Source organism: Xyrauchen texanus, chromosome 20 (assembly GCF_025860055.1).
Source record: "Xyrauchen texanus isolate HMW12.3.18 chromosome 20, RBS_HiC_50CHRs, whole genome shotgun sequence".
Classification (NCBI taxonomy): domain Eukaryota; kingdom Metazoa; phylum Chordata; class Actinopteri; order Cypriniformes; family Catostomidae; genus Xyrauchen; species Xyrauchen texanus.
This window is the reverse complement of record NC_068295.1, coordinates 15,581,766-15,642,713: the sequence shown is the minus strand read 5'-3', so window position 1 is coordinate 15,642,713 and position 60,948 is coordinate 15,581,766. Positions and strand designations below refer to the sequence as shown.

General features: G+C 37.6%; 1 protein-coding gene across 1 annotated transcript; it reads right to left on the bottom strand.

Moving 5' to 3' along the window:
* Positions 1–19,474: 19,474 nt before the first annotated feature.
* Positions 19,475–35,555, bottom strand: utp25 (UTP25 small subunit processor component). Its single transcript, XM_052151096.1, has 13 exons — positions 35,423–35,555; positions 35,266–35,305; positions 34,596–34,770; positions 33,660–33,896; positions 27,852–27,940; positions 27,493–27,691; positions 27,201–27,394; positions 25,296–25,512; positions 24,172–24,374; positions 23,295–23,477; positions 23,051–23,160; positions 22,526–22,771; positions 19,475–20,821 (listed from the first exon to the last, which is right to left on the bottom strand). The coding sequence occupies exons 1-13, from the start codon at positions 35,521–35,523 to the stop codon at positions 20,569–20,571; spliced, it is 2,247 nt and encodes a 748-aa protein (XP_052007056.1). The 5' UTR covers positions 35,524–35,555; the 3' UTR covers positions 19,475–20,568.
* Positions 35,556–60,948: the final 25,393 nt, after the last annotated feature.

Below are 60,948 nucleotides of genomic sequence, written 5' to 3'. Positions count from 1 at the left end.
CTCATCACTAACGAGTGGATCATCTGCACCTCGTTTATTGAGCACGGAATGGTTTTGCGCACAGCCATTTCTTTTTTCACAATTCGAAATTCGTGTGAACAAATAATACTGCTATCGCTGTTACTAACTTTAAAACAAGCAAGTTGATGTCGCGCGACGGAAATCCAGTGACACTGGTAGTGACGATTCTCCCAGACCAATCGGTGATTTGCAGGATTTTGACATCACATTTAGTATCAGCTCTGCTCGCCTGGAACCTCGACCGAGGTGGTTCTAAAAAAAGCATCAGGTACCAGGTACTATACACAGTGGAAAACCCCCCAAAAGTCAAGTTGATTCAAGTTGTACCTGGCAATGGAAAAGCCCCATTAGAGAGAAGATTCTGATTGCTGGCAAATGCTCGCTCTCCACAACACCTCCAGGTTTCTTAAGGTCCTGAGGAGAGTCTTAAATCAGATGTTAGTACTTAAGGTAAATCTAAATACAGTAACACTGTAAGTCCACTTGTTTTCACAGATCATTTATTGATTAGACACAATTTGATTGTGTAATCTGTAAACAGATGATCTGCTCACCTAGAATAAGCCAGGGAGAGAACAAGGGAGTGAAAGAGGTAGACAGAAGGGGAGAAGAAGCTGCAACTGATTCAGATTTCTTCCTTATTGCTTACTTTACCAAATGTATAGCTCACTTTCCCAGCTCCCAGAAGACCGACACACTACTCACTGCAAATACTACCCAACAGCTACACTCATGTGTGTCTATATAAATATTTTACAGTTAGCTCTAAAAGATTTGTGCTGACACAGTCACTCTGATGTCAAGACAGGAAATGGCCACAGTTTAGACAAGGCACGGCAAGGCAGAGGGTATATCGCTGCCAGTGCTCTGAAATAACATCTATTTGAAACTGTTTGTCTTTACAGTTTACAAGTTAATCAAGGCAACACACTAATGGTGAGCTAAATGACTGGAGATGCACAGAAGTTGTCAGGTGGTATATAATAAACACTCCATGTATGAGGACTTGTATGGATGAGACTATGAACTTTAAAAACTTTAACTTTTACATGCAAATATCAGTTGGGGGTTTAGAAGTTTGTCCATTATTGAAATTATTGAGTTCAAAATTCATTAATGAAAAAATACTCTTCTTTCTTTTTGCTAAGTAATCACTCCAAACTCTTTCTTTATGTGAAACAAAAGGCTTCAAGTGACATAATACACATTTTTTTCAAAATCCATCACCTCAGCCACTAAGTTCACTTCCTAACAGCTTTTATCCAGTAAACAAGTCACCAAACACTTATTCAGCACAAACTCACAGTCTATCAAATACTAAACTTCAGCATATTTATACTGAACAGCAGATGTTGCCACACAAAGAGTAAAGAATGTTGAGTTGTTAAGAAGAGAAATTGATGGGAACCAAATAGAAAGGACCAAAAGCACAAGCTTTTAGGAGGAAAACTTAACTGAAGTGATAATGGATGTTTAAACACTCAACAGACCCTTTTTCATCCCATTCTTCCTTATCTGCAATCCACGTTCTATTTGAAATAGTTATTTTGTCAAAATATTTTTTTGTTATGGCAATATGATTTTGGGTATTATTCACTGCAGAACAGCAATGAAGTGCTGTAAATATTTGATGTGGACTCATCATGCCCAAAGCCGAGAGAGGAGAGAAGGGGAGAGAAGATAAAGTATATGATAGTCCTGAGGAAGAATCTGTCTTTTTGGATGTCAGTGTTTCATTAAAGTTAGATGACCTGCTAGTGTAATGCAAAACAATCCAACCACTTAAGCATTACAACTAGACCTTGTGCAGTTTCTGGGATCCATGCACATTTCAATTTCTATTTAATATTAAGATAACTGAGTTGCTAGCGAATTGCATTAATAAATCAGACTTTCCTCTTTTCACTTCAACACTTTCTTACAGATTCAGCCAGTTGCAACAAACCCATTAAATGAATAGTTTACACGAAAATAAAAATTCTGTCACTTTATACTCAACATCATGTCGTACATGAGATGTATTCACAGTCTCGTGTTCACATGGGAACTTGCATTGTTTTTTTGTGTTAAACAATGCAAGTTCAAGTGAACGAGCTTATCTCATATACGCTCATGAACGTGCAACAGGCGTCAAGATTTTCACTACAAATTTACACATATATATATATATATATATATATATATATATACATATATATATATATATATATATATATGTATGACACAAGAGCCGCATTAACTATTTTATGACACTTTTGATTTTTTTCAGTTTTAAAGTGAACTATTCACTGCCATTGTATTGAAGAGAGACTCTGTTTTATACAAAACTGTGAAGGAGAGTTTTAATGAATATCACAAAGTCATACAGGTTCGAAATGACATGAGGGTGAGCAAATTATCAAAGTTTTTATTTTTGGGTGAACTACTTTCATTTCAGAAAACCCTTAGTAACATTACCATTACAGTCATAACTAAAGCTTTTCTTAATTTAAGGCTCATTACAACAGGGCACTATTGGCAACAAATTCTGGAGTCTGAAGTGAATAATGATTTTTTCATGCAGGTCTAAATCATTTTAAATTGGTTTTAAAATCTGTCTTAAAAATGACTAATCTCTACTCATTTGTACATTTTGAAGGAACTGAAACCACTTCACATGTATTAAGGTTTTCAATTCCAACCCTTCCTGTGTGGAGACTGTGTGTGGGAGGGTGTGTGGGAACTTGCTACAGTTATGGTAACAAAAAAAGAAATTGAGAGCCATTTAAACGCAATCATTGCCCAGTGCAGTCACAGTAGGAAACAGTCCTTACATAAGACTTCCCTTACCCCCAGAGACCAAGCGAAGCAGAATTTAAAGCAACTTAATATCCTTTTTATCATTAAAACTGTGTGAACATACATACATTGTTGGGTGTAATCCATTAACAAAGTAATTATTTACTATAAATTACTTTAGTCCAAAAATTAGTATAATGCATTATATTTTAATTTATTTTAATCAGATTACAGCTACTGACTTTCAATTGGATTATGCCTATTTATAAAATATTACTTAAGCAGAATACATGAATTATGGCCCTGTAATGAGTCATTGTGAGGTCCTGAGTGTATGACTTGCAACAATGAACAAGAAAGAAATATATACATTATTTTGAATTTATTGAGCAGAAAAGTGTTTTAAAAAAAATATTTAAAAGTAATGTGTTACTGTAATTACTTTCAAAGAAGTAATTAGTTAAGCAATCTGATTACAATTTTTATAGAAATAATTAGTCACTTGTACTAGATTACTATGTTTAAGTAATTTACCTACAAAACTTAACAACTGACACCATCACAAAAGTGGGGACAAATGCATGTTTAATGTCACACCTGGCTAAGTCACACAAAATTCACCAACAAAACAGAATATGTTCTTAAAAGATTTTATAATCAGTGGCATTCTAAAAAAGAAAAAATACATCATTAATGTCAATTCTTGAACAGTTGTGCAATCAGAGACTTCATACAATTACCTGCTGAAAAGGGAAACAAACACAATCCACAAAGAGATTAGACAGTAACGTAATCAAGACTAACTATAGCAAGGAGATCTCTGCTTAATAAACACTGCGCGGTACTCTGACAACCTATAAGTGTCTCAAAAAACAGGTTCATTAACGAGTTTAAAATAGCCTCGTTTTCTGTCAAATTTCTAGGTAACAACAGATGACTGAACACTCCCGAATGAGCCACTTGATTTCCTCAATGAAGCGGGAGCACTAGTGGAAGAAACCATTAAACCCTGAGCAAACAGTCGCCTAAAAACAACCAAAGTTAAAAATACCTGTTAACCAAAATAAGCCCCAATATACACACGCATTAACAGCAAACAAAAGTTCAGTTCGAAACGATCCTCATGTTAAACTTCACGGACACAGTGAATTGACTTTTTCCCTTTGCATTTATATCGTATTCATCTACGTCCATCTCTAACAGACACATGTGGGTTGAAGGAACGCCGATGTCAGTTCATCGGGAGGTGCCACTGCTGGAGCTGTTCTTTCAGCACCACAATCACTCCTCTCCACACTAGACTATACCAACCACACAAACTTTACCTCCAGCGTCCCTTTAACACAAAAACACTTTGTTACAGACAGCGAGAGAGGAGAAAAAAACAAAAAAAAAAAACAAACATTCACATTTAACCACTGCTCTTACAGCTAAGCGATGGGGAATATGGAAAGAAAAGTGAGTTTGAGCGCAGGAGAGCGTTATTGGCCTACTTACCATCTATCGCCATGATGTTCTGGTCTGGATTGAACCATGCCGAGCGCTTAAAACGGGGTTGGCTCGACCGCTCCAGTGTGCAGGGTGAGGTGGGGGGCCGAGCATCAGATGGTACGTTCTAGAATTACATTAAGGTCTATGCTGGGTTACTGCTTCTTCCTAAGCAGGATGCTTATTAACTGTTTTCAAATAATAATGAGGACTGTGTAGGGTGGGATTTTGCCAAGGGGATGAAATATAATAATAATAATAAAATCCTTAGGTCGAAAACGACCACAATTTAATTTGAATTTGTAAAGAATGTAACTGTAAAAGTAAAAGCATGTAATTTCTAACATTATGCAATCAGTGGAACATTTAACAAGGCACAGCTAGAGACTGATCTTTAATATTACAAATAAAGAGTCATTATCTATTTGTTAGAATTAGAAAATGCATTAGAGATACTAAAATAACAATGAACTATGCATTTTTAGAGCATTTATTAATCTTGATTACTGTAAATGATAAAAAGGATAGTTCACCAAAAAATTAAAATCAATCAAGTCATTCTATATTCGCCCTCATTTCGTTCTAAACACATATGGTGTTATTTTTTTCATGGAGCATAAAATGAGACATTTAGCAGAAAATAAATTTAGCTGTATTGCACTCAATGAAAGTGGATAGTGACTAAAGCTGTCGAGCACAAAACACAATAAAAGCACCATAGAAGCAGTCTCATGTAGCCAAACCTATGACTACCACATAGGTCTGGGGTCTATAGCTGATTCAATTGGCCAAGAACCGGCCATTTAGACAAATAATTTATATAATGTCTCTGCTAGCAATTGCATGGAAAACATGGGAGAAGAGCAGAAAATGTGTAGATTCTAGGTACAGCATAGAAAATCTCATTATAGAGAATTTACAGCTCTGCTCATGTATATCCACTTTACTTTCTGCTAGGTGTGTTAAACAAAACTGAATATCTTTAAAAGATTTGATGTCAATAACCTGGCAAACTTGGGCAAATTCTGGAATAACTTTGTCCTCAAAGGTTCTATCAATGTGGATCCTTGTGAACACGGCTTGGCTTCCAGACGGACAAAAAAAAAGTCCTGTATGCATGTACTTGCGGAAGTTCCATCGAACAAGCCAATCAGATTTGTGCTTAGTTGATAGAGAAAGCATTTTCCAGTTTTGTGTGCTATAAGCATCAGGTGGTTAGAAAATGGGATGTGGGCAGGCTGTGCCATCTGAGGCTGAGACTACCATTAAAGTTGTCCACATGATTGAGGTGCTGTAAACCAAGTACTCTGAAGCCATGTGATATCTTTGTTCAAGGAACAGACCAAACGTTAATCTTTATTTTCTTATATGTTGTCTAGCTAAATATTTTTGGGTGAACTATCCATAAAAAAAAAGAATACAACATATTATTATTTAGTAATAATTTAATTTTAAAAAATACTATTGTTCATGTTAGTTCATATTGCTTGTCCATAATGTTAACATACTTCAATGTATATGCTAAAATGTATTTATACTTGTAGAAATGAACAAATGAAGTTTAATAAATGCTGTAAAAGCATTGTTCATGGTTCACTGGTTATGTTAACTATTGCATTAACTAATGTTATCGAATACAACTCTATTGTAAAGTGTTACTGTTATGTTTCCCAATTTGTTAAATGTTTTCTATTAGTCAACTGGAGTGAATGGTAATGTTATTGATTCTAACACTTCTCTAAATGAATGCTTTGTGTATAGATATATTAATTATATTTGTGTATTAAATATACATTTTTAACAAATGATAATAGGTTACATCCTTTTTTCCTTCAAGTTGTATCATGACCATTTAAAAATTCAAAGCCAAACAGCAGGCACCTCAGCTAATGAGATAAACCTTTAGAAAGCAACTGCATTCAGAAATAATTAAATATACAGTTACTTATACTCAACATAACTCTGAACAGGCTTTATGGACATTTATTTTTTATTTTTTAGGTTTTACCTTTTACTTTTAGCATAAATTAAGATATGGTCATAATTTAGTTTAGATTATCACTCTAGGCAATAGCACATATAATTGCAGAATTTGTTGTTATTATTGAGCCCTCATTAACTATATTTTTTTCTGTTTTGTGCATCTATTGTCCACTGGAATTTATATAGAGAGAGAGAGACACATTTGGGAAATCAGCTTTGATCTTACAAAATATCAAAGAAAAACAGTGTCTGAAATACCAACAAGTTCTTAATTAATGACTGTGGACCTGATCAACGGATAGTATTGGCACTGTTGATTTAATCCCACCCGGCTACTTTAAAAGTCACTATGGTTACCACTGTTGCCATGCACCCATTGTTCTGGTTAAAAACACAAGCACGTTCCATCTAGCTAGAAATAAAATTCCCCATCAGTCCCTCTCTCTTTCTATACCTTCATTTTATATCATGTCCTCCATTATGTCTGCTACATGGACCCCTCAGTCTTTTCTTAAAAAAAATTTAATACCCAAAAATATAAAGAAAAACATCTTGAAGTCACGTGAAGTTATGGTTTTCATTTTATGGTGTATAACAGGTCATCTATTTCGATTTTCAAAGCTATAACACCACAAAAATAACACTAGGAAAATTAAAACACAAGAGGAATGACCAAATACAATTATTCCTGCTCTCTCTGTCAGGGTTTGAATTGGAATAATGACATGGACTGCTCACAGCTCACCCAATTTATTCTCTATCAGATGGTTCATTTGCAATGGAGGTACTTCACAGTATCCAGAAAGAGACACACACACACACACACACACACACACACACACACACACACACACACACACACACACACACACACACACACTCTGACCAGCAAACTGCAAAAATAACAGCATACAAAATTAATATCCAGTCAACAAAAAAAAAAAAAAAATACTGTATTATGAAAGATGATCTGTTATGCATTGCTGTTAATTTCTGTAAATATATTACAGTATATTTACTAGAAGAAATCGGCAATAGGCTTCTACATCTGAATCAATGAATAACCAAATGTTTTAGCAAACGCAATACAGAAGGAAGGGCCTGAATTTGTCAACTCTGTGTACTTATTGAAAAACCTTCAATGCATCGGTCTTAAGTGTGTGTTTAGAAAATGCCAGAAGGTGTGCAAGATCTATTTTAGTTGGAAACTAGCATTTCAGTTGCAGTAGAAGTGAGACGTTATCTGACCGGGACTTGTTATAGATGTCTGTGCAGAATTCTATCAATAATTGACCTATTCTCCTTCCTCAATGTCTCTTTTGGTTTGGTTTGTGTGTGGTTATTTTTGGATACTGAATTGACAGCCTCTACCAAACTGCTGTGGTAATCAGTCTCATCTGTGTTGTCATAGAAACACTCAGACACCTTTAACCCTTTCACTTCTAGTGTGTCTAGAGGAAGTCTGTTCAGTTCTCTTTCAAAAATTTAACTTCAACGCTGCATCAGAAGCTGATGCTACGGGAGCATCTTCCAGGTGCGGTGAACTTGAAACCCTATATCATCATGCCAATTTGACTGGCTGATGACGCTTGGTGCTCCGGCCAATGCTAATGTCATAGTGGGCATGTAAACCAGAGCACAGCACCACACCGCCAGAATTAAATTCTTTCAGGGTTGCATAGATGTCTCTTGTGCTCTGGAACCCTAAACCTAATGCTTCGCTGTTGATTTGCACCCGGTCATTGAGAACAAATTATATTCTTTTCCCTGCCATATTTCAGCAAAAAGAAGCACCTCTTCAAAAACCATCTGGGTTTGTAGTGTGTTTACATTGCATTCCTAAAACAGTCACTTGCTGAAAAGGATCGCTTTTAAAGATGTCAGTGTTTCGCAATTGTTTTCCATTGTGATCAATACATCCCTCTTTCTGACGGGCATGAGCGCTGTTTTCTAACAGTGCTCGTTGAGAGAGATTCCGTTCACTGATCACATGAAACTTATAATGCTTGTCTCTAGCAGCTCGCTTTCATTCTAAAAGCCAAAGCCACTCCCCTCTCATCCCCTTAATGCTCCCGTGATACAGAATTTTGTGATTTTAGGAGGGGTTTTTCTCCAGCTCAAGCCTTGTATGCCTCCTTTTTCTCCATAAGCGGCTTTGCCTAAACGTGACAATCTGCGGCCAACAATCGGTGTGCATGATCTGATCACATTCAACAGAGATGAAGGGGAAACTATATCACTAGGCTCTCATTAGTAAGATGTGCATGCACTTAGGTGAGGAATGTTTTTTACTTGAGGATGAAGTAAATGGAACAAAGTGGCCTCTAAAGTGGCTTGAAGTTCTCATTTGAGCCTTAAAGAAAACAGGATCAACTGTTTTGGTGCCCAGTCAGCAAGTACCCTTCCCTTGAATGAAACTCGACTCGGTTGAGATGTTGGAAAACATGACCATGTTCAGTCAATTCTCCTACACTTGACAAGGTTCAGGCTGGAAAGAACCGTACCATTCAAAAAACAAAGGTGAACGGTCATGTCGGCATGCCTTCGAGCTTTGCAGCAAGTGCTGCCCTTAACAGAGTTGCACATTAAGACTTGACATTCTCCTTATTCAGTGAGATATCAGGTCTCTGGTGAAGCCGCTTCGTGGTGCTTGTTAAAAGGGAATTAACACTCCGGCCACAAAGATCTTGGGCCAGGAAATTGGCAGGTCTATGGGCGGCCTGGTGCTAGAATTCACTTTTTGCTTTCCCGGCCGCTGTGAGCCGGGAAAGAAAGTGACATATTCTCTGTAACAGGATGGTTTTAAGTGTTTTTGACAGCATGCCAGAATATGGCCAAGAGTTTAAACAAGTGTTTGGGCAAATTCATATCACCTAAGCAGTCCTCTCGGTTTCCCCATTGTTACGAGCAGGGAACGAGTTTGTGGTTTCACACAGGCCACTTAGATGCCTGTTAATACTGTTGTTGATGCCATGGCAGAAGTTTGCCATGTAGCAGCATGAATTTAAGACCATGTTTGTATGCATGAAGCATGATTCTATAGCCACAATTTTTTCTGGTCGCCAAGTAGGACAGTGGGCCGTGGCCCATACTGGACTTGAGGCACTTAAAATTGACATTTATACTGTACATCTCCATCCAAAGTAGTTACTCAGAGACAGGCTTTATCTCATGTCCGTCCACTGGACTGGTTTGTTTCAAGCAATCTGCAAGACACATATGTGCAGATAACCCCTTTCTGCAGGAAACTCTTGGGATTTGCCTTCAAGGGAACTATATTCCAGTTCAAGGTCCTTGGCCCCTAAGCGGTTGACCAATCACAACAGACTGGGCTAGCTGACCAATCAGAGCAGACTGGGCTTTTCGGGAAGTATAATAATCACTAATAATATAATTTAATATTCACAAAATACATATCAATTTTAAATTAGACTGAACTATTTTCTTAGAAACCATCATCCATTTTCTTATTGATAACCCATGGGTTATGGATTGAATAAAACATCATGAAATATATATCTAATCCACATTACTCTTGCTTTGTCCACCAAGAAGGTATCTTACAAGACGGCATAATTATTCTGCCTATTTGAAACAGCTAGGCTTTAGCATCTGGAGCGCACCTATGATGCCTTAAATGCTGCATATGGGAAGCTCACTAGATTTATGGAACAGAGCAATTATTTTCCAGCCAGACAGCTTTGTTAGCAAGAGCTTGCTAAAAAAAAACATAAGTGACCAACAATTGGATGTAAATTATCCATCTCAAAGCTTTTTCTGCTTAGTTTTCATGATCCTTTCACACAAAACAAGATAACCAGAATGCTGTTATGAACCAGAATGCAACAGTTTGATTAAACTCTTGATAAAAATCTCCAATGTAAAGTTTATCAGATGAAAACAAAAAGTGTGCAACCACCAGATGGGCAGACTACTGAAAACAGTTTAGAGCTCTCACAGCCTCTCCAGACACACACAAATGCCCAGTGGAGTCATTATGGGAGCACAGAGGGGTTTCCAAGGCAACAGACTACCCACACTCCAATAAACACAAGAAGAGCTGGACAAATGGAGCAGTATAAGAATGTGAGAATGAGAGACAGCGGTCACCTTCAATGGTCAAACCTATTTAAATTCATCATATATTGCCTTCAATAACAGGGGACCTCTCACAGACTGATTGAAATTATAAATGCAAAAATATTCAGTTATTGCTCTATCACATGTAAGAGGTCATATAATTGTAAGACTGTATTTTTCTGTTGTGATTAGATAGAGCAGGGGTTTTCAAAGTGTGGGAAGTGCTAGAGCATGTCAGGGGAGGTGTGGAGAGTGGACATTTTTTTTATATATACACACACACACACACACACACACACACACACACACACACACACACACACACACACACACACACACAGTATCTCACAAAAGTGAGTACACCCCTCACATTTTGTAAATCCAACCTTAACACACCTGCTCCCCATTCACACCTGAGACCTTGTAACACTAACGAGTCAAATGATACCGTCTAGGGAAAATGGCTAATTGGGCCCAATTTTGACATTTTCACTTAAGGGTGTACTCACTTTTGTTGCCAGCGGTTTAAACATTAATGGCTGTGTTGAGTTATTTTGAGGGGACAGCAAATTTACCCTTGTACACAAATTTATACAAGCTGTACACTCACTACTTTACATTGCAGCAAAGTGTAAATTCTTCAGTGTTGTCACATGAAAACATATAATCAAATATTTGGGTGTGAGGGGTGTACTCACTTTTGTGAGATACTCTCTATATATATATATATATATATTGCCCAATTATTAGGCTGATCTTCTAATTATTTCCATGCATTTATCCCAACTCCAAACCATATAAACTTGCTTATTGTATTTGTGTAATGAGGGAGGGTGTGGCGAAAGTGACTAGCACCTTATATCAAGGTGTGCATAATTATTAGGCACCTTCATTATCTCAAAATGGTCCAAAAAAAGAGATTTAACTGACACTGAAAAGTCCAAAAATTGTAAAATGCCTTTCAGACGGATGCAAAACTCTTGAAATACACTTTGAGTCAGATGCCAGCAAGGTGGAGGAGGGGTACTGGTATGGCCTGCTATCATTAAGGATGAGGTAGTTGGACCTTTTCGAGTTGAAGATGGATTGAAACTCAACTCACAAACCTACTGCCAGTTTCTGGAAAGTACTTCCTTCAAGCAGTGGTATAGGAAGATAGTCCCCAGCATTCAAGAAGTCAATGATCTTTATTATGCAGGACAATGCTCCATCACATGCATCCAAGTACTCCACTGCTTGGCTCGCCAGCAAGGGGCTCGAAGATGCCCAAATAATGACTTGGCCCCCTTCCTCACCTAACTTAAATACTTGTGGTTCAAGTTCAGTGAGGGAAGACAATACACCTCTTTCAACAGCACTTGGGAGGCTGTGGTTTCTGCTTCAGCGAAAGTTGATCGTGAACAGATCAAGAAACTGACAGACTTCATAAATGGTAGGCTCATTGCAGTTATTGAAAAGGGTGTATTATTGAAGAAGGGTAAATATTGGTCACTGCATATTTTTGAAAGGCCAAAAATTTAATTTAATTTAATTGAGAATAAACAATTGTGTTGGGAGAAAATTATTTTTGTAATTTTGTTGCCTAATAATTGTGCACACTTATATATTCCCCTAAGAAAGACAAAAACATTCAGGTTTGAGGATCAATAACATTTTGGATTGACTGAGAGCATTGTATTTGTCAACAGTAAAATTAATCCTGAGGAATACAATTTGCCTAATACAGTTGTAGCCAAATATTGGCACACTTGGTAAATAGGAGCCATAGAAGGCTGTGAAAACAAAATCTGAATAATTTATCCTTTTGATCTTTCATTCAAAAAAATCGAACCTTTAATTGAAGAGAAACAATTGAAAGAGGGGGAAAATCTCATTATTAAATACATATTTTCCTCCAAAACACATTGGCCACAATTACTGGCACCCCTAAAAATGATTATGTGTCAAATATATCTGAAGTATATTCCCATTCATATTTAAATTTTGTTAGTGCAACTGGGTGACATGAAATTGTTCAGCCATGACTTCCTGTTTCAAAGGGGTATAAATATGAGGTAACACACAGGCCAAATTCCCTTAATCATCAATCACAGTGGGTTAGACTAAATAATATAGTTCTGATGTGAGGCAACAGGTTGTTGAGCTTCACAAAATGGGAAGTGGCTAAAAGAAAATTGCCAAAGCTTTGGAAATACCCATTTCCACCATCAGGGCAATAATTAACATGTTCCAATCAACTGGAGATGTTAAGAATTGGCCTGGAAAAGGACACGTGTCTATATTGTCTCCATGCACAGTGAGGAGGATGGTTCGAGTGGCCAAAAATTCTTTAAGGATCACAGCTGGAGAATTGGTGAAATTGGTTGGGTCTTGGGGTCAGAAAGTCTCATAAAAAATATCAGACATCACCTACATCACCACAAGTTGTTTGGGAGGGTTTTAAGAAAAAAAAGCCTCTGCTCTCATCCAGGAAGAAACTCAAACATCTTCTGTTTGCCAGACACTACTGGAACTTCAAATGCAACCGGGTTCTATGGTCAGATGAAAAAAAGCTTTTGGCAGCAAACACCAGAGATGGGTTTGGCGAACACGGAGATGATGGAGTACCCAATGCCCACGGTTAAATTTGGTGCTGGATCTTTACTGTTTTTTTTCTGCCAGAGGTCATGGGCATCTTGTTTGGATACATGGCATCACAGACGCTATCAAATACAAACAGATAGAAAATCTAAACCTGGCTGCCTCTGCCAGAAAGCTTACAATGGGGCCATGGTTGGATCTTCCAGCAGGACAATGATCCAAAACAAACATCAAAATCAACACAAAAATGGTTCACTGACCACAAAATCAAGGTTCTGCCATGGCATCCCAGTTCCCTGACCTGAACCCCATAGAAAACCTGTGGGGTGAACTAAAGAGGAGAGTCCACCAACATGGTCCTCTGAATTTGAAGGATCTGAAGAGATTCTGTATGGAGGAATGGTCTCAGATCCCTTGCCAGGTGTTCTCAAACCTCATAAGGCATTATAGTAGAACAATCAGAGCTGAAATCTTGGCAAAGGGAGGTTGCAAAAAATATGTATTTAATAATTAGATATTTCCACTATTTTAATTGTTTTACTTCAATCAAAGGTTAGATTTTTGTAAAGAAAAAAATATTATAGATCAAAAGTATAAACAATACAATTTTTTTTTCACAGACTTCTTTGCTCATATTTACCAAGGGTGCCAATATTTCTGGCCACAACTGTAATTGGGCACACATTGTGTATATATATACAGAACTGTGCAAAAGCCTTAGACACATAAGATGTTTCAAAAAAACATTTGTGAAACACTGCAACAGATGGAATGGCCCTCACAGAGCCCCCCACTGAACATCGGGTCAGTCTGGGATTACACAAAAGGACAGAATTCATTTAGACAGCCAAAATAAATAAAAGAAATGTGGCAAACTCTCCAAGAAGCTTGGGAGCATATTATCTGCTAAGAACCAAGAAAAACTGTGTCCAGGTGTAAGTAGGAGAATTGGTGCTGCTTTCAAGGCAAAAGTGTTCACACCAAATATTGATTTGGCTCTTTTTCTGTTTACTGGACTTTGTATGATGTTAATTGATTAATGGAATCAATTTGTCATTTTTTTTTAAGAAATCCTTACTTTTTCATAAGTGCCTAATACTTTTGCACAGTACTGTATATGTATTGAGTTTATATTATATTTAAAACATTATTTAAACAGTTCAGAATATATATATATATATATATATATATATATATATATATATATATATATATATATATATATACACATATACATATACATACATACACACACACTGTAAAAAATGTGTTGTAAATTTACGACCAAAGTCCTACAGCAATCTACTGTGATTCTTATTTACAATAGTTTGCTGTTAAAAATGTTGCATTCAGAGATCAGGCTCACTGTGAAGTGACTAGTTTTGTTCTTCCTGCCAGTCAATTTATGTTTAAGAAAACAAAAGTTGTTGCACTCTGCTATTTGGAAGACAAAACCTATGAACAGCCTGAATGTCTGATACTACATTGCAAATCACACTATATGTGGCAATAGTGATGTATTACACACAAAAACATTCAAATTTGGTGTAAATTCGTAAATGATATTTCAGCAAAATTATATCATCAAAATGAGTGTTTGATATTTTTGATGAACGTACAGCATTAGACAATTTGATAAGACACACACAGAAATCAACTCTCGGCATACAAAACGCAACAATGGTGACTATCAACAAACATACTTTTTTGCAAAAAAAGTAAAAGATGAACATTAAAATACAAGTGACTTCAAACAACAAATGTTACAACATCAAAATAAACCAGTAAATAGTAAAAAATCGAAGTAATTTCTTCATGCCGCAGTGCATGCTGGGAACTTAGCTGTTCATTTCAACAGCTATAGATAGCATGTAATTTGACAGCTATATAATGCTAAATTACAGTTGTATACTGTAGCTGTAAAAACAGGATCTAGCTATTAATTTCAGCAACAGTAAGACACCATTAATTTTACAGTAACTTGCTGGCATCCCTGCTGCCAGTTCTTATTTGATGGGAAAAAATATATCAGTGTGTGTATATTATATATATCAAGAATCTTTGTGTAGATTCTCTGATATTTGTCAAGCCCGCCAACAAAGCAGATGTGACGTATTAGTCTGTAATTACAAAAGAGTGGATTCTGAGACCACCAAATTCGAATCCCTCAGATTCAGGGGTCAAACTAAAAAGATGACGATACGATGAGCAGTATTTAAATTTAGGATTTACATGGACAGAATCAGCTGATTCACTTGTCAGGAGATTTTAGCTAATGACAGCATGCGACCTGCTAAACTCTGCAGACACCTCGACACCAAGCATGCTGAGGTAGAGAGAAAACCTCCTGAGTTTTTCCAAAGAAAACTTCAAGCCTTTCAAGGTCAGAAATAAGTTGGAGCATTTGTCAAATTAAATGTAAAGGCCACTGAAGCTTCATATCATGTTGCCCTGCATATTGCTGAGGTGGACAAAGCACATAACATTGGGGAGACATTGAGTGTACGTTGTGTCACAAGGGACGCCCACTGTCTTTAACTTTGAAAACCCCTGAGATAGTGTTGTTGCATTTTGCTACAAAGCAACTGTCTCAGAGTTCATAAAAACAAACACACATACAGTATTTAAAATTTTAGAATTTACCTGGATTTCAGTATAAATTGTTCAGAATTTGATCTGATCTTCTTAATAGACAAACAACTATACATTTTAAAAAATCAGTTTGCCTATTGTTTTGACTCAGTTCAGATCAACACAGATCAAATGCCCAGTTTATGCAGAAACCCAGGTATATTCTGCAACTGTTTGAATGCAGGTTGTATAATGCAGTCCAAAACAAATATTCAGCTGCAGAGGTGCACAAGCAAACATTACAATTCTACAAAGATATGCTCTCCTCTCACTGTCTTGTATGCATTTGCAAGGAGGCATTAATCGTATTTTGTCTGTTTATTGAAGAGCCACATGAAACAACTGCATTCAGCTTGTTTTCATCAGTATCAACTCTCTTACTCTTTTTGTATTACTCCCACCTGTAGTACTCCGTGAGTCCCCCTAGTGGGCTGGATATAACACCATAACTAAGATATGTAATTTACAATACCCTGACACTCACATTTGTGCAAAATCAGAAGCAACACACTGCCCCAGCTAAAACATCTTAACATCTGCCTTACCATTTAATATTTCATTACACACAGCTCAATGAACAACCACAGTCCACTTTGAGTTCCACATCATCGGACCAACAAAATATATACATTTTTATATGTATCCAAAATAAGCATATGTAAGTGTAATCAGATACATTTCCTCAAATCAGTAAAATTGTAGTTCTAAATTAATGAGGTGAATATTGACATGGAAGCTCAGCAGAGCTAATTATTTTCAACATCACTGTGAGTTTGGTCAGATTTCGGCACATAAAAACTAATGAAGTGTTATGAAGGATTCAGATGCCAGCAAAGCAGGACTGAAGGTTTGGGAACAGAGGAGATTTGTAGGATGGATCAATGGTTTTGATTGAAAGAGTCAGTTGATCTTTGTCTAACCAAACAACAAACACACTTCTCTTTCATTATTTATGAAATGCGAGAGTATGCATGTACTAGCTACAGAGAAACCGAGTGCGCATCTGTGAGAGAAAGCATATGTGTGTGTCCGACAGCTGCTCTAGCTGAAGGAGCAACGGATTTGGAAAGCAGAAAAACAAGAGTACACCTGATCACCAGGGAATTTAAGGGAGAATTTGACTTGAAAACCATCCTGTTTCATACAGAGTTGTCACTGAGAGGTAATTGGGTGATTTACAGAAGATTCAAGTTAAAAAGATCCAGCATATTTATAAGGGGGTGAGCTCCGGCAAAATCAAAAAAATCTAAAAGTGATTATGCAAATATTAAATTAAAATGATTAAACTAATTTAATTAAAATTTTCCAAATGAGCTTGAATACAACTTCAGTCTCTTTATTTCTCCACTGTTTACAAATGCTGTCGTGTGCTTACTACACAGAACAGAAGCAGCAGTTGAATTGTCTCAGACTGTTAAGTGCTAATTTTCAAATTTAAACCCTTTGGAGTTGTGTTGTCTCCCACTACCTCGCCTTTACCAAATAAGTGATTAAAAATGTTTTATACACAGTACTGTGCAAAGGTTTTAGGCTGTTGTGAAAAATGTTGCAAAGCGAGGATATCTTAAAAAATAATGCCTTACATAGTTTTCATTTTTCAATTAATTTCATACAAATTACAGTAAAAAAAAAAAAAAAAATCTAAAGCAAAATTTGGTGGGACCACCTTTGCTTTCAAAACAGCACCAATTTTCCAAGGTACACCTGAACAGTTTTTCTTGGCTGTTGGCAGATAGGATGTTCCAAGCTTCTTGGAGAATTTGCCACAGTTCTTCTATCTATTTAGGCAGTCTCAATTGCTTCTGTCTTTTTATATAATCCCAGAATGACTTGATGTTCAGTAGAGGCCTTGCAATCTGTTGCTGTTCTTTTATTCTATTTGAAAAAGTAATGTCTGGGTGTCAAAAATGTATATTTGATTTTGACACACTAAAATGTAAGATATAAATAACTATCTAAAGACCAGTGTTGGGTAACGATACTTTTAAAAGTAACTCACTAGAATATTTTGTTATTCCTTAAAAAAGTAACTAAATTAAAAAGTATTGTGTGTATGTATATATATATATATATATATCAAAAAAGTATTCATTTTTCTCACATCCTCTTTCTCTTCTGCTATGCATTCCATACAAATAAGACATACATTGCATACAAGAGACATTACAGGTCATGCTAGTTACTGTACAATACTGTATTGAATAAAGAATCTATAACATGAACATGCATGATTTGTTTTTCCATCAACATGGCAGCCAATATGAATAATTAAAAATAACCCATTTGATGCCCATTGATGACAATGTCAGAGTCAACTTAAGATGTTTTTCAAAAGTCAAGATCAAATTCAGTGGGGAATGCTAGCCTAACATGTTCAAGGAATATGTCTGAATAAATGAATATTTTGCACTCAAGTCATCTCAGTTTTTAGTTTATCCATGGTGTGTACAGATGCCGCAACTTCAAACGCGCATGTTTATACAACTTGAAATGGAATCGTTTTTAATGCTACCGAAATATCATAAATGTTTCATGGATCAAACTACTTGTTTACTATAACAAATGTTTTTTAGAAACAAAAGACATTTTCTCTGCATACATAATCGATGTAGAACATCTCCTCTCAGTCATGGGGAACTCTAAAACGGAGCAGTTCGGCTGCATAAGCCAGTGAATTGAGTGAGTATTTCACCGTGTATCATGTTGTGGCCAGTGGAAAATAATGCCTTTGCCTAAACGCGTTTACTGATTTTTTTATTACAGTGTGTATTAACACATCAATCAACCATGTATCGCTCAACCGAATGATCTTTATCTAAAAGGTGATTGGCTCTTTTACCTAAAAGGAGGGACTGCCTTTCTACATCCATTGACTTTTGGTTGCTAGAGCATTTGGTCTCCCAATCATTTAAAGGTGCAATATGTAACAATTTTCATGTAATATTTGCCTTTTGTTTTGCCAATGTATGAACGGCTTGTAACGCAACTTAAAAAATAGCCCTTCCCGGACTTCCTAGGTTGCCTATTAAAGCCTGTAAACTGATTTTCATGAGAAGGGAGCGGGTCACTTTTGCCGGGAAAATCCCCAAAGGATGTGACGTTTATGCGCGCTCCCGAGAGCATTGCCTCAGATGGTAGCTTCTCTTCAGCTATTCAACAGTGACAACAAACTGCAACACTAGGTAATGTTATCTTAGTGGTGGTTCCAGCACAACAACGGCTTTTACACAAACTCTGATCTTGCCAGCTAATGCTGACGAATTGCAAGCTACCTTGCTACGTAACTTTCAAATAAATTCAACAATCTTCTCTTTATACTAAAAGTATACAGCATCAATTTCAGCAAATACACTGGTTTGTTATTCGTAGTACAACATATGACAAACATACAATAGTGCAGTAAACTGTCTGGTGTAGTTCAGTAGAATGTAGTTGTATGTGTGTGTCAGTATGCCATGTTAGCTGAGTAGTAGTTTTAGTTCAGTCTCAAAGTTTGTAGTACAAAAATCATAACGGTGTCATTTTAATTATGCTACCTCATCTGTCAGCGTGATGCTGGTGTTCTCTTTGTACGTTAGGTCAATGTTTCTCGCGTCCCTACGGAGTGCGTGCACAAGCAACAGGTAGCTGGCTGCAGTTCACTTAATGGCCACAGGTATCATTAATAACAAGGGTTTCTGAATCTTATACACTGCACTTTTAAATAGAAATGACTCGTCTCTGCTAAATAGTCTCTGGCCTTACACTCTATAGTACTAAAATGCCCATCATGCACTACGTATCCTCCCTTAAGTTTGCACACTTTAACTCCTGATTTCTCGCAATACAGGGACAGTAGAGGTGTACAAAAGCAAAGCACTACTTTATTTAAAAAGTAACTCCAATATTATCGTCTAAAACAAAAAACATTGCGTTACTTTTCTTGTTACTCGAAAAAGTAATCTGATTATGTAATAGATATCATTTTTATTGCGTTAGCCCAACACAGCTTAAACAAACAATTAAATATACAATTTATACTCCCAAACATTTCTTTTGCAAATAGAACAGGAAGACCTACAACAGATGGCATGGTCCCCATAGAGCCTCCCACTGAATATTGAGTCAAGCTGGGATTACAAGAGACCGATTTAAGACAGCATAAATAGAAGAACTGTGGGAAATTCTCAAAGACGCTTGGAACATCCTATCTGCCAACAACCAAGGAAAATTTTATTCAGGTGTATCTAGGAGAATTGGTGTTGTTTTAATGGCAAAGGTAGTCATATGAAATATTGATTTAGCACACGATTCCATATGAATATAATATATATATATATGGTAGCATAACGGTGAAAGATCTGGGCTGAACGCAAATTTTGCAAGATCTTTTTAGAAAAAAGTTGTATTGTAGTAGTTCACTCAAAAAAAAAATATTCCTTCATGCTGACTTGTACGTTATATTCCAAGTGTGATGAGATGAACAGAATGAAATTTAAGTTGTTATACTGATAATCTTTCCTTTCACCGAATCTCACGTCTACCCAGTGCTTAAATAAACATTATAAATGTCTTCCAATGCATCAATGCCATTTTTGGATTCAGTAGACATACGTAGGCCAGAGGCATGCTTTGTTACAGTGGAAGATTATAAGTAAATAAAGACTTGCATTTTGGTCTCTACCTTCATCTGTCCCTCCATCGTATGTGTTCAGAAAACTTAGAATATATATATTTTTGGGAGATAGACAGATGTGGTCACTGTTGAAGATTGAACTGAGCATGAAGATTCTTCAAATATTTCTCCTTCTGTGTTTTGGGAATGGAACTTGGGGGTGAGAGAATTTTGACAGAACTTTTGGGTTAACTATTCCTTTAATAAAAGAACACAAAAGAACAAATTAAGTCTTCACATTCAGTCACATGACTGAATTTTAATTGAAAGTAAAATAGCTTCCTGTCCATTAACATACATCGAGTTCTTTTTCTATGGAGGCGAAATTAGATTTTTCCCTTTAAAGCACTCCTTTATGTGTTCTTCTCCTCCCCCGTGATGAAGAGATGGGCTGGTTTTTTGGACTGAAGCATCTGAGCTGCGCGTTCGCCACCTGTGATGGCAGCCAGCCGGTGCGTGTCGTATCGGGAATACAGTGCCGTACAGGTGAAGCTGGCAGAACCTTCTCTGACACCAGCCTGAAGCATATTACACACTTCACTGTAGAAATGAGGGTATGTGGGCAACCCATAGAAGATCAAGTTACTGATGCCCTTAATAGTGTTTCTGTGTGAAAGAAAAATGAATAAATATACAAAATGTACAATTAATACTCAACCAGTTTTATGGCATATACAGTACATACAGTGGTCACAAAAAGCATTAGACATGTAAGCCCCGCTTTAAGGTGCTGTAAGCTATTTTTTTAATGGAATCGTGTGCAGATAATGTTCCTTCTCCCTGAAAGACATCACTGAAATAAGTGTCCCGAGTTATCTCACTGGTCTCTGTGACAGCACTAGACTGTGTAAAAAGCAAACAAAAGTGAGACCGCGGGCCACAGACACATTCTTTGATCAGCCAATCAGAAAACTTTGATGTGCTTTCTGCCTGTCAATGATTTCGCACATTCTCATAGTGTAGTAGTTGAAGTGGATCATTCAGGTTTAATGTTATATTCATAAAAGTTGTCAGCGAATTGGGCCTGGGTAGCTCAGCTGGATGACTACCACCCCTGGAGTCACAAGTTCGAATCCAGGGCGTGTTGAGTGACTCCAAGCCATGTCTCCTAATAACCAAATTTGGCCGGTTGCTAGGGAGGGTAGTCACATGGGGTAACCTCCTCATGGTTGCAAATATTGGTTCTCACTCTCAATTGGGCGCATGGTAAGTTGTGCATGGATCTCGGAGCATAGCACAAGTCTTCACGTGCTGAGTCTCCACGGTGTTATGCACAGCGAGCCTTGTGATAAGATGCGTGAATTGACAGTCTCAGAAGTGGAGGCAAATGAGACTTGTCCCCCGCCACCTGGATTGAGGTGAGGAACTGTGCCACCATGAGGACCTTCTAAGTAGTGGGCATTGGGAATTCCAAATTGAGGACAAAATAAGTTGTCAGCAGAGTGCACTATTGTGCTACTGTTGTGTTTGACAACCATAAGAAATGGCTTTGCAATATACAACAAAAGTGGCATTTATATAAATATACCATATATAATACTGTATTTAAACATCATAAACACACTTTAAAGCATAACATTAAACAAAAAGAAGTTTGTTTTAAATTATTAAGCAACTGATTCATACATCCACTAAAAATCACCTTGAGACCAGTTGGTTAAGTGTAATTGCAAAAATGGCAAGTGATGTTAGTTCTTATAAAAAGGTCTAGCATAATTTGTTTGCAAATGCCATTTGATTTGAAATTTTGTACCTAATGCAAATTACATTTAAATGACATTCAGACATTTAAAAGGTGCTGTAAGTGATTTTTTCATGGGAAGGTAAGCAAAAATGTACTACTCCCTGAAAGATATTAATTAAATAAGAGTTGTGAGATATCTAACCGGTCTCTGTGACAGCACTAGACTCAGAGAACAGCAAACAAAAATGTGTCTGCGGGCCATGGTCTCCGATGCTTTCTATCTGTCAATCGTTTTGTCCGTTCTCAGTGTGGTTGCAGTGATGCCAGTTTTTTTATAAAAGTGGTCAGTTGACGGTGCTATTTTGCTGCTATTATTTTTGACAACCATTTCTGCAAGATGTCAGTCTCAATAAAGCTCATTTGGTAACTTTGGAGCGCGGGGTTTTGGAAAGAGGTGGTGTGGCTAATCCAACAGCTCAGCTTGTGGAAATTCTGGAACTGCTAAAATAGCTTACAGCACCAGTCAACAGAGTCCAAAAACCATAGGGGGCCACTGCAAACAATTTGTGCTGATTATGATTATGCTATGTGAATATCCAAATAATACATTTTCAAAACACACACACCTTTTGTAAAAGTGGAATCTCTCAGAAAACAGAAGTAACTGTATGTCTCCTTTCTGGAAGCAATGCCGTGCTCGAGACACCTCTGATCTTTGCGAGTACTCACAAATACTTGCAAAACCGATGTCCTCTTTCTTCAGAAAGTTGCGCAGACGAACAAAATCAAAGTATGACGGCACATAGATGAAAGTATGGGACATGATAGAGTCTCTGTACTGGGGCAGGATCTTATCCACAAAGAACTGGAACCTAAAGGGTCAAAAAAAAAAATTGTATGCGCTATATACACTGTGGAGTGTGTACGCAAACACTGGCAGAATCTTACAATTTGCTTGCACATCAGCTACTATGAGTTTTAGAAAAATTATAGTGTGATATGAATATATTAAATTCTTACATTACTTAATAGCTTTAACACTACAGTTTGTCTTTCTCTTAGAGGTTTCTCTAAATTTCAAAATTCAATGTGATCAACTAATGACTGTTGCCCTCTTGTATTCAGAATGACAAACAGCAGACATCTCTGACCTGGCGTCCTGATCCATGAAGCTGTCCGAGTGAAACATCTGGAATACATGTGGTAACTGCACGAGTACCTGAGAGATTGAGCCAACCTTTGGAATGGTTTTACTGCACACCTGAGAGAAAGAACAACATCAGTCATACGAAGACATTGTGGGAGACCTTCAATGACCATAAAACTCTCCATAATTCACGATGCAATCATATTAGCCTTGAAAACTGTGTGTGTTTGGTTAACAGCTTTATCTACCTGGCCCCTGTAGTTGTGGCAGTGTTTGGTAAGTATGTTGGTGATCTGGGGCTCTTGTATTGCACTAAACACCAGCGTCTGTCTATAGTATGCCGCCCAGTTGTTGAGGTTCCACATTCGCACACGAGAGAAATCAACACCATGCGAATCCAATGGCTGCAGATTTAAATGCTTCAACACGTGCTGCAACAAGACCAAACAAAGAAGGAAAATAAAATGAGCTAAACATTCAGAGTTAATCAGCTAGATTGATTGAAATTATAAACCCATATAAATTCATTTAACAACAATTAACTATACAAAGGTCATCACAATCATCAAATCACTTAATGATAATAATAAAAAAAGTTGCCTTAAAAAGGGAAAAACCGGAATGACGGCTCTCCATCAACATCTGTGGTTGAAACATTAAATTCTAAGTTAACATTGCTTTATTTTTTACCTCGGTTCAGCACTATATCGCTATATCCGAATAGATCTGACTTGCTACACCAAGTCATTGATAGCAGCAAGAAAGTCCCACAAGACAGACATACAAAACATTTTGTCTGAGCAAGCAAGTAGCATATCTGCCACTGCTTTAACCTAGTAACTGTGCCATAGTCTTTATTTATGGACATCAACATGAACAAACAAATGATGGATGCCTGAAATTTCCACAAAATCCTACCGGACATCTCTGAATGTAAAATCATTATTGAAGGCTTACAGTAGTAATCCGGGGTAAGGCAACAATGTGGTTTTGATCACATAGATTTTTTTACGTGTTGGCTCAATTGTGGTGTTTTGTTATTTTCTAACAAATTATAGACAAGGAATCACCTGTAGTGTAACTTTACAGAACCTTTGGTAAATGTAATCCCTTTTTAAGGCTCACCAGCAAATGTTCCCAGTTCTGCATGAGGAACACATCTGCCTGATCCACAATGAGAAGCTCAATGGAAGACAGGAAGTCAAAGTCTCTCTTCTTTTCACCATCGGCACCCAGAACTGTGCGCAGGCCCAGTGGAGATGCGATGATGATGTCAGAAGAGTAGAACGGAGAGTACAGTCGCATACTGCGTTTCAGGATAGACACACCTGACCACACAGAGAGAAATTACAATAGGTCAAAGCTTTAAAATGTGTGAAGGTAAACAAAGGAAAAACATTTAAAGGGGTATGTAATGGGTAAGGGACGGGCAAGGAGGAGGCAGGAACCGGCAGAAGAGTCAAAGTAAACAATAATGACAATCTCAACTTAAAACAACTAAAAACACAGCGACACACACAATCTCCTTCTTCATCTCTCTTTCTCACTGATTAGTTGACTCCGTGCCGGTCGTGCACCCTCATGACCCGACCACGCCCTCCTGCTCGTCACAGGGTAGTTCACCCAACAATTAAAATTCTCTCATCATTCACTCACCCTCATGCCATCCCACATGTGTATGATTTTCTTTCTTCTGTAGAACAAAAATATTTTTTAGAAGAATATCTCAACCCATGCAATGCAAGAGAATGTTGGCTGGAAATTTATAGTGTCAAAAAACACAAAGTCAGCATAAAAGTAATCCATGTGGCTTCAGAGGTTAAATCCATGCCTTTAAAATTGATATGGCAGGTGTGGGTGAGAAACAGATCAATATTGTAGTCCTTTTTTCACTATAAACTTCCACATTCTTCTTTTATTTAAATTCTTGTATTACTTACTGCATATCGCCATCAAAGTTCTGACCACCATTCATTGTATGGACATTCAGAGCTAAGCTATTCTTCTAAAAAGCTTTGTTTGTGTTTAGCAGAAGAAAGTAAGTCATACACATTTGGGATGGCATGAGGGTGAGTAAACTATAAGACTTTTCATTTTGTGGGGAACTATCCATGTAAAAGCTAAAAGACAGCAAAGTTTAGATGGTTTAACAAACGATTCATTCTAATTAGGATAACTAGTGTTCCCACACTTTTTAAACCTAGAAAACTATTATTATAATTTTTTTTAATAAAATGACTTCGCTGTACCAATCCTGAAGTGGTCGTCCACATTGCCAGAGAAGATAGCTTGATAGTCGTCAGGTCTGTGCAGGTTGGGTGGCATGTCACCGGGCTCCTCTCCAAACTCTTCCTTAAATCTCTTCTTGTTACTGATGTCTATTTTCTTCCCTTTGGGCTCCATTAAATTTATAAAGTTTTGGACAACACGCAAGGCTCCATTTCTGAACGGCACTAGAATCAAAACCTAGGAGGAAAAGTTAATAATGAGGACATTATGATCCAAGGTGTCTGTGGTTAGCTGACTATATTTTAAAGCATTATTATTTATGTCCTTATCCAAAGAATACATAATTATTAACATCTAAAATTTCTTCATAACATCTTTAAATTTCACCACAACATCAAATTGGGGTTAACCCTCTGGGGTCTGAGGGTATTTTAGGGCCCTGGAGAAGTTTTGACATGCCTTGACATTTGTGCTTTTTTCAGTTGCTTAAAAACATATTAATGGCTAAAGTCTGATAACACTGTATTCAGCACAAACTGGGCTACGATAATTTGTGAGCAACATGTATGTACAGGTTTGTATTTTTGAGAAAATAACGTTTATGCGTGGTTTTTGAAAAACCAAAAATTTTAAGTCACTGAAATAAGGTCATATAACACATAATAAATATTTGTCCACCAGACCTTTGAGAACTGGGTATTGTAGCCTAGATTTTTTGCTACAATATGATGTGAAAACCATCCTGATCACTCATTCATACAAAACAATATAGTAATTTAACTTTTGTAAAACACTTTTAGTGTTGATGGGTAATATGCGAGGAGGCGTGAACTATCACAAATATTTATGTGATTCACACCTGAGGATAAAAAAAGACCACTCCTCTGGGCCCATCAATGAGGAATGTGACAAAGAGAATGAATGTGAGGAGACTTAATGATCAAAATCAAGTTTTAAGTTAAAAGTAATCTGACTATATATTTTCTTTACATAAAGACTTTTTAGACCTACAATACCATTAAAAGAAGTCTCTTCTGCTCACCAAGACTGGATTTATTTGATCCAAAATACAGAAACAACATTGATATTCTGAACTCTTTTTACAATTTAAAAGAACAGTTTTCTATTTGAATATATTGTAAAATGCAATTTGTGATCAAAGCTAAATTTTCAGCATCATTACTGCAGTCTTCAGTGTCACACTATCCTTCAGAAATCATTATAATATGCTGATTTTCTAATATGGGCATATTTAAAGTGCATTTTACTCATTTAACCTCAACACATATTTGCAAGCACAAGCTTTGTTGATGATAACTCTTCCATAATATCCTGGAGCTTTCTCGTCTGTGTATCATTGCAAACACACAGAAACAATAATGAAATGTGTTTAATAAAATGTGTTTAGGGTGTGTAAATTTGCGTTGATCGCCTCAGCACATTAGCGTATGAATGGCGCGCTCTGCTGGTGGGTGGGATCACATTACAGATAATTAGATAGCCTAGGAAAAACTGTACATTGCTTTGTTTCAAACAGATTGCATTGCAGGAGAATATTTGTTTTAAATTTGAATTGTTTTATTTAAAAGTAGACATTTTAAGCTTTCTTTAGACATATGTTTCATGTTTGTGTGAAAAGAACTCGTGGAATTTCAGTTTTTCAGGTTTTGTTGTTATTGTGAGTGTACACAAATAAAAGTAGACCCTTTATGTAATGACGAAAATATCCAGCAGGATGTGCCGGCGCGTCCGTCGACCCCAGAGGGTTAAACAGGTTAAAAGACCACCTATCCAGTTTCAAAAACGATAAACAACACTGTGGTGTTAAACAGATGTGTATTTTACACAGTTATATCTGAACTCTATTCAGTTTATGAAATGTATTTCACATTCAAGGATATTTCTAAATCTTAAGCCACTGGTACCTTTGGTCTTGTGATGCCCTGGTCCCGAGAATCCTCTTCCATATCTTTAGTTTCCTTTAACCTGGCATTATTTTTGAGCACACGAGTGTTGGCCTTTAACACGTGATTTAGGGCATGCAGACAGTAGACACTCTGCACTTCCTTAGCCTCTTTCAAGGGGGAGCTGTTTGTAAAATAGACATCCCTGTAGGTACCTACATATAATAAAGAGTAAAATTTCCAATTAAATCTAAGAAACTCTGGTGTAGTTAAAATACCTTATTTGCATGTTATTTTACTGACACAGACATACCCATGAGCCCGAGCAACTCCTTCTGGAGTTCTGTGACGTCCAGAACAGGGCCACCCTCTGGCTGGGAGGACTGGTTTAGCAAGTGCCAATTTGCCTCCAAGGTTTTGTGAATGGGTGGGACAGGGGCAGAGGATGGTTGCCCCAAAACTGGGAAACGTTCCAGTGGACTAATGCACTGCAGAGTGCCCATCTTTGTCCACTAGCGGAGGAAAATCAGGAAGTGAGAATTTATCTTTCAGAATCTTAAAAAATGACTTCAAAACATGCACAGATATCATTATATCCAAATAACATTTAAATAATTGAGCTAAACTATGTCTACATGCGTATGTGTAAATATGTAAAAATTTGTAGTATACCTTAATCTGGGTTTTGATCTTAGACCCCTTTGAGATTCGGCCCACTTCATCTTCACTGAGCTCTATCTCTTGATGCTTCACAAACATGTCTGCAAGAAGTCAAAAAGAAAGAGAAACACTAATTTCTAGTGGTTAGGGCTGAAACGATTAGTCAACGTTATCGAAAACGTTGAAAATAAACAATGGTCGACAAAATTTAAGATCGTTTGATCTCATTTAACGTAGCATGAGATCACATTAAACTCTAATGATACCGCGCGAGAGCAGCACTGCAGCTCGCGCCTGACTGAGGAGAGGAAGAATTACACAGATCACAGTCCAGATGCACTCTAAACTTTCCAAACAGCTTCAGGTGATGTAGATCACAAAGTACAAGGGAATTATACAAAAATACCAAATAAGTAAATACAGAAGCACTCTCATTGTGGAATAAGTGGAGTCTGAGCTCTTTAAAGGAAACACCCCGGTGTTACATCTTAAATTCAGTTATATTTAATGCATTATAGCTTTATTAAAGTTCAAATAATACGGAGGCAGGTCATGTAATTAACTACAATCTCCGAATCTGGAATTACTCTGTGCGGTCAGTGCCTCTTCTATGAGTTACGCGAATGTCCCGATCTAAGAGGATAGATTGAAACTGCATCCGGCTGATACGCACTCTGTTGAGGGGACGCTCATCCCTCGAGCCCACACTTGATAAAGCTGCTAGATTATAACGCGATTACTCGTGATTTATTGAATCATAAAATATATCACTGTGCATTTCTTATCGTGATGAAATAAGTGGCAATACGAAGCTTTATTAATAAGAGAGTTTGTTTTTTGTGAGTTAAAGATGGATTGAAGTGAACAGATAGGCGAGAGAAGGTTGTCTTCACCCATTATACACTGCAACAAAATACGTTTATTATTGTTGTTTTGGCTTGTTTTCCAATAAATATATCTAAAACTCATTTAAAACAATGTACATTTTCTTTAGCAGCTATACTGTAGAAGAAACAATTGTTATCTGAGAATGTTGTTTTTAAATGTTTTTTAATGTTTAATATTTAAAAATATTTAAAAATGCTTAAAAAAAAGATGCATTTGCCTGAGAAGCAGCACAAAATATATTTAAACTGGCTTTTAGAAAACAAGTATATTTTGTCTTTACTGCACTTGCAGAAGTATAACCAAGTGAAAAAATACACGTATACACAAAATACACTTACTGTATTTTTAACATACATCCTCTTAAAGCAAGTCTAAATATCTTATGTTGCTTCTCAAGTAAATGCATCTTGTCTTAAGGATTTTTAGACAACTTTAAATGGAAAACAAGACAAAAACACTTGATGACAATAGATGATAAGAATGATTTTTGCAGTGAATTTCTTTATTGAATTTTTAAGATTATTAATTCACCTCTATTGTAAGCACGTTTAATACAACCTTTTAAGTCGGGGCACAAGCTGAATAATCGGTTAAGAGCTATTGATTAATCGTTGCAATAATCGCAGAATAGTCAAATAATAGTTCTAATAACCATTAGATTAATCGATTATCAAAATATTAATTGTTGTTGACCAATATCATAGAGGCCAACACATCACCCGATATTCCTAATTTTTGTAATTATCAGCATTGGTCGATACATTTTCCTGATTTGCCCGATTAGTTTCTCAGGACACCAAGAATCACCTGCTTGCATGTGAAGGACCGTCTGAGACATGTAAATTATCAATCACAATTGGTTTTGTTGTTACATGTTGCATGATGTTCGGCCATGACACTCCCAGCAGGCCACCTGGGCCGTGTAAACTGAAAGCTGTCAGGTCATTGCTGCTCGCTGGATCCGAACTAACGTGTGAGAGCAACTTAAAAGTAAAAGTGTTTTACAAGCACTATTATTAACTGACATATTTACTGTACAGTGTATGTACAATTAGTTGAATTTGGTCTTTTGCAAGAAAATGCGATTGCTAATGTGTACATGCCATCCGTAGTTGCTGGACTACTGTGTGCACTGTTGTTATTTCCTTCTTAATATGTTTACAATTCCTTTGTGTGCAAATAAATTACTAAAACTTTAAGAAATTATTTACATAGTTTTGTTTGAAATGTAGAGTTAATATAATGCTAAATTATTATTATAATTTTGTTTTGGTACAAATTGATGTATAGGATACAGTGCATCCACAAAGTATACACAGCGCTTCCCTTTTTCCATATTTTGTTATGTTACAGACTTATTGCAAAATTGATTAAATTCATTATTTTCCTAAATTCTACAAACAATACCCCAAAAAAAGTTTTGAAATCTTTGCAAATTTATTAAAAATAAAAATAAAGAAAATCACATGTACATAAGTATTCACAGCCTTTGCTCAATACTTTGTTGAAGCACCAATTACAGCCTCAAGTCTTTTTATGTATGACGCTATAAGCTTGGCACACCTATTTTTGGACAGTTTCTCCCATTCTTCTTTGCAGGACCTCTCAAGCTCCATCAGGTTGGATGGGGAGTCTCGGTGCACAGCCATTTTCAGATCTCTCCAGAGATGTTCAATCAGGTTCAAGTCTGGGCTCTGGCTGGGCCACTCAAGGACATTCACAGAGTTGTCCCGTAGCCACTCCTTTGTTATCTTGGCTGTGTGATTGGGGTCGTTGTCCTGTTGGAAGATGAACCTTCGCCCCAGTCTGAGGTCCAGAGCACTCTGGAGCAGGTTTTCATCAAGGATGTCTCTGTACATTGATGCATTCATCTTTCCCTTGATCCTGACTAGTCTCCCAGTTCCTGCTACTGAAAAACATCCACACAGCATGATGTTGCCACCACCATGCTTCACCTTAGGGATGGTATTGGCCAGGTGATGAGCGGTGCCTGGTTTCCTCCAGACATGACGCTTGCCATTCAGGCCAAAGAGTTCAATTTTTGTTTCATCAGACCAGAGTATTTTGTTTCTCATGGTCTGAGAGTCCTTCAGGTGCATTTTGGCAAACTCTAGGTGGGCTGTCATGTGCCTTTTACTGAGGAGTGGCTTCCTTCTGCCACTCTATCATACAGGCCTGATTGGTGGAGTGCTACAGAGATGGTTGTTCTTCCGGAAGTTTCTCCTCTCTCCACAGAGAAACGCTGGAGCTCTGTCAGAGTGACCATCAGGTTCTTGATCACCTCCCTGACAAAGGCCCTTCTCCCCCGATCGCTCAGTTTGGCTGGGCGGCCAACTCTAGGAAGAGTCCTGGAGGTTCCAATCTTCTTCCATTTACGGATGATGGAGGCCACTGTGCTCATATGGACCTTCAATGCTGCAGAATTTTTTCTGTACCGTTTCCCAGATCTGTGCCTTGATACAATCCTGTCTCGGAGGTCTACAAACAATTCCATGGACTTCATGGCTCGTGCTCTGACATGCACTGTTAACTGTGGGACCTTATAAAGACAGGTGTGTGCCTTCCCAAATCATGTCCAATCAACTGAATTTACCACAGGTGGACTCCAATCAAGTTGTAGAACATCTCAAGGATGATCAGTGGAAACAGGATGCACCTGAGCTCAATTTTGAGTGTCATGGCAAAGGCTGTGAATACTTATGTACATGTGATTTTTTTCGTTTTTTATTTTGAATACATGTATTTTCTATTTTAGGTTAAAAATTGCCATTATTGATTGAGTACATAAACATTTGAATAGTTTTCAAAACTATTTTACCTTAACGTGATTTACTATGGTAAAAATTCTATGGATGTTTATCAGTTATCAATTTGGCAAAGTTTTTACCTGTTATAATGCTTGGATATGTGGTCTGGTATGGTTGTTGAAGCTAATATTGCTTGTATGAATCGAACATTACTTGTGTATTAACCAATCGTGATGGATCTACATAGTCAGGGGAAGTTACTATGATATGTTCACTAATATGACTTCTGAAATTGATTTCTTGTAATTGTTATATTACATATTTCAGCAGATTATTTTCAGGTTTAATATATTTAACTTATTTAATATAAGTATATTTGATTTGGACAAAAAGTCATATTGAGATTATTTTGGAAAATATTGGGATTGCGATTTGAACTGCGATTATGATGGTAATGTTTTCCATATGTTCAACTGCAAAAAGGCTACTGGGGTTTTCACACTTGAACCCTCTTAAAAAGAACCAAACCAGAGACCTTTTTCAGTTCAAACACAAACAAACCATTATATAAACAATGGAGCAAAGTCTTCTTCATATCCAAAAATGTTACCATCCACCGTGTACCTATTTTTGTCCATTTTGTGAAAGGGTCTCAGACCACTAATCATTATTATTCCTTTTTGGAACACAGTCAACTTGAATATTAGGGATGCTCCGAACAGGATTTTAACATCTGACACCGATCTCTAATTTTCATTTTATGAATCTATGTTGATCATTTAACTTTTTATCAGCAGCTGTCAAAACTGGTTATATGTAAGCTTTCTGCTCAATGTCACTGTTAACTACATTTCTCTGTTGGTAAAACCAGTTTTGATGTCAAAAATAATGTTGGTTGATTGAATAATTCAGTATACACAAAATATACTTTTAAAATATAAATTGTTACTCTTTATTCTAGGGCTTAAAAACTAGTAGGCTTATACAAACTATTCTTTACTGTATATAAGATAGTCTTAAAAAATGAGGCTTAAACATTTTGGTTAGTTTGTCACCATTTAATTTAATTATTTTAATTTGTTATTTTATTATATTTAATTTAGAGGTGCATTATATTATAATAACTCAATATTTGATTTATTATATGTATGTGCCTTCCTTATTAGTTCCGCTTTCACTTGTTTCCATGGGGAGTGTAATAAGGGCGACACGCTCTCTCGTGAGGTAAACAAATGGCAGGAGAATGAAGAGATGTTTCTGGACTCTACAGGTGTTTCTGTTAATGCTGTTTGCCCAGTAATCATTTAATAAAGATGTTTGAATTATACCCCATCATTTAATCTGCATTATTATTATGATACCTGTGCCTTGCGGAGACTGAGATGCTGCTACCGCAGATAATAAGGACGTGCCAGTTTAGTGTAAATAAAGCGTTTAGCGCACGTAAGCAAACGGAACTCGGAGCACTTCTGTTCCTCTAAGCATGAGAGGGAATTGTGGAGCACAGAACTGCTCTAAAAACATTGTAGCAATGCTCTAATTTAATATAGACTGGACAGAGCAGCACAAATAAACTTTGATGGGAGCAGACTATTTATTTATTTAATTAAATCACAGCCCTTTAATAATCGCACAAGGTCATATTGCGGTTTCGATTTTATTTTTATTAATTGTGCAGCCCTAATTATTGAATCCTTGTTTTATGTTTCTAGTTTACAGTGTTATTGTGTGCATTGTTTAGACATACAATGTAGTACAATGGGTAACTTACGGAGGGTGTACAATATTATATACAAATTATAAAGTCTTCCATTGTACTCATATCAGCCATATCACAAGTATCCCCTTTTAAATTGACAACTGTTGTTCAATACAAACATTAATAGTAAATAAAACATTTGTAAAATCATATTAAAATATACTAGTAACTGTCGACCACAACTTTGTTCATCATTGTATGGTGCCCCACTGAGTCTGACAAGAATGTAACCTTAAATCTACCCCAATCCTACTCTTATTGAGCCAGTAGAGCTGATTAGACTGTCAGGTAAAAAGCAGGGCACCTGACACATATTAGAGTTGGGTTTGCAATAAGATTAATTCCATGTCAAGAGAAATTACAGGATAATTTATGATTTTAGGGCAAAACACAGAGAGTCAGATGATTAATCATGTTAAGACTCACCTTCATTCTGCTCTTCAGAGTTCTCATCTTCCTCTGCAGGCAGGTTGCTTTCCAGGCTGAATGCAGCTTCAATCTTCTTATCTGTAAACTCGGCCTTGATCTCTCCCTGTCCAGTCTCCTCTAAATCTCCATTTGTCTTTTCACTGCATTCTTTATTTTTTGGGTCATCAGATGCTTCACCCTCATCTATATCATCGCCATCATCATCTTCCTCCTCCTCCTCCTCTCCACTTTCACCTAATAGAGCGAGAGATTTTTTTGGAGGTCAATAGATCTTTACAGTTTAAGGGATCTTATAAACATTTTGATCTAAAGGCTTGTGTGTGCAATTCAATTTTGAAGACAAATATAAATTTTGCCTACATGCCTATGTTCTATGATATAAAACAATATTTTTTATTTTTTTTACAAAGTACATTTTTTACTCAAATGGATGAGCAGACAGTGAAGGAAAAACAGACATTAAGTGCCCAGCACATTTGGGTTTTAAAAGCATTCGAAGAGAATACCGAGATTGTACAGAGCTGTAATTTTGACAAAGACATTCAAATATGTTTTTTCCAACTATGGTACATAATTCCTATACGCCCATTTGTGTTGTTTCATATTTTTCATGATTTTATTATTATTGTAAAATATGGAAAAAAGTGAAAAACAAAATGTTGTTATCTAATAATATCAGATACCATGTTCTGCAAGAATCATGGATAATAGAGAGAGTATTTGGTCTGTTAAAAAAATCATCTCAGTGTTGTTGTAGTTTTTGTAAAGAGGGCTGAGAGTAACTTGTACATCCATTGCTTTTTAAATACAAATTGCAGAATTAGACTGGAGAGGGCATTGAACCTGCAACGCTGGAGTAACCAACCCAGATTTATCGTTACCAGGCAGGGCTTGAATATGCAGGGTGCTGTGTTGGGATTTCTCTGATCTCACCTTCAGCTTCATCAACAACTTCCTCATCATCACCATCATCATCATTACTTTCTTCATCTTCACTGTTGTCACAAGCCCCTTGGATCATTGTGGACAACAGTTTCTCATAAGCAGACTGCTGTTCTTCATCACTGTCTTCTTCAATCTCAGGTTCAGGGCGCTCCAGTGTGTGAGGCTGTTCAGGGTACATAAACTATTTTAACGTGTATTGGTTTATTCATATACACAGGAAGAGCACAACTTCAAACTAGGTGAACAAGCTACTTTGATTAATGCGTGGGCATCTGAACTAAAAACTTAACCTGTTCTACCAAATCTAAACAAACATCTTTCACCCCATATTAAGACGGTTACTGGTGTACGGATTTAACATAACATACTTGGCCTTGTTATTTTATCAGAACCCGTTTAAATTATAAGCCAGGTTTGCTACATAGTCATGAGCCAGCTCCTCAAAGTCTCAGGGTGAAAGTTAAAGCAGGTATATTTAACCAGAATTGCTTGTCCTATATGCTACTCCAGTCGTGCACACATTTAGTTTCACCATCAACTGTCATATCATGTTCATTCATCTGATTAATTAACTGGAATCAAAATAAGGTTGGTGGAACTCTGACAATTATGACATAAGTCACAGCTAAAGAAGGAATAATGTTCTACGATTACTTACCAAGCGCAATATTTGTGTTTTTTCGGGCCTGTCGACAACACTAAAAACCGAAAAGATAAAGATAATTAATTTTGAATACGTTTTTACACTTGGTGGGCGACTGTCAAGCTCCCACCGAATGCTAACGTCTTCTGTCTACTATGTTCCAAACACTTACTTATCGTGAAAAGGGTGCTGTTCTCCAAATTCCTTTAGATGTTTCTTCTGTTTCTTAGTTAAATTGCTTATCTCTTGGTTTCCTCTATTTCTTTTGCCCATGTTTGTACACACGTGTTTAGCCCCTTCGTATCTTTTCTTCACGAGTAGTTAGTTTGTCGACAGGCACTCTGGCGCCACCTAACAGCCTGGAGTTCAGAAAGTATTATTTATTTATTTATTTAATTTAGCAAGAAATAAAGTAATATTAAGTATATGTGGAGTGCGAAACAGATATTCACATTTTGAATAAAAATATTAGTGTAAAATAAAGTCTTGATCAATTTTCATATTTCAAATTTTTTTTTTTTTCAAAAGTTGATGTTTTAGTTAATTTCTTATTGTTTAGGTAGTATAAGCACCACAGAGAAAGGGGGAAATGCAAATCTGGTGTGAAAATGTGATTTAATACTATACTGACTATAAACTATACTATACACAAATTTAAATGGGCTGAAAAATGCCTTTATTAGAGCTGTTTAAAATTAAGGTAAAACACAGAGTGAAACTATACAGAAAAGGTACAAATATGAAAGCAATGTGTAATCTTGCCTATCTTTGTTTACTATATGCAATGTTTTCTATTATGTATTTTATTTGTTTTGGTTAAAATTAGTTTATATTTTTTCTCCCTGTATTGTTTCTATTGTTCTAATTTTCATTACAATGTTTTATCTATGCACTATTGTTTGTATTATTTGTTAATTACATAAAAAAATCAATTAACCAAAAATAATAAAGAAAGAAACAAAAGAAAGAAATATAAAGAAAGACAAGAGATAGACACTTTGTGGGAAAAACAATCCAAAATTAATATAATACTGTAGGTCTTGTCATACCTATGGCTTGATTGCTACCTCAAACACAGACTCAAATTTGGAAGACTTAGGGAATACTGGAAAACATAGCAAGCACTGAGTGCATGGGCCTATGATGTGATGATGATTCAGCACCTGTCAAAGCAAAATAATCAGTTTTTCTTTCAACATGACACTATGCACACTTCTACATTAGGTTCATTTAGAGGTGTGCATAGTGTCACGTTAGTAGATTCTCAACTACAGTATGAATAGTGCCTTCAAAAGGCTCTATCATTCCCTTCTGCGTCAAAGACATTGACATTTTCTCTGACTGTGCGGCAGCGTCACACACAGCTATAACTAATTACAAACAATGCCGGTATGGAGGAATGGATCTCACTGTCCTTTCAGGTGCAGAAGGCGTATCGGGTGTTCATCGGAATCAGCGGAACCGATGTTTGATGTGTGTTAACTTGACTACAGCCAAAAATATCTTGGCTAGAGCATGTGTTAGACTGTAGGTAATTGATTTGATCATTGAAAATTGTTCCATAACATTCAATGAAAACAGATGTGTGGTTACCAAATACGGAGACATTTTTAAAAAGTTATTTATACATTTATTTATTTAATTCTCCCAGAGAGACCCCTCCTCCCCCTATGCTGCCTCTGAGAACATGTGGTCTGTGATTATAAAGCATATTCCTCGCTAGTGATTAGAATGCCTATGAATAACAGCAGGGCAGGAGGCCAGAGAAAATAATGGGAGCTAAAACAAATGAACCACACACATCTCAGCTCTGGGGTGAGTCATAAACACACCAAAGGTTAGAAAAACACAGTTGGGTGCCAGCGCACAGACGAGGTGATCCTTCGTGAAAACACCATCCCAAAGAGCTAAAGGAGAGCTGATGGAGTGCACCAGTCAGCTGTAGGCTATAGGGGTCTTCTGTTTACTTCCTATGCTAAAGCTAACGGCTGAATGCTATGAGAAATTCATCCACTGGATAGAGATGACATACTTCTTTTGTTTCACCCAGTTGTTTTGAGTCATAGGCATTTAATCACACAGATCTGTTAAAATTTGATATTCTTACCTTGTCTGGAATATAAACCGGTTTGCTATTATTATATATGTTTTTGTAAAATACCTCTCATGTACTGTGCTATATTTCAGACAGTGCAATTAACACTATTTTTTAGATGGACCTGGTTGTGCTCTCTATTTTTCTTATTTTTGCTCTTGACTTTGTTGAAGGATTAGTTACCCAACAATGAATTCTCGTCTAGTCATCAACTCGTCATACTCACCCTCATGTTGTAACATATACTGTGTGCTGGTATTTTTTCAGTGGAAAACAATAGTATCTTTGAAGACTTGTTATGCAGATGTTGCAACACAACAGGTCATTATGACCAGGGCATGACAAGCTCCAAAACAATCCACAATCTAAGCACAGTAGAAGTAGCCCACATGATTCGTGTCATATTTTCCAAGTCCTCTGAAGTCATACGATAGCTGTGTGTGAGGAACAGAACATAAAATGTCATGCAAAAGTGCATGCATCCAGATTCACAAGTGCTGCATTAATGTCATTAACACCAAAATGTTGTTGGTTTTCACATTTGAAGTAAATGAACGGGTCGTGTCATTTTTTAAACTCCTGTATGATGCCTGTATAGTTTGGTATAGTTCTACAAGGAACTCATTTCAGTTCACAATTGTGTGGAAAAAAGCCTCATGTCACTAGAGGACATATACTTTCTTACTTTCAATCAGATGTGTTTCTGTTTAATCACTTAAGAAAACATGCATCAGGAAAATGTTTTTTAGTTAGACAGGAAAATAAACCAGCATTAGTTTCCAATAGCGGTGCAAGAACAGTCTTCTGAATATTCTTTTTGGCTGTTTTTAAAAATGGCATTAAATTATACATTTTCCCCCAACATAATTATCTGGAAGATTCTCAGGTTACAATAATTACATGCATATTAATTGCATTTACTTGTCCAAATTGCATTTAATTGACAAAATATTTATCCAATTTTCAACTCAATGGAATTGCTTCATTGCTGGGGCACCCATCCACAGAAAATCTTTATTCTGTTTAGTAAGGCATCCAACACGCTCAAATCCTGTTGTTGATTATTTACGTTGACCTGTTGCAGCTGGTTTGCATGTGTTGGAGTCTGATTCCTCTTGAAGTGTTTTCCAGCTTGTTAAAGAAATGAGAGACAAAACTACAGCACTCTGAAAGAAAAATGCAGTCGTTTATGGGACTCTTGTTAAATTACCCACATCAAAATGAAACAGCCTCTTGCCAATAATTGGCAGCAGAGTTAGTTTTACAGAAACACTTAGCCTGGGGCAGATAGCTGGGTTTGTGTTTGCATGGGGGATAGATAGTGGGCTAAAGATAGAATATAGGGCAATAGGTGTTATATAGGGTAGATTGTGACCGGAGAGCAGCAAACCGGCGATGTACAGTATGAAGGTGGTTACTTAAAGAGTGATAAATAAAATCTCTGTGTTTTTGTTGGACATTAGAGCTTGTGAATTCAGTGGTCTGACATGCCCCTGAAGAAAGTCATGTTGGGACTGTGCCTAAATGTCCAGTAGAGTGAGTTCTCACACCTGGGCTTTCAGTAAACAGTGACTGCACTGAATCCCTGAACTCTAGGCCCAGGCAATTCAACGGATACAGTCAACCCAGAACTAGGAATCATCAATTGCTGGTCAGTTGGTCTAGCTGGTCAGCCACAGTTGTTCTCCCAAGCCTGACCAGCTGACGCAGTGCCTAAACCTCCTTTAAAGCCAGTCTGGGAGAGCCGCTAAGACCAGAAAACCAGTGTTAGATGTGTGTGTGTGTGTGTGTGTGTGTGTGTGTGTGTGTGCGCGCATGCGTATGTGTGTTTGATTAAAACACTTCACCTGGTAGTGTTTGTTTAGATAGTCTGTTAAACCGCATATGGAATGTAAACTGTCTAAATGAGTGAAGGATCACACTCATTTCCCACAGCAACCCAGAACATTCCAAAGCTGCTGATGAAAATGTTATGATTTGAACTAATTAACTCTTTTGTCTCTGCATGTGTTGTGGCTTTAATATAAAGACTTTATATCAAATTAATCTCAAGGGCAGGAATGTACGGTGGACTGTCTTTAGTGTTATGAAAATCATAATCTGAGAAAATGTACACTGTCTCTAGAGTCCACTAGATTTCACAAAGAAATAAAATGTACTCTTGCTTGCATTTATCACCTGCCAATGGAGAAGAATGTAATGTTATTTATTTGAATAGTACCAAGTGTTGCAATAACGGACAGACACCCGAATTAGAGAAGCTGCCAAATGGGGGGGAAAAAATGCGATTTACCTGCAGAGGCGTGCCTGCATGTCTGCAAATATGTGCGCACACAATACACACATTGTTTCCTGATGAAAAGGGTATTGTCAGTTTTTTTCAAAGACAGCGTTGGCTAATGGTGTGTGTTTCATTGACTCTGTAGCTTCCTGATACACCACACTGCATTACAATAATCTTCCTCCTTATTCTTCCATTTGGATGCACCTGTGCAGTAGACAGGCAGAAAAGATTGTTGAGGGGAAAAGGGTTCTCTTTGTAATTTGGGTCCTGATCAACAGTTTGAAAACCAATGCAACTCTTAAAAGGTTTTTGATGTAGAAAGCTCTAAAGCGTTGTTGCCCAAACCTTTTTGTCTTCTTTCAAATAGATCACATAAAGTGAAATAAATTAATAAAATGGGAAAATTTAATTAGAAAACCTATATTTTAACATTAGACGTTAAATTTTGATTTTAAATTCACTATTGTTTTATATCAAATTATTCTAAAGTCTATACAGTATTTAACGCAATTACATCAGAAGTAACTGGAATTCAATTATTGAAAAATTAAGAGTAATCCCTTTCTTTAATTTTTTCAATGAAAATGTAATTTATCTACAGTAATTCATTACTAAGTAATGCATAACACAGAACACTGAAAATAACTGAACAATTTTAAGCTGTAAATTACAATATACACACTTAACAATTTATAAGAAACACTATGGTCCTAATAAAGAGCCTGACATGGTTTTCTGCTGTTGTAGCCCATCTGCCTCAAGGTTCAATGTGTTGTGCATTCTGAGATTCTGTTTTGCTCACTAAAATAGTACAGAGTGGTTATCTGAGTTTCTGTAGCCTTTCTGTCAGCTCAAACCAGTCTGGCCATTCTCTGTTGATCTCTCTCATTAACAAGGCATTTCCATCCGCAGAACTGTTGCTCACTGGATGTTTTTTTGTTTTTGGCACCATTCTGAGTAAACTCTAGAGACTGTTGTGTGGGAAAATCCCAGGAGATCAGCAGTTACAGAAATATTCAAACCAGCCCGTCTGGCACCAAAAATCATGCAGTGGTCAAAATCACAGAATTAATTTTTCTTTCGCATTCTGATGGTTGATGTGAACATTAACTGAAGCTTCTGACCCATATTTTCATTATTTTATGCATTACACTGCTGCTACATGATTGGCTTATTAAATAATCACATAAGTATAGGTGTACAGGTGCTCCTAATAATTTTCTCACTGAGTATGTATATATACATGCCCAGATCATCACAGACCCTCCACCAATTTTCACAGTGGGTGCGAGACATTGTGGCTTGAAGTCCTTCCAGGATGGAAGACAACTGGATCAAGACCCTGTCCTGGCCAGCCCAATCTCCAGACCTGAACCCCATTGAAAACATCTGGAATGTGATCAAAAGGAAGATGGATGGCCACAAACCATCAAACACAGCCAAGCTGCTTGAATATTTTCGCCAGGAGTGGCATAAGTCACCCAACAGCAATGTGAAAGACTGGTAGAGAGTGTGCCAAGATGCATGGAAGCTGAGATTGAAAATCAGGGTTATTCCACCAAATATTCATTTCTGAACTCTTCCAAATGTTTTCTTTGCATTACTCTAGGTCTGAAAACACTGCACTTTTTGTTATTTTGACCAGTTGTCAATTTCTGCAAATAAATACTCTAAATGACAATATGTTTATTTGGAATTTGGGAGAAATGTTGTCAGTACTTTATAGAATAAAACAAAAATGTTCATTTTACTCATACAATTATCAATAAATAGTATATCCAGAGAAACTGTGGTTTAACTGAGGGCTCTTAATTTTTTACAGAACTGTATATATAGTATTTTATTTCAAAAGTTGAAATTTCTGATTTACAGGTGTAACATAACAAAAATGTAAATCTTTAAGGACCTCCTTGTTGGGAATCACAGCATAAAGGACTGAACTCAGATGAACAAATAATTGTGTAATTAAATATGAAATGAATACAGTTGTTTTACTGTAAAGAAAACTTTACGTGCACATTAAGCAGAACTCCTGTGTGCATGCACACAGTATCTTTTCACTACATCAATATCAGCTTGGCTTCTGGTCTCTGTCTCTTTCTCTCTCCATGTCCTCTCTATTTCTGTCTATACATATTTCTCTCTTGTTGAGTAAAAAGTCAACACTTTACCTAAATTCTTCATTTATTTTCACTGCTGGAACTCTGTCATCTAATCTCTTACTTGCTTTTCTTTTTCTTCCAGCATTTTTCTCGTGGGTGGAACCGACGTGTCCTCATCATGGTCCACTCCGTTTCTTACCCCCTCTCCTCTTTTGCCCTCTCTCTCTCACACAAATTCTCTGAGGTGGCAGAACAGTAAGCTGTGTAGTAGCGCAGTAGGAACAGTTTATATTGAGCTTTTTGGCTGTAGCTCTTTTATTCTTCTGTTTTTCATTTCATATTATTTTCATTCCCTGCATCACTTCACCATCTTTTCCTGGGAAAGCTTGCCTGAGGGAACAGAAGCTAGGACATGTTAAAGAAAAATGTTGACTTATTCTTCAAGAGGATGCTAAGTTCACAACAAAGCAAAGATAATATTTCTGTTGATTGTGGTTACTGATAATAAGAGTTTTTATTTTAAACACATTTTAAAGTATTAGAAAAGAAGACAAAGACAAAGAACAATGGTTCATTTCATTTTAAGGAATAGTTAATTAAAAAACGAAACTACTGGCAACATTTAATCACACTCATGCCATTCTACTTTCTTTCTTTTGTGCATATTACTTTCTTACTTCTGTGAAATGCAAAGGAGAAATTATGAAGAACATACCAGTCACTTCTTTCCATGCAATTGTAGTGAATGGGGACTGGAGCTTTAATGCGACAAAAATGTAACTCTGTTGCTCACACAAATCTACCGTATGGCTTTTTTCCCCCTTTTTTGGGGATTTTCTACCCCATTCTCCCCAATTTAGTATGCCCAATTCCCAGTGTGCTCTAAGTCCTTGTGGTGGTGTAGTGACTGAGAAAAAATCTCAGTTGCCACCGCGTCTGAGACAATCAATCTGCGCATCTTATCACGTGGCTTGTTGAGCGCGTTACTGTGGAGACCTAGCGCGTGGAAGCTCACGCTATTCTCTGTAGCATCAACACACAACTCACCACGTGTCCCACAGAGAGTGAGAACCAAATTATAGTGACCATGAGGAGGTTAACCCAATGTGACTCTACCCACCCTAGCAACCGGGCCAATCGGTTGCTTAGGAAGCCTGACTGGAGTGACTCAGCATGCCCTGGATTTGAACTTGCGACTCCAGGTGTGGTAGTCAGCGTCTTTACTTGCTGAGCTACCCAGGCCCTGGCTTTAAAAATAATTGAAATATTGTGCACAAGTCATATGAACAACTTTTATAATACATTAAGTATGCTTTTATTTTATTTTTGATGAAGAAGGTACTGTACATTCCTCAAAATAAAAGTCATACAGGTTTGGAATCACATGAGGGTGAGTAAATGATGACAGGATTTACATTTTTGGGTGAAGTATTCCTTTAAGGCTCCATTTATATATTTTCATTACCTGCTGAAGAACTGAGCAACATTCCTGGCAGCATTTTGGCACAAATCCTACAGTAAAACCCAATTTTGTCGCAGATCTCAAACTGGTGGTTAAATTCACAGATTGCAAGAGGTATTCAGAACAGATTCAGATGTGGACCATACAGTATAACTTTAATGTCTTCTGTTAATACCATGCTACAGTGAATAATCTGAACCCTGTTGATGAAGCAGTCAGGAGTGTGCAAATGTCCACATGCATGTCCAAGGCTTGCATATGTTTTCAATCACATGAACATGATTATGTGTCTGACATATCTCTGCTCCTGCCTGTGTTTAATTCCCACCTATTTATTGAATATCAGGCCCAGATAACCTGGTATCCATGACAACCCGTTTGTCACTGGGTTTGCATCTGTCCAATTAGTTGTGGTTCATTATCAAGCAATCTCAGCCATGGGACCGAAACAGAACTGATTAGAGCTAAGAAAGTAGGGTTACTTTAGGAGCCAAGACCCCCAGAGAGACACTGTCAAGGGTAAGGAGAAGTCAACAGGAGTTTCTCGCCTCAATCATAGACTGTCATCTCCACTGAATGTCACTAGTGTAATCAGTGAGGGCGTCATCAGACCATCCTCCGTGAATAGAGAAACATAAATACTCAGAACAGCCGTGTTGTAAATTAATACCCAGCACGCAGCCCTTAAACTTTGCTCTTTGACCCTGACCGTGGCTGTCTGAGCAAGGCCTAGAGAGGTTTTCAGCACACGTCATCTGCAATGATGATCCTTGATAGAGAGGCTAACCACAGTCCAATTCTCTCTCTCTCTCTCTCTCTCTCTCTCTCTCTCTCACACACTCGCACTCTCTCTCACACACACACACACACACACACACACACACACACACACACACACACACACACACACACACACACACACACACACTCAAACATGTTGGTGCAGCTATTGTTATGAGGACTCTCCATAGACATAATGATTTTTTAATGTATGAACTATAGATTCGATCCCCTAACCGTGCCCCTAAACCTAAACCTCAAAAAAACTTTCTGCATTTTAAAATTTTCCAAAAAACATAATTTATTGTTTTTTAAGCGATTTCAATTATGGGGACATTAGAAATGTCCTAATAAACCACATTTATAGCATAATACCCTTGTAATGACCAGTTTGTAACATAAAAAAAGTTCTAGTACACCCCCTAAAATACACACACACACACACTCACTCACACACACACACACACACACACACACACACACACACACACACACACACACACACACACACACACACACACACACACCATAAATGCACTACTCCAGCTGCTGGACTACTTGTTCATTGGACTCTTGTGTGTTCCACTCATCAACACTAACAATTGCAGCAATTCCAGAGGGTCAGTTGGTCAACAACACCACTAAGTCAGTGTCCTAATCGATTTACCTGCTGGAAAGACCAACATTGGTCACCAGCATTTGTGTTTTGGATGCCGGTCCCAAGCATGAGATGCTAGTGAATGCGACTGTAGTCTGGATTCCAGTTAGACAAGCCAACAACCCTACTGAAAAACCAGAAAGTCCAATGGTTTCTACTAACATTACAAGTCATATATTTTGGATCATATTCCATTAGGATTTAATGGCATGTACTGGGTTCCATTATAGATAAGTAACTAGACATAACATGCCACCAATAGAAGCCAACAGATTACCAGTACAGACCAACCAAGATCATTATAGTTTTCATTAAAACCAATACAATTAGCATTATAACCATTAAAAGAGAGAGTTTATATTGCTATTCACAGTTAAAGCACATCCAAATCCAATAAATAAAACAATTTCATCTTAAAGGAATAGTTCATTAAAAAATGAAAATTCTCTCAGTATTTACTCACCCTCATGCCATACCAGATGTGTCTTTCTTCAGCAGAACACAAACAAAGATTTTTTGTTCAGCTCTGTAGGTTCTTAAAATGCAGGTGAATGGGTGCCACATTTCTGAAGCTCCTAAAAGCACATGTAGCCATCATAAAAGTAATCCATTTGATTTCAGCGGATTAATTAATGTCTTCTGAAGCAAAATGTTATGCGTGTGTAAGAAATAGATCAATATTTAAACTGAAAATGTTAGCATCTGTCCAGCTCATTGACGTTAGTGGAGTTCAAACTGCCTCTTACGTAACATAAGCAAATAAGCTTCCTCTGCATAGATATTCATACGTAGATACCTTATTATCAGGTTTTCCTATGGACCGTGATACTGTTTACAGACAAAAACAGTTTATGTAGTGGTCTGAAGGAGCTCAGTCTGTGTTATCTCCTCCATTCACTTGAATTCAAACCAATTCAAACAGCTCTCCTTGTTGTCCTTTCCAAGATGGAACTGCAGTTGACATAACCAAACCAGAGGAATGAGGCATCTAGTTATGAATGTCTATGGTCCTCTGTTGTAAACAACACTGTTGAATTTGTTAATTTTTTCATATTTCACACTGTTAGGGTTACCACTGTCTTGTTTCACTGTTGCCCTTTTGTTTGCCATTTTTGTCACTTTTGCATTCCTTAGTTTTCACTTTTGTCCTTTGTTTAGCTCCACATTCTCCCTGTTAGCGTTCGTTTTCTCTGTCATTGTTTTCACCTGTCCTCATTAGTTTTCCATTGGTTTCTGTTCATTCACCTAGTTATCTTGTTTGAGTCCTGTTTGTTCATTGGTTCCTGTCTTCACATGTCCACGTATTTAAACCCTGTCTGTTCGTTTAGTCACTGTCTATCGTTGAATGTTGTTAGCCTGGGTGTGTGTGTGTGTGTGTGTGTGTGTGTGTGTGTGTGTGTGTGTGTGTGTGTGTGTGTGTGTGTGTGTGTGTGTGTGTGTGTGTGTGTGTGTGTGTGTGTGTGTGTGTGTGTGTGTGTGTGTGTGTGTGTGTGTGTGTGTGTGTGTGTGTGTGTGTGTGTGTGTGTGTGTCCCCATAAGTATAGTAAAACCCGAAATTTTTGACCTTGTGGGGACATTTTGTTGGTCCCCATGAGGAAAACAGCTTATAAGTCATACTAAATTATGTTTTTTGAAAATGCAGAAAGTTTTCTGTGAGGGGTAGGGTTAGGTTTAGAGGATAGAATATAAAGTTTGTACAGTATAAAAACCATTATGTCTATGGAAAGTCCCCATAAAACATGGAAACACAACATGTGTGTGTGTGTGCGCGCGCCCGTCCGTCCGTCCCCATTGAGGGTTTTTGTTGAGTGTCTAAATCAATAAAGTAAGTTTGCATCTAGATCCGCTCTCCTCGTCTGCCTCCATTCGTCACACACACACCAGTTCTCGCGTAAACTTGCCAATACGTTTACATCACGTGGAGGCTACGTGAACTCCACCCTCATTAATTTTTGGGGAAAAAAATAAAATAATGATCTATTCCTCACACACACACCCCTAGCATTTCACACCAGAATACATTCATTAAACATCTGGAGTCATACGGATTGCTTTTATGATGACTATATGTGCTTTTTGGAACTTAAAAAATGTGGCACCCATTCACTTGCATTTAATGGAATTTCAAAGCTGAAATATTCTTCCATAAGTCTTCGTTTGCTTTCTGTTGAAGAAATACAGTCATATGCATCTGGGATGGCATGAGGCTGAGTAAATTATGAGAGAATTTTCATTTTTGGGTGAAATATTCCTTTAAGGAATGGAGTAAATTTTCTCTTTTCCAAAATCTTTTTCAACTTCTCATTCTACTGGGAAATAAGCATTGTAGTCACCAAATATTTCAGCCTGATCTCATGAAAATTATGTGATTGAAGCAAAATTGTATTTTGTGTGGCATTAAAAGTGAGTTAAATGTTCTCCCAAACAGATGGGATTTTAAGGTTACTGCTCTGTTGAGTTTGAAATAAACAAAACCTCCCTACCCTAAATCTAAAACTAACTTCTAGTGTCATAAAAAGCAAATGTGAGATGAAAAACAGAAGAGGTTGTTTAAGATTACTACTCTATCTAGTTTTAAGTCAACAAAACCGACCTCCCTACCCTAAACTTAACTGATACTCTTATAAAATGCAAATGTGTCATGAAAAAGGCAATTGCTGAAGCAACCATTTAATTTTGTAGTGCTTTATGATAATTTCAGCTCATATGTTGACTCACATGCTCATCAGGACTTATACCCTGGTCCTTTGCATTGAAAGTGCAACTCTCTATTAGTTGAGCTACTGTGCTATTTGATTGTGTTTTAACAATGTGGTTAATGCAGTTGGTATTGTAGTGCAAACGTTAAAATGTATCACCTTTCAAGTCATGCACTATTCTAAAGTGTTTAAATGTCATTAGATAGCATTGTGTGAGAAACAGGATGAAAATTAACTGATAACCTGCGGTTTTAGTGTTATTTAGGGCTATTTGTGTAAAAGGGAATGCAAGTCATTGTAGTAGCACCTCTAGTATTACTTTCACCAGGAAATTGGCATGGTACCTAAGCCACATCAATTTTCCAAAAATGTAGGTGTAGTGTGATTCTATGAGACCAGGTTGAATTATTTGCTTAGTATTGCAAACTTGAATTTATATTAGATCATATACACTCACCTAAAGGATTATTAGGAACACCTGTTCAATTTCTCATTAATGCAATTATCTAATCAACCAATCACATGGCAGTTGCTTCAATGCATTTAGGGGTGTGGTCCTGGTCAAGACAATCTCCTGAACTCCAAACTGAATGTCAGAATGGGAAAGAAAGGTGATTTAAGCAATTTTGAGCGTGGCATGGTTGTTGGTGCCAGACGGGCCGGTCTGAGTATTTCACAATCTGCTCAGTTACTGGGATTTTCACGCACAACCATTTCTAGGGTTTACAAAGAATGGTGTGAAAAGGGAAAAACATCCAGTATGCGGCAGTCCTGTGGGCGAAAATGCCTTGTTGATGCTAGAGGTCAGAGGAGAATGGTCCGACTGATTCAAGCTGACAGAAGAGCAACGTTGCCTGAAATAACCACTCGTTACAACCGAGGTATGCAGCAAAGCATTTGTGAAGCCACAACACGCACAACCTTGAGGCGGATGGGCTACAACAGCAGAAGACCCACCGGGTACCTCTCATCTCCACTACAAATAGGAAAAAGAGGCTACAATTTGCAAGAGCTCACCAAAATTGGACAGTTGAAGACTGGAAAAATGTTGCCTGGTCTGATGAGTCTCGATTTCTGTTGAGACATTCAGATGGTAGAGTCAGACTTTGGCGTAAACAGAATGAGAACATGGATCCATCATGCCTTGTTACCACTGTGCAGGCTGGTGGTGGTGGTGGTGTAATGGTGTGGGGGATGTTTTCTTGGCACACTTTAGGCCCGTTAGTGCCAATTGGGCATCGTTTAAATGCCACAGCCTACCTGAGCATTGTTTCTGACCATGTCCATCCCTTTATGGCCACCATGTACCCATCCTCTGATGGCTACTTCCAGCAGGATAATGCACCATGTCACAAAGCTCGAATCATTTCAAATTGGTTTCTTGAACATGACAATGAGTTCACTGTACTAAAATGGCCCCCACAGTCACCAGATCTCAACCCAATAGAGCATCTTTGGGATGTGGTGGAACAGGAGCTTCGTGCCCTGGATGTGCATCCCACAAATCTCCATCAACTGCAAGATATCAATATGGGCCAACATTTCTAAAGAATGCTTTCAGCACCTTGTTGAATCAATGCCACATAGAATTAAGACAGTTCTGAAGGTGAAAGGGGGTCAAACACAGTATTAGTATGGTGTTCCTAATAATCATTTAGGTGAGTGTATAGACATTATGTTCTGGTGCCTTGTCTGAAACCAGTTTCATGGAGATACCTTCATATTTTGGACACAACCTCTGTCTCAATTTATATCTCATTACCCTTTTGACAACCACTACTTCCTGTTGTATACGTGCATGAAATGTGGATTAGTGCACATCTATATGGATTTATAGATAAAGATGTGTTTGCCGGTAATTTCAGACCTGAATCAGTTTATGGGATCCCTCATACAGAGTTTCGAATGAGGTGAACCTGTTTTTTTGTTATTATTTTTTTGATTGCATATTAATGTTATTAACAGCTCCTTTATGTTATACAACACTGACCTTCTTCCTGCTCCATACAACTTGTATCTTCAATCTACATCTGTTGAGAAATATTTTTTCAAACCAGTATGAGTTTGTTCCTTCCGATGCAGCACAAAAGGAGATATTAGGCAGTATGTTAGACCATTCACTTTCATTGTATGGAAAAAAGTGTGACGAAAGTGACTGAGACTAACATTCTTCCTAATATCTCCTTTTGTCTTCCACAAAGAAAAAATAAAAACATGAATAAATACAGGTTTGGAACAACATGAGGTTGAGTAAATGATTATACAATTTACATTTTTGGGTAAACTATTGCTTTATAACTTAATTTCCAGTCTGGATTAATTATTTTTTATCTGCAAACTCTCTAACACAATTCACAACTCACACACACACACACACACACACACACACACACACACACACACACACACACACACACACACACACACACACACACACACACACACACACTGTCTACTTTGCAAAAGCAATATTGACAGTTCTTACATTTACACTCATCACCACTGTGCCTGTCCATGTGTATGAGTGTGTTCTGTGATGATCTGGGTGTGTTTCAGCTCCCTGTGGTAGAGCTTCAGTAAAAACAATAATAAAGTCTTAAACAAAGGCTGTACTGTAACAGAGTGAAACCTGCTCCTCTGCTCTCTTCTAACCACTGCCATGCTGTCCATCAAAACACTGAGTTTATCTAAAGTAAACTCATAACAGTATCACAATTTTCTGCTTTATCTGCCCCTTCTCCCTCTCTTTCTCTCTCCAGCCATCTCACAATTAGACTAATGTTAAAATTAGGAATTATCTTGTTTTCTAGAAAAACAAAACAAAACAAAGGTTTCATAATTTGCCTGCTTGTTCCACCAGAGGCCCTCGTAACCATACTAACTTTACAAAGCTGGATAGAACATCCATCCTACTAAGCGATGGCAAGCATACCTATGTCATTACATCTTTTCAGCATGTCATCTATTTTCTTTTAAACTTCTCTTTTCCTATTTCTCTCTCTCTCTCTCTCTCTCTCTCTCTCTCTCTCTCTTTCTGTATGTCTGCCTTTCCCTCAGTCTTTTGTTTGGTGCCCTTGCCAGATTGGGATTACTCTGTGATTTTATCTGAGAACTTGGGGTCTGCTCAGTTGTAATCTGGTTCTTTGTAGGGAGGTAAAAAGCAGAAATGTTTTCCCATAAATCAAAAATAGCATCCATCTGGATTTCTCTCTTTTTACGTCTCTCTCTTTCCCTCCCTCACAATCACATATAACATATCACATTTTTGGTGGATAAAATCTCAAAACAAAAATCAAAACAAATCTCAATGAAATTAGTTTTGCGCAGCATGCTAAGCCTGAGATGACTCTGGGACTTTTGATTGCTGCTCCATCTAAAACTATACATAGCCTATTCACATTTTCCATGATCCTATCAACAAAAACAACTTAGGCCGCATGATGTCTGCGTCTCTCATGACCAGAGATGAGATTTCTCAATCACCTACACCATGCGGCTATGCCAAAACTTCAGAAGACATCAAAAGTTCAATGCAAGATTTCCAGAAGTTTAGGGTGCTTTGGGAATAGGAATTCAAAAGCTTCCACTGTGATGTCAGTGATGTAAAGAGAAATAGATGGAGGAAGAGGAGCAAAGGTCGAAGGCTTCTTCCCTGTTGTCTGAGAGAAAACAAGAAGAGAGTCTGGATTCAGCTGAGGTCAGTCATTTGTTTCTCTGAGGGATTTTTCTAATCTGAAAGATGAGTCTGATAAATACTGCAACACACTTGTTTTCCAGTAAAAATATCAAAACATTCTTAGAACAAGATGAATTGACATAAGAAGCAAAATGTCATAATATGCTGTATGTTGACTTGTTTTCAGAGACATCTAACGAAACACATTCTGCTTATAATAATAATAATAATAATAATTATAAAAAAAACTACTTGCCAATGGGGTAAGAAAAAAACATGTTTATTTTTCTTACCCCATTGGCAAATAGTTTTTATTGTTTTAAGCATAAACCCCACCAAATTTTGTTAGATTTCATTGATTTCAATTATATAATTGAAATTAATTTCTTATGCCATTCTGTTTCTCAAATATTTTTTTCTTGTTTAAAGGATGTTTAGATGTTAGAATCTGAATGTTTAAATGCTCCGAAAATCATATTTCCCAGTCTCACAGGAAAATAAGCCATGACTGAACTTTCGTTGCGAGGCATCCACAGAACCAACAGTGGAATTCATGATAACGAGAATAGGAAAAATTTAACAAGATTACACCGTCATTATAGAGGCCAAGCTGTGACAAGAAAAACACAATCAGCAACATGTTTCGTTTCTTCTTATTGGGTTTCGTAAGAAGATGCCAAGTAGTTCTTGAGCTGGAGTTCTCTGGTGTCTGTGAATGCCAATCAGTTTAAGTTCTGATTTATTTATATTGAGCTTTTAGATCAAAATAATTGTCTCAGACAGTTTCACAGGACTCACATAAAGACGAAGCCAAATATGACAGTGGCAAGGAAAATCATCCTTTGAGCCATGTAAGAAACCTTGTGAGAAACCAAGGTTTAAGGAGGAAACCCATCCTCCTCCGGAGAGCTTAGCAACTGTAACTGTCTTGCTGTTTGTTCTATAAACTAACAATGAGCATGTCATGCACAATCTTGTATTATGCTTAATAGGTATGTAAATGTTTTTAATTTATGAGGTCATAAAAGACAAAACCTATTGGTAAACTTAGATTTTTGCCCATTGACTTGATATTGCTCTGCATGTAAACACCTTTACCAGCTTCATTACCGGATTATCCAGTGTGCTTTAGAGTTCATATAAAATATGAATTTACATATTTTGACGTCAAAAGCAGAGAATAACTCAATGATTATTTGTGTTGACTGATTTTTTGAGCTGAGTTTTGATAGTTAACAGGGACTTTCTTTAAAATCCTAGCAGAATGACTGATTCATATTTTTAGAAAAGAAGAGTTTATTACAGCTAAACACACTGAAGCACTCATATAGTTTTTGGGCATGTGTGTTTGTACTGTAGTCCCCAAAAATATTTGCACATGTTTGGACACTTAATTCCCTTTAAAAATGTCTGAATGTCATTGCATTACAGTGATAGTTCATCCAAAAATGAAAACTCTCATCATTTACTCCTCCTCATGCCATCCCAGATGTATATGACTTTCTTCATTCTGCTGAACACAAACAAAATCTTTTAGAAGAATATCTATACTCTGTTGGTCCAAACCATGCAAGTGAATGGTGGCCAGAACTTTGAAGGTCCAAAAGGCACATTAATGAAGCAAAAAAGTAATCCTTACATTTTCAGTGGTTAAAGCATATTTTCAGAAGCAATATTATAAATTGTGGGTGAGAAACAGCTCAATATTTAAGTCCTTTTTATACTATAAATTCTTCTCTCTTCCCAGTAGGTGGCGATATGTACGAAGAATGCAAATCCCGAAAAACAAAAGAAGAAGAATATGAAAGCCAATGTGGAGATTTAAAGTAAAAAAAAAAACCTGCTATTTTATCATTTCAAACAATCTTCTTGCTTGAAAAGTGTGTTTGTCTTTCAAATAAACAACACTCGATTTTATGTTTTATAATACAAAAATATTCTTTAATTTTCATAGTTCAGTGTCCAAATACTTTTTGGGGCCATAGGATGTGTGCTTTCAGGTCCCTATGTATCTACTGGAAGTTTATAGAAACAGATGCCCTGTGTGTGCCGTTTAAATTTTTTCCTGATAAACATTTGAAGATGAGTGATGAGCTTTCCCACACTGCAGTGCATTATCAGAAACTTCAGCCAACTGGGTCCTTGTACTTCTGTGTGTGTGTTCAAAAGTTTCAAGCCAAATGAGACCTCATTCCTCTATCCGTTGCCCATAATTTTTCTTTCTCCTTCACTAGGGATTCCCAGCTTTGCCAAATCATCCCACTGAGAAAACATCTCCAGCCCGTCTACATAAATACAAACAGAAACTAGTTTACATTATGATTTAGAAAGGTAACCAGATACAAGGAATTATCTTTCTAAAATGTTGCTCTGCTGATAGCAGCTGACATGCACATATCTCTTTGTACATTGTAGAGTAATCAAGAAAATGTTTAGATATACTCATACTGCTGAAGTTAGCATATTTTAAAGCTGCACAGAGCATAATCCAGAGAGATAGAGGAGAAAGAGTCTGAAGAAAAGAGATAATGAAAGGCAGAATGTAAAAAAAAGAAAAAGAAAAAAGCTGGTGAAGCAGTGACGGCACCCTCGTTGATCTGTCCAATTAGACGGCTAAATTGTTCCCACATTGAGACTGAAATGCAAATGGTCTGCCTTTCATGGACACAGCTAATGAGCTTCGCTGGGTTAACCACAGTGTTACAGCTGAGGCGGCAGCTATTACTGTACAGCTCTCCCCTAATCTGACCCATTAACTTTGTGTACACACACATCAGTGACTATAATGACCCACAGTGTTTGTGTATGTGTGATGTGGCCAGGGACACTGATTTGACTGTGGGTTAGTTTAACCGGACTACGCAACCTGCTCTGAGCAGGATTCGAACCGGTGTCTCCGGCATGGGAGGCTGGCATGCTAACAAGGAGGCGAAAGGCTAGAGCCTCACTCGCTAGTGCACCTCTTGAGGCCAGGGGAGTAAGGTTTACACACACATCTACCAGCTGGATCCCATTACATTAGCAAGCAGCACCGTACACCTTGAAAACTCCTCCAAACAATCATCTACAAAATCTCCTTGACTTGATTTCCCACAAAAATTCTCCAAAATACCAAAGTTAAACTAGAAAACAGAGTAAGACAGACAGAAAGAGAAAGAAAGGAGCTCCAAATATGGCAGAGATACCGTAGGTGACTTGAATTGAACCTAAACTGCCTACGTTTGTTGGTTGGTGTGACAGGGCGGAGCCAGCTCGTGATTTTACACACCCGGTCCCTTATCAGACTAATTATGCCTCCGAGAGGGACAAAAGACACAAACATCAACACACGATGGTGTGAAATGCTTTGTCAGCTGCCCGTAAACGATCTCTCTCTCTGTCGCACCCAAGTCCGCAGTCGGCCTTTATCCCCCTTGGAGGCTTAATTAGCCTGATAAGGGACCAGGTGTGTAAAATCACGGCCCGGCCCCACCCTCCGCCCTGTCACAGTTGGTCTTAGCTGGTTTAAGCTGGTTTTAGCTGGCTTAAGCTAGTACCCCAGGTTTACCATCTATACAGTGCCCAAAACCCAGCTAAAACTAACAAACTAACCAGCCTGACCAGGAGGGTATGACCAGCTTAGACCAGCCAATCAAAAATGTTTTCTTTTCTTTTTTTCACAACAGGGTTGAGGTATATCAGAATAACTATTATTAAAGATGGCAATAAACTAGTACTGGAGCCCTTACAATACCTAACTTGGTAAAGGCTCACCGCCATTCCTACATACATGTTAGCTTTGCCTATTTTAAGGTGGTTCTGCTGTTTTGGTGAATGACATGCTGCTTCAGAAATTCAGAATGTTTTTCCCCCACTTGTGGTGGTGAAAATCAGATCAGTCTAATCAGAAAGTGATTGTGCACTTGGCCCTGGTTCTGTTCACACTTACTACAGCCACCCTTACTCAGTCACCCTCTACATTCGAAAGTCCTTGTGCATTTTACCTGATGAGAATTCCACCTTCGGAAACCACTGGGCAGCTCTGCAGATTTGTAATTCTTGGTTTCGCTCCAAACAGGGAGTGATAATGCCGCTGCAACAAGCCTGTTTATTTCCTATGAAAACACTGTGAAATGGGGGTCACTGGAATGCAACCCAGTGTCCGAGCTCGCACTAGTAAAGCAAACATGCTCCAGATTTGACCGGCAGCATACTTGAGGCTGGGGCTGGTGTTTTTTTTTGCCCCTTAACCAAGCAGCAAATAAGCCCAGAGCTACTGTTAGCAGCTTCTTATCAGCCAGAGTGATCGTGCAGTCTGGAGCTCTGAGGTTCCTTCACACTATTAAATTAGGTTTACAGTGGTCTTAATTCTTAGTTCTGTGATTGTGGCTCCTCCCTAGACTGACTTCATGGCTCCGACCAAGTGCTAATTGCATCTCGTTGGCTAGAATATATTTTATCTAATGTCTAAACAGTCAATAAAAGGTGAACGCAGTAATTTTTGTTTATGTTGTGTTGGCCAATTCGGCAGTATACTGGTACCAAGTGACGTGGATACAGAATAACACAAAAGCAAATGTTTTTAGTTTCAGTGAGTGGAATTGGGCTCGTCATGTGACCTCAACATGGGACAGATCCCAAAATCTTTCCCAATTCAAGTAGATAGGAGCTGCACTTTCATGACTGGAATTAGCTTCCCTGGAGCGTTCCAAAGATGGCCGCCAGTGGACTGACTTGCAAGAAAGAATTTGGTTTGATATATGCTGGATAAGAAAGTGGACAAACGGCTGCCGACCGCGAAGGGAGAAGAAGCTCCTAGCCAACTACCTGGAGTGGTCAGGGCCGCTGCCAGGGGCGATGGAGACCCCTTCTGTTTCCCAAGAACACGGCAGGGAATTCCGTCCACCAGGGGCCAGAAGACTGCCTCCGATCCACCCGGGGAGGCGTGGCTATCGTCCATTAGAGGGTGGAGGAGTGACCGAGGACCAAGCTATGGCATATCGGAGAACCGCCAAGTAAGTGTTTTTTTTTCTATCTCTCTCCCACTGCCACTCCGTGTTGGCCTTTCCCTCTCTTTTTTAAAATGCTTTGTTAATTTGGCACGATCGCCATTACGGCATGTAGGTGTCACACTTTTTTATTTGTTTACCTCCTCTTGTCCCCTCCCTCATCCCCTCGTGATTCCGCACACCTGGCCCCTAATCAGGCTAATTAGCCCTCGAGAGGGATAGAGAGAGAGAGAGAGAGACACACCTTTGTGTTGACCCTTTACAGTCGAGTAAGAAAGTAGTTCCATGCACAGATGCATTTTTTATGACCGTACTTGTTCATTGAATTGTTGTATATAAGCAATATCACACTCACTATGGCCCTAAACCAGCACTACTGTGATTCGGCCACAGGCCGACATGTAGGGCCATATCGCACTCTTGCTCATGTGATATTGCTTAAATATATATATATATATATATATATATATATATATATATATATATATATATATATATACATATATATATATATATATATATATATATTAAACTAAGATTTGGTCACAATTTAAAAGTCCAACAATCTATTCCACAGAAGATAGAAAGTCATGCATTTGAAACATCATGAGGGTGATTAATTGATGAAAGAATTTAGGTGACCTATCCCTTTAACTTTTCATTTCACTGCTTCTCTAATAGTAAAAGATCAATAGTAAAATCAACTGTGTTTCTTTGTGTTGCTAAACAAATCAAGAAGGTTTGTAAATTTGAGATGGATTATTTAGTCTCACATAGGCTGCAGGACTTTTGGGACTTCATATCCTGTAGTGAAATACAGTAACATTAACATACATATTAACATACGTGTTAACTCAGTTTACAAGGCAATAACCTCCCTCAAGGGAACCTGTGACTTAGCACACAGATTAAATCTATTAAAGCTCAGGAACAAACTGCATTGAGAATGCAACATACACACATTATAGTCCTGCTGACCTGCTGACATTTAGACTAGAGGTTATGACACTGCTACAACACTACAAACTCCCAGCTAATGAGAAACCCTTCACAATACCTTCTGCTTTACACTGTTCTGTTTCCTTTTAAAATTACTGCAAATTATATATATATAGTACCGTATATATATATATTTGCAAGAGGACCACATATCAAGGATCAAACATATCTCGATTTCCTTTGGCTCTGGATCTGTGTTGAGGGTTTATTTTGGTGAAGGCGCAGAGAACAAGGAGAGAGAATCAAAACTGTGTTCACATAGCACTGTTTGTACAATGAACTTGGGAATGGAAGTAATGTTCAAATTCTGTCACAGGTACAGAAAATTATGAAAGACAGAACTGTGAGTATTAATGTTTTGTATATATATATTGTTGTGCAAGTAAATGTATTTACTTGTAAGTTGAACTGTTGTATAAAAGCAATAATGTATCACAACTGCAATCTTGCTGTATTGTCCATCTATCAGCGTTGCAGTGATTCGGCCGTACAGCAGAGATTACCTGCAGCACTCTGGCTGAGGCAAACAGGGGCTCATTAACATACAGGCTTACACGGGCTGAAGCCCAGGGGCCCACAACTCCCAGGGGGCTTTCACCACCCCATTTTCCCCTATCTATGTTCGAGGGAGGAGCGCGTCTAATCACTTTCAGCAGGAAATGGAGCTGTAGACATGCGCAACTGTGAAAACTGTACATCACTGTAGCGCATGTTCAACACAGCAGTTCCACCAACTGCAAGCACTAATATAAATACATATATTATACATATAGTGTGATAGTATTCAGCTCTGATCATGGAGTGATGCAGCCATGCATGCTATCTAAATTATCCTGTTAGTATTTCACTCACGTTCAAGTGTTTATCTTCACACATGAGGATCTACATGGATGATGCCAGTTTCATTCTTGTATATTTCTTGAGGAACTCTTATTCTGACACTGATACAGAAAGCGTTCTCTTAAACGCCATGTTGAAAGATGAGATCCCTCCCAACTTAGAAACTTATATCAGGCAGTCACCCTGAGCATGTTTGATTACTCCGTCTGTCGCCACTCTCTGCTGTGATCGTCAGTAATGCTGAAGCTGTGTGTTTAACTCTATTTCTCAACTATAGTGTTGTAGTAATCCGAGCAATCATGGACTAAGAGACAATTCTTGATGACTTAAAAGAAATTTGAGCCTGATAACAAACAGTATATCAACGTCAGTTTAACTCACTCATAGCACACAAAATAGAGTCTTTTGTTGCCACATGCTGACTCAAATCTTTAATTTTACAGGGATGAAATGAAATTGAGCTGCTATTCAACATCTGCACTGATCTGAAACATTAGTTTGGAATGCCACAAACACAAGCGTAGTGATACAAACAGTAAAACATCCCAGGGCTAATGGTGTGAGCTATCAGCACTCTTGGAACATCTCTCGTCTAATCAGATTTGAGGACTGGAACTGTATATATATATATATATATATATATATAATTCACTTAATCAACACCACATCCAGTGTGTAGCTAGTTCAGAGGTCTGATCATTCAGGCCTTCTGTTGGATGTGGTGTTGATTAGCTTCAGAGGAAATTACGAGCGCAGGAAGATTCAGGCTTTGTCATCCATCCTTCCCGGTGTGGCCTGGACAACATAGCTAGGTAAAAAAAACAATACCACTTTCAGGATTTGCATTATGTCAAACGGAAAGTAAGTCCCTCTCCTACGGCCCTTAACTGAGATGACATCTTTCATTAGTGTAGCCTGGGTGCCAGAACCTGCCTTGTTCTCACACAGGAGGGCAAGTCCTGTGGTCACACTGGGAAATGCCTTTCTGATGTCTCAAATCCCCCACAGGGCAAGTCCTGTGGTCACACTGGGAAATGCCTTTCTGATGTCTCAAATCCCCCACATGCCATGAGCCAAACTCAAACCACAGCAGTGAGGCTTCACATGCCAAGAGCTGCCATTGTACTCAGCTACTGTCGGCAAAGGCGAGACCTCGTCAAGACTGTGGGCGGAAGGCAAAGTACACCAAAATCACATTAGTTTTAGTACATCGCCTCTGTCTTCACGCACACACAATTAGAGGCCAGTTCCTGTGTAATGTCGAGCCAAATTGAGGTCTCGCTGCTGTAATGTCCATGGACATAAAGGGCTAGTGCAAGTACAGTTCTGTGAAGGCACTTAACATCTGCATTGCCTCTAATTCCAAAAAGCCAAATGGAGGGGAGAAGCAATTCTGTACTTGTGTAAAGCCAAAACCATCATCAAGGGGCAGATGAAAAAAAACAGGACAGCTCTTATCCTAAAGGCCAAAGGTCACTTGCTGAAGTCAAGTATAATTTGTAATGCATTTGTAGTGTTTTCAGATTGGTTGCTATATTTTTACATCCTCTAACCTCAAGTCAAACCTCTAAGAATCAGGCAATGAAAGTACTGTAGACTGCTTTTATCTGTAATAAGTTGTGGTGGTGTTTAGCCACTCTACATATAGTGTATATCAAGGGCCCAAAAATAACACCAAATGTGGGTACATTTTCTATTTGAATGGTGAATTGCTTGGTGTCATACGACACTTTGGTGGGTGCTTATTTTGCCAGTTTTTGTCAGCTTGTAAATTAATTTTACATGATCCAATTTTGTTATTAAATGGGTTCTGTAGGTCTTCAGTCAGTGCAGTTCTTTACATGGAACGGCTCTCATTAGCTAGTCCCGCTGTTCATCGAAAGTCTCAGTTAGCAGTAGGAATACCGCGCTGATGTTCTTGTATGTGTGGAGCCAGTGTTGAAGCCGGCTGCTTCTATGAGCTCCTTGGCTCAAACTCACATGCTCTGTTTGTAGCAGATTACCATGAGCAGAGAGCTCATTCACTTCATACAGAGTACATTTTTATTTAATTAAATACCAGCCGTTTGCAGTTTAATTATCACTTTGAGTCATGTAGTGACTTTTCCGGAGGTGAAAACTTCTGTAGGGTGTGTCTGCAATATCTACACAGCTTTCACCCGTAACTAACCTATTAGAAATAGTATACAGTGCTGAATAATTATGCAGGAAATATTAAACATAATCATATACTGTATCTGTGATTATTAGAAGAAATTGACTGGAATATCTGCTAAATACAACTTAACTGGTGACATTAACAAGCCTGTAATCTTATATTACTCTTAATATGGACAATCCCTTCACATTATGTAATTGTATGTTTCGAAACACGGGCTCAATACAATTTCCAGCATTCACTCTGCTCAAATCATAATCAAAATCTGCTCAGTTCTCTTTTGCATGGGTAAATAAACACTTGAGAAAAATCAGTCCAAACACAACAGCCAGTATTATCTGAATTTGTGAAACGCGTCTAATTTTTCTGGTGTCTTCTCTTGACCAACGTCCAGTTCAGACACTCTGAAAACTTAAGTAACAGCTATATTTCTATGTCAATTTGCACTGGATTAACAGGTAACACTTTACAAAAAGGTTCCATTTGTTAACAGTAGTAAATGCATTAGTTATCATAAATAAACTATAAACAATATATTTGTTAAAGCATTTATTAATCTTTGCTAATGTTATTTAGGCTAATAAAAATACAATTGCTCATTGGTAGATGATGTTAGTTCATAATGTACTAACTAATGTTAACTATTTTGATAGTATATGTTGAAATAAACATGAACTAAAATGAATAAATTCTTAATAAGTATTGATCATTATTAGTTCATGTTAACTAATGTTGTTCACTAATGTTAACAAATGGAACCTTATTGCAAAGTGTAACTGATTAATATTACCAGGGGTTATTTTTACAGGCCGTTTTATAGAAGGTAAAACTCGCTGTAATTTGTGCGGGAACGCGCAGTCTGTAATAAGTCTTGGAAAATTACTGACATGACCGAAGATTTGGTAATTAATACATTACCCCACGTCCCCATATAAAACTAATCACATTTGAATAGTG

Coding starts and splice junctions, on each gene's coding strand:
- utp25 (XM_052151096.1), bottom strand. CDS start 35,523: ATGGGCAAAAGAAATAGAGGAAACCAAGAGATAAGCAATTTAACTAAG. Junction 34,771..35,265: donor AAACACAAATATTGCGCTTG/GTAAGTAATCGT, acceptor TACCCTGAACAG/CCTCACACACTGGAGCGCCC. Junction 22,772..23,050: donor TTCATGGATCAGGACGCCAG/GTCAGAGATGTC, acceptor TTGACCCTTTAG/GTTCCAGTTCTTTGTGGATA.